Raw genomic sequence first — 72,089 nt, 5'->3', positions numbered from 1 at the left:
ATCTTTATATGTTGTGATAGTCAAGGTTATTCTGGTTAGAATTTTTCGCGATTTACAATTCTATTGCCTATTGATGTGTTCGACATTGCCATATATATGTCCACAGAAGAATATGTCTGTTCTGTCTAATGGCGCTCTTGTGGTCTTTGTACCTTGTGTGAAGAGCACGTTCCTTTGGCCGATATAGCATTTTTGGGACTGCAAAAACACCTATGTGAAATTGAACCGTGGTCGGAAATGCCCTGTCAACTTAGTTTCAATATTGTGCGAGATTTGTCACAGAATTCTTACTGTTGATAATAGATATGCTGCGGGTCAGTATTTCTCCCACGTTATTATATAGCTGTTTCTGTATAGACACAACGACGATATCTGGCACTGTCATTTGGTTCTTGGCATTTGAGCTCATACAGTATATCGTCGTTGCCGGGACAAAACCTCCTATGTAATACTATTTTTGGAGATATGCTGACCCGCAGCACATTCATCATGAGCGAGAATGCCTTGACAATATTCACACAATATTGCACCTTACCTGACAGAACCTTACCGGCCAAAGTTCTAAGCTAAAATATTTCACATAGGAGGTTTTGTCCTGGCAGCGACGATATTCCTGATGCGGGAAAGGTTCGCTTTTTAAACGTAGATTGCATTTCATACTTTTTCTGGCATTACGTTGTTTGTTTTGAATGGTTTTGCAAACTTGTTTTTCGAAAACATTAGCTGTTTTGTACGTGTTCTGAATTTATCGAACAAAATATTACAAAATATTACACATCGAAAATAATACAAAATCACTTTTTATAAGGGCGGTAATAGAAATATGCATCGTGAAGAAAGCCAACCAGAAGAACATCAACGATCGCATATAGTCTACTGACCCGAGCACATACATTATGAAGAGCCAGAATGCCTTGACAACATTCACACAATATTGAACTTTAGATGACAGAACCTTACCGGCCAAAGTTCTAAGCCAAAATATTGCACATAGGTGGTTTTGTCCCGGCAGCGACGATCTACTAAATTATCATTAAGCAAGAAAATACACAATCTATTAATTATATAAATTTTGTAATTCACTAATGCTTTTTAGTGAAGACTTTCATGAATCCCCCCCCCCCCGTATAACTCTAGGTCAGTAAGTTCCATATTGACAACAATAACAACGCACAGTTCCACATAAAAGTGTCAGCAGTCCAAGGAAGTGTAATTATTCCAGCAATTCATGACCAGCATTCACCATAATAAGTGTGGACAAAAACAGTGGCGTCTTCTTATTGATTTAAATTGAATTTTACTAAAAAGACTATACAAGAACGTTTTAGTACTTATAAACCACCGACGTCTTACAAGAGGACCTTCATTTTAATATCATGCCGTGCTTTTTAATGAGTATATTTTAATGTGCATGTGTGTAAATAACGTATCACATTTAAAGTTACTAATCAATTTTTGTTCTAGCTAAATATGTCCGGCTCCATGGCTAAATGGTTAGGGTGCTGGCTTTTGGTCAGTGGGGTCTTGGGTTCGATTTCCGGCAAGGTCGGCAATTTTAACTATAATTGGTTAATTTCGTTGGCACGGTGGCTGGGTGAATGTGTCGTCTTCATCATAATTTCATCCGCATCGCGACGCGCAGGTCGCTTACGGGAGTCACATAAAAGACCTGCATCTGGCGAGCCGAACTAGTCCTCGGACACTCCCGGCATTACAAGCCATACGCCATTTCCATTTCTTTAGCTAAATATGGCCTAAATACGAGCCGAACATGTCCTAGAAGTGTAAAATTAACTTTTAATATAATTATGTTGACAATTATGGAATAGGTGGATCAGCTAATAAATTGTCTTAAGAACTGAATCTCCGTAACATCACTAATGCTCATTAAACAACTCCGAAATCATTATGGAAATAATTTAAAATACGATAAAGGCAATAATTGTACTACAAGTAAGATTATTATAATATTAATAACTACAAGTTGTCCGCCTCTGTGGTGTAGTGGCAAGTGTGTTTAGCTGCCACCTCCGGAGGCCCGAGTTCGATTCCCGGCTTTGCCACGAAATTTGTAAAGTGGTACGAGGGCTGGAACGGGGTCCACTCAGCCTCGGCAGGTCAACTGAGTACAGGTGGGTGCGATCCCACCTCAGCCATCCTGGAAGTGGTTTTCCGTGGTTTCCAGCTTCTCCTCCAGGCAAATGCCGGGATGGTACCTAATTTAAGGCCACGGCCGCTTCCTTGTCTATCCCTTCCAATCTTCCCATCCCTCCTCAAGGCCCTTGTTCAGCATTGCAAGTGAGGCAGCGTGGGCGAGGTACTGGTCATCCCCCGCAGTTGTATCCCCCGACCCAGAGTCTGAAGCTCCAGGACACAGCCCATGAGGCGGTAGAGGTGGGATCCCTCGCTGAGTCCGAGGGAAAAACCGACCCTCGAAGGTAAACCGATAAAGAGGAAGAAGAACTACTAGTTTAGTTCCGCGAAACGACAATTACATCACCGAAACGTGACGAAATGAAACGTTACCGTTAAACTAGCCAGCTCATGAAATGCTCAGCAATTCGCATAAACAATTTAAAACGAGATGATAATAATTACAATAACAAAAATAATAAAGCTACAAGCACAGTTCTGCGAAAGCACGTGACGTCACCGGAACTTGCGCAACGGAATGTTACCGAAAAAAACTAGGCAGATGGCCTCTCGCCAATGACACCACCTTGCAACTTTTGCTGAACTAGTAAAGAGAGAGGAAACCCCGCTGGAGCACTTCATTAATATAGGGCCTAAGTTCTAACGTTCAAGTATTAGAAGGATATAAACGAGTTCTAAACAAATGTTTTCCATTTCTTAATAACATTCATCAATTCATAGTATACCTAAAAATAGGTGTGATTTGATAGAATAGGATGATGTTCTCTCAACAATGAAACATGTCATTCTGCTTTTTAATTAATGGTATCTTCTTCAGCTAATAATCTGTTTTTTAATGCTATTTGTTCGGGGCGTCGACCCATAGAGCTCTTTTGCCCCAACTTGCACCATGTGATGTGAACCTGCGTGTAATTGGAAAGAGGTCCGACTCGTTGGCTGAACGGTCAGCGTACTGGCCTTCGGTTCAGAGGGTCCCGGGTTCGATCCCGGCCGGGTCGGGGATTTTAACCTTAATTGGTTCATTTCAAAGTCCCGGGGGCTGGGTGTATGTGTTGTCTTCATCATCATTTCATCCTCATCACGACGCGCAGGTCGCCTACAGGAGTCAAATAGAAAGACCTGCACCTGGCGAGCCGAACCCGTCCTGGGATATCCCGGCACTAAAAGCCATACGACATTTCATTTATTGGAAAGAGGAGTGTACGTAGGGTGTTGAATGTGAGGAAAGGAACATTAAGGACGACATAAACACCCAGTCCCCTGGCCATGGATATTAATCATTTACAATTAAAAACCTCTGACCCAGCCGGGATCGAACCCGGGCCCGCCGGACAGACGGACGCGTTGCCCCCTACGCCACGGGGACGGACTAATAATCTATTAATAAAAGTTTTCTTTATCAGGTACTATCTAAACATATGTTATACTGAATTAGTTTCGACAGTCTGAAAAACCTCACATTTATAAATAATTTATAAATATGATGATAATATTTGATGTTTAAAAGGGCCTAACATCTAGGTCATCGGCCCCATATTTATAAAGATGATGTAGCCTATGTATTAATGTATGAATCGTCGCCTATGAAACAATAAAAACAATACAAACAAGTCCGCCAGAACTATTTTCGTTTTACACAAAACCACAGCAACACGCAATAGTTATTACATCCCTCCTCATACGGATGGCGTCAGGAAAGGCATCCGGCTGTAAAACATAGCCAAGTCTACATATGCGATAGAGTTCGCACCCGAGACACCACGCGGTAGAAGGAGAAGTAGAAGAAGAAGAATATATTTCGTTGTCTTCATATTCCTATGCTTACGTGTAAAGAAAATGAACCTTGCCGTAACGTACTCCAAGAATGTACGTTTGCATGACTTATTTCCGAACACCTACAGTATAATGCATTTATGGCGCATATTCTTTTTCATATTTGCAATGCATGTACGTATTCTATACACCGAGTGAGCTGCCCCTATTCACTCAGTTTTATGCAACCCGCTGATTATATCCTAAGCTAAAAACATTGACATTGGCTACTCACAACGATGTCTGGTCTTACTACGCTTTCTATAATTTGTTAATTCGTGTCAACGAAATCAGCATTAACGGTAAAGTACCGTACGATTGTAAAGATCGTGAAAATTTTGAATCAAAGAAAGTTCATATACAGAGAATATGATGGCTGAATGACTACAAGTAGTGTTGATATCACGCTGGAAAACGACAGCTCGTGATAGGGAGCGTTCTCGAACGTAGAGGGGGAAAGCGGTGCTGGTTAGTCGGGGATTCGAGTCCACTATATGACGATTTTTTCCTTCGTTATTGAATGTTCGTGTGAATCGCGTTCTTGGAGGCAAATCTAAATCATGATCAGTTCTCATGTTGCAGGTGCTTTGTTACGTTCATTTCTAAGTAGCTCTTAAAAGAGTTACTTCCAGTATAATAAGCTATTACCGACAGAGCCGCAATGATTAATGAAGGAAATGTTCAAAATGACCACCTCCTTCGTTAATGCATATCTGAGTACGGTAGAGGTAAGTCATTCTTACTTGCAGCAGCGTATGTGATGGAACCCGCCTGCACTTTGCTGTAAAGGGTACTATGTGCTGTTTCATGTGCCCTACGTACGAAGTCCAGTCGTTCCTCGAGTCGAACGTGCGCTGCTGTTTGGTTGAATGGGTGTGGCATAATGCTGACAATAAGTGCAGTGCGCTTCATTCGTTACAGCCGTTTGATATATAAAAAACGCATGCATTTATTCCTTTCTGATGTATGCTTTCTTTCTAAAGGTGAAAAGTGAGTGTTTAGGCTTAAGGAAGTTAAACATTAATACGTTAAACCTTAACTACGAATGCCTTAAGAGTATAGAAATAAAGATAAAAAGCTCGTAGCTAGGTTCCAACTCAGAATATGTCGGAAAAATCACATTCTGGCTGCGACTAGTACAATGTAGCCACTCCAGGCGATGAAGAATAGGTCTCATATCTCTGTACTAAAGGAGCAATCTACGCTATCGCTTCGAAACTGATCTTGTATGTTATAAGTTCTGAACTCGAATGCGCAGACAAGTTTACCTTGCTGCAAGCACCACAGAGTGCTAAAGAATTATGTCCCTCTTAAGCCCAGATAGTAAACATTCCCTACGATTTCTGTATGTACCTATTACTTGGTTAAATGAGTCCAGCATTATGTTTCAGACGGTGTTCACAATGAATTTGTAGGCAGCCGGTACTTACATGGCGATAATTATAATGTCTGTTTATTATGACTTGTCCGCCTCTGTGGTGTAGTGGTTAGAGTGATTAGCTGCCACCCCCGGAGGCCCGAGTTCGATTCACGGCTCTGCCACGAAATTTGAAAATTAATACAAGTGCTGGAATGGGGTCCACTCAGCCTCGGGAGGTCAACTGAGTAGAAGGTGTTTCGATTTCCTCCTCAACCATCCTCGAAGTGTTTATCCGTGTTTCCCACTTCTCTTCTAGGCAAATGCCGGGATGGTACCTAACTTAAAGCCACATCCGCTTCCTTCCCTCTTCCTTGCCTATCCCTTCCAAACTTCCCATCCCCCACAAGGCCCCTGTTCAGCATAGTTGGTGAGGCCACCTGGACGAGGTACTGGTCCTTCTCCCCAGTTGTATCACTTGACCCAAAGTCCCACCCTCCAGGACACTGCCCTTGAGGCGGTAGAGGTGGGATCCCTCGCTGAGTGCGAGGGAAGAACTGAACCTGGAGGGTAAACAGATTAAAAGGAAGAAGAAGAAGAAGAAGAAGAAGAAGTTTATTATAACTTCCTTAGAAGAATATCTGAGACTTCGGACAAGTCAAGCCTTCGTAAGGGATGCATAGAAGAGTACGAAATATATATATATTTAAAAAGGCATGACTCTAGAAAGTTTCGAACCCCCACTGTTCCATGTAAATTATCCAGGTACGTGTAACTTGGCTAAATCTCCGCAGCTGCTTGTTGCTTGAACGTCTAGGTCTGACAACTCTATGTTCACGAGGAGAGCGAAAGTTCTCGCTTCATAATGTTATTGATGTGTTACAGCCTTATGGTTCAGTTTCATGACTTTATTTAACGTTGTAACGGTATTACTTATATGGCGTAAGCTATCACTTCTGCTCTACAGCATCTGCGTGCCATAAATTATAAAATACTATGAAAGACGCGTTCCTATCAATTTCGATGTGATGAGACTGTACAATGTGGCGGCGAATTGACATATCTGTAACTGGTCCTAACCTATCACATTGTCTTTGATACCCTGACCACCATTTTCTGTCAAAAGGAAATGGCCTCCTGAACCAATCAGATGTGCAATTCTCTACCGACAGCTAAAGGAGTGGCTATGATTTGTACAGTACAGTAACATTTCGTAAAATGACTGGAGTATTGGACTCCACTCTACATAAAACAGTACAGTGTTTTTGAGACGGACCTCACTTACTGCCTCTTGTACCGTTTTTGCATTGTGCGGGGAAGTCTATATCGGACTAACTGCACATAAAATTGCCGTAAGATGTTGCGCAAGATAGGACCAAGAGGCATTTAATCCCTAGCTGGCTGCATAGATATGGCAGCTGTACCACTCGGTATAGTATCTAACCGGCTCGATTTTTACAGCAGCCTGTTTAGAGCAAGTAGCTCTGACCGCTTTATCACGAATATCCTCCTGCCATGGCGTTCCAATCTCTTCTCGACTATCATGTCTGTTAAATTCAGCTTACGAACTAGTTAATGTATGGATCAGTAGACTCGTTCGTAGTTAGAATGAAAGCAGTTCATTTTGAATATGCAATTCATCCTGTTTTGTGGGCAATCGAGGAAAACCACCAAGTAAGTTTTACCTACAGCACCACATAATTAAGTGCTTTTCCCACTAGTAAGGCTTAAATAGTTACGTACTTACCGGGCGAGTTGGCCGTGCGCGTAGAGGAGCGCGGCTGTGAGCTTGCATCCGGGAGATAGTAGGTTCGAATCCCACTATCGGCAGCCCTGAGGATGGTTTTCCGTGGTTTCCCATTTTCACACCAGGCAAATGCTGGGGCTGTACCTTAATTAAGGCCACGGCCGCTTCCTTCCAACTCCTAGGCCTTTCCCATCCCATCGTCGCCATAAGACCTATCTGTGTCGGTGCGACGTAAAGCCCCTAGCAAAAAAAAAAATGTTACTTACTTCAGTTCATGTACAACTGCTTATTCTGGGGTATGAAAATTATTGTATAACAGCTTGCTGTTAGATGACAAATGAGTATATTATTTAAATCGTGGATTCCAAGAGGGGTCTAAGTCCATCATCTGACAATTTTTGTGAGAAATCAAAGAAAACATTCCTATTAACCAGGAATTCACAAAACAAACATGAAATTTTCTTTAATTAATACGTTGTTATTCTTTAGGGCATTTCTTTGAATTCATCATGTTAAGAAATCATGTTTGAAACCAGGATTTTTATATCCTCATTCTTCAGAGCAATTGGAGTTGTATGAATAGAGGCTAGATGGAATGTGGAACAGATCACCTGTTTTATCGGTTCAAAGAACTTAATCATATTCAGAACCAACATTTTCCGTCAGATTTGAGTTATTATACACAGTATACGCGCAACTTAATTGTTTTTATCTTGTAGTTTATCTGACTGTCGTGATATAGCGGTCAGAGCTACGTTGCGTCTAAAACAGGCTGCTGTAAACATTGAGCCGGTTAAATACTGTACCTCCTAGACACATGAGAATATACAGCCCATCAGAACAATTTCCGTTGCGTTCATTTTCCTACGATTGTGTGCAAAGGAAAATGAACCTTAAATACATTATACTGTGGGAGTGCGTATATTCGCTTGCAAGCAACATCCCTACAAGACGGTGTGGTAAGATCCAGTTTCCTTTACTCATCAGCATAGGAAAATGAACGCAATGAAAATTATTCTGATGGACTACTTATAAATACAGTATGTGGCTGGGAGGCGTGACCAGTCTGAAGGAATGTAATGGGTAGGAAGAGCATTGAGACATAGAGGATTTAGAAGTAAGCCATCGATATGATTAATTAGCCTAAACTACACGGACGTTATGTTTGACGTGGTGTGTAAAAAGGCTATCTCGTTTACCTGTTCCCTGCTGTATGTAAACACGTAGTATTAAGATGCATTTAATTTCTCTCCATTTTTGAAACCAATGTTTTATAGAACTTAAAACAGGCGAATGGTGAAATCCTCTTTGTCAGACTCTTTCGCGGAAACAAAATCAGTACTTGCATTTTCCTTGTATCATGAACTAGTGCTTCACATTGAGTTTTCTCTTCAGCTTAATTTCACTTAAATATTCATCTAATGGATTACGGTATCTCCTACTGGTAGACGATTCCATTACGACGCCAAATGAAAACCGGAGTGACTGTGGTGCTATAGAGTGACATTTTTGTAATGATCATCATCGAATTCCAATAGCAGCCCAAGTACCGTGATTTGTACCTTTGTTCGGAATTCGTGAGAAGAAAGAACGGTTATTTAAGCGATATCATTTCGATGTTTGGTCATTATTCTTCCTCCAGAGTTGCGCGAGTCGGAGATAAGTTGATTGTCTGTATAATTGCAAAAATTTCACGATTAGGAAATAGGAGTCCACTTGGAAACCGTAATTCTTAACATAAAATGTATGATAATAGTGTAATTTATAATCAAATGTTGCAGGTTAAGAATAAATACCACATATCTGACGATGCTCTTCCTATCCATTATTTTTCCTTAAGACTGGTCACGTCTCTCAATTACTTACCGTACCATACCGCACCGTATGTTGGCATGCAGTATTTTCGTACTCCTACAGTAAATTGTATTTAAGGCTCATTTTCTTTTATACACCAGCATAGGAAAATGAGCACAACGAAAATTGCTCTGATGGACTGCTTAGAACTTTTCTTGTCTGCTTAGCTTAGAACTTTGGCCGGTAAGGTTCTGTCATCTAAGGTGCAATATTGTGTGATGATGGTAAAGGCATTCTCCCTCTTCACAATGTATGTGCTGTGGGTCAGTATATCTCCAAAAATATTATCACATAGGAGGTTTTGTCCCGGCAATGACCATATCCATATCTGGCTGAGAGATGTGACCAGTCTTAAAGGAACATAATGGATACGAAGAGCATTGTCAGATACGCCGTATTGTTTCTTAAGTGACGCTACGTTTGCATGATGTATTTATGCACTTCTACAGTATAATGCATTTAAGCTTCATTTTCATTTACCAGTCAGCATAGGAAAACGAACAGAACGAAGATTAATCTGATGGACTGCATATCCATATGTGACTGGGAGGCGGGGGCAGTCTTAAAGAAAATAATGGATATAAAGAGCTTTGAGGGATACGAGGTTTTCCGGTGCAGTGACGGTTTGTAAAATCTGTAGACTATGTGTGAAACACTCCTTCCTTTTAAATATTTTGTTATGTTCTTAATTTCGCTTACTCTTCAAATGTCTGAGAAAATGACGGGCTTCATGCTCTGCAGGCAGTGAGGGACACCCTCGCAGACATACAGTTATTTGAAGTGTCCATAACAGAGGAAAATCTAAGGATGCATAATATTTCGCTCGGCTTGATTATTAACCACACCTAGTGTAACTGAACACCGAGGAAACTTGAGGTAGAACGTTTCCCTTTGGTGTCTGTCTGTCTGTCTGTCTGTCTGTCTGTCTGTCTGTCTGTCTGTCTGTCTGTCTGTCTGTCTCTCTGTCTGTCTGTCTGTTTAGTTATGTATCTGGTTGCATATTCCTAAAAGTAAAAACTGTTCAACTGTTTCAACCAAACTATGTATTTAGAATCTTCTTAGTCAGGAATGTGTTGTCATGTGCATATGATGTCATAATAATCACACGTAGTTGTTGTTTATAGCTAGATTATTCTCAAATATTTTCGTTAACATTAGGTCTATCGAAAGACTGCATATCGATGGCCTAGATTGAATACCTCGTATCTCACAAAGTTCTTCCCATCCATTATTTCCTTAAGACTGGTCATACCTTCCAGCCACTTTTGGGTATGCAGTCCATCAGAACAATGTTCATTGGGTTTATTTTCCTATGCTTGCGAGTAAAGGAAAATGAGCCTTATAAAACTTATACTCTAGGAGTTAGTAAATTCGTCACACAAACATACTTTCCTATAGTACTTAACGGTAAGGTACATTTTCCTTCATACATCGGCACAGGAAAAAGGAACACAACGAACATTGCTCTGATGGACTGCATATCGTCGCTACCGGGACAAAACCTCCTATGTGAAATATTTTAGCTTAGAACTTTGGCCGGTAAGGTTCTGTCATCTAAGGTGCAATATTGTGTGAATATTGTCAAGACATTCTCGCTCTTCATAATGTATGTGCTGCGGGTCAGTATACCTCCAAGAATATTATCACTTAGGAGGTTTAGTCCCGGCAACGACGGTATCCATGTGTGGCTGGGAAGCGTAACCAGTCTTAAGGGAAATAATGGGTAGGAAGAACTTCGTGAGATACGAGGTATTCAATCTAGTCCATCGATATAACAAACGATTAAGAATATGCTGTTTCCGTTCCTTTATGCCATATGTGTATTTATCATACGACGGATAATAACAGAGATGATTACGAAACATTTTAGTCCAAGTGCCGTGGGACATGTCGTGCATGTGAATTCAAAATGGGCAACGGGAAAATCTAAAGTGTCATTTTACTCTTTTCGATAGAACAGATATTAAGGGAGGTATCATGAACGTCAGAGGGCCACGTCAGTTTTCAGAGATACAATATGCAACCTAAGAACCATGGAGAATTTCGCACAACCTCGGACCAGGAACTGTACCCTATAATGTATTTCGGATATTTTCCTCATTCTCTGTCTACTTTCTTCAGCTTCACCATATTTCACGTTACTGCCACGCGCTTTAGTAGAAAAATATCATTTTAACATGACGCATTAAACATGTGAAATGTGAATAAAGCCATGTTACTTCGCATAAATTCCTGAAGGAAACAAGTAATCAGCTGCAAATTCCCGTGCGAAGAACGGGTACAAATCGTCGGTGCCGGGACAAAACCTCCTGTGTGAAATATGTTAGCTTAGAACTTGGGCCGGTAACGTTCTGTCATCTAAGATGCAATATTTGGTGAATATTGTCAAGGCATTTTCGCTCTTCATAATGTGTGTGCTGTGGGTCAGTACATCTCCAAAAATATTATCACATAGGAGGTTTGGTCCCTGCAACGACGAAATGCTAGTTCTAAATAAATGTTGCCACGAAACATGTTCCTGTAAAACCAACAGTAAAAGAGAAACAACGAGATTTTATGTTTCAGCTTCTCTCTAAAATTCTTTAAACAAATTATAGTTAAGTTCTTTATCGCCATTGTCCTAAATTTAAATACAAAGTTTCATAAAAATCCACCAATCTATTCTCCCGTGATGCCATAAAAGACAAACTAACAAACAGGTTATTATTTGTCCCGTCCGATGTAAGAATCAATTATTAGATCAGAAACACGATTTTGTTTATATACTGTGGACACGTGCAGGGTGGGGCGTGATTAGCTCAGTGGTTTAGCTGCTGGCTTGGCTGAGGTTCGAATACCGGTCAATCCCGGTCAATCCTGGGTCGAGATTTTTATCTCAAGGATCTCGTGGCATCAGGAAGGGCACCCGGCCTTAAAACTCCGACCAAAACAAAACTGAGCCTGACTGGCTCCAGCAACCCCAGAAATAACTGGGTCAAGCTGAAGAACTGTAGATACGCGCAGGCCCGTGGTGAAGGGGTAGCGTATCTGCCGCTTACACGCAGCCTCCACGTTAGGTTCCTAGACCGGTCAAGGGATTTCAATTCTAACCACAGGTCTGGAGCTGGGTTCGCTCAGACTGGCGAGAAAAACTGAGGAGCTGCCTGATACGGTAGACAGGGCAAGCCGTCACGAAAGCCAAACAGTTGACTGAGGATGTCGCTACCCTGACCATGTGGCACTCTAGTATCTGATTGATCAACAGTCATCTTGGGAAGTCATAGCTCAGAATGAGCTCTACGTGCCACGGTTACTATTCAGCACATAAACGAAGAAAAGAAATGCTGCTCGGTCGGTAACTTAATGTGCTCATTTTAAGAACATGTTGAATTATACATCGATCTAATCCAATTAATTCTACCTACTTCCGAGCCAGACAAATCGAAACGTGAATACCTTAGGCAACAATTTTTTAACTGAAGATATTAGAATGAGGCATTAATAATAGCACAACACATGGCAAATATCTGTATTTTATTAGGAATACAGCAACAGGCTGTGGAAGAGCAAATGACCATAAAAATCAGCTTTGTCTATCTTTCCTACTGGCAGCTTTTCAGACAGGTATTGATTTCCTAAATAATGAATAAATCTCTCCACACAGGGTTCGCACCCACGACCCCACCAGGGAGGTGGGAAATGAGATAGAAGAAGATTGAGTAACGATTATCCTTTATGTAAAGATTGCCGTGTGTCCTGTGATTAATACTGCGATTTTCTATCATTTCCCATCACAGAAATTGTCATCTTAAACTATAGGTTTGAAAACTAACCCCATGGTGCTACGGCCTTTAGGGGTTGAGTATTGCTCAGCCCGAAGGTCTGTGTATTACGAGGTGATGTGTTGTCAGCATGACGAATCCTCTCGACAATTATTCTCGGTTTTATAGTCCAGGGTCGCCATCTCACCGTCAAGTACCTCCTCACTTAACATATGTTGAGTAGATGTCGGAACCTGCTTTCAGATCCCTGATCGGGCTGGGAATCGAAGGCAGGACTTTCTTGTAAGAGGCAGGCTCGCTAGTCGAAGGCAGAAGCACGCAGTAGTTAATACATCCATCCACATAGGGTTTGTACGCATGACCCTACCAGGAAGGTGGGTAAAGCGATAGGAGAAGACGATTGAGGTACAATTGTCTGTTATACAGTAAAAATAATTTAAATCTTAACACTTCATTTTTGTAGTATATGATATCGTCATCCTGAATATTGTTTTCGGGACTTTCTTTGGACAGATAAAATATAAAGGGATTCAATACTGTCCTCTATTCCTACAATAATGGTACATTGCAGAGAGTGGAAGTCGAACTAAGGATACTTCTAGGGTTAGTCAGCACGATGCACTCATGTCTTAAACTTTAATTGTTGTTTACTAGCCTTCATTGGAAATGTGTGGTGTGGTCTCTCTTTCTTAGAGGCAGCAAGCAGAAGACCTCTACACATTCGTACACATAGCTCATGGAAGTCATCAATGGAATACTTGATCACCTCGTAACCTTTCTCACAAAGTCTACTGCACGGGTGTAGTGGGAGTTGATGACATCATGCTCCAGTGAGCAAGCTATTTGAGAATAAACAGTGTGTGTCAGCCGCATTATACTGGCAAACACCACTTTGTAGTTTGACTTCGGAAGGTCCTCCGGGTGACCAGAGCATCTTGCTGTTTAACCTGCTCCCTGCTGTTGAGTAAGGTAGGAGCAGTAAAGCCACACAACGACACCGGCCATAGCACATATCCTAACAACTTCAACTCGCCTCCTTTGCTCATCAAAAATTCACGAGGACTGATGAAAACGAGTCTTCTTGCGCTTTGGGGGCCGGGGGACCCCGCGGAGTGAGCGAGAAAGAGAGACAGACAGAGAAGGACAAAGAGCGAGATCGCTTCTCCCTTGGATGGATGCTAGATTGGTTTGCAGCAATTTTCTGGACCTCCGACCCTACCGCTATACTACAAGCAAGTGCCCCCACCCCCAGCTCATACTTCTCGCCCTCCTTTTCTACGTCAGCAACCATCTCTCCTCCCTACCTCTCAAAACCTTCACACTGAACCTCTCCACCAGCCAAAAAATAGCAGTAGGGAAAAATAATTGGATAGCAACTGACGTGCAGCATAACGCAGGTGAAAAATGAAACCTAGAATACATGAGGAAAACATATTTGTATCTGCCAAGTTAGAGTCTCCTTTTGCAGCTCGTGTTGGAGCTATATACAAAAAAAAAGACTACTCGCCAACTTCTTCTAGCTTCTTTTTATTTTTCTTACGAAGGCGGTAAGAATTGATGATGGCAAACGGGCTGACCATCTTGTGTTTCCTGCGACTCGATGCCGTGTTCAGGGAACTTCTCAATTCCTTGTGTTCCCCCACTCCCACCCCCACCTCAATCACTTTCCTATTTGTACTTGGACCTCCCCTTGCAGTACTCACATCAGAAAGTGATAATAATTCATTCTGAGCAGGGAGGAGCAGTGCAGCAGCAGGATGTGCCTGGACTTCCTCAGCCCACCAAAGTTGTTGCCACTTTTTCCTGCCTGCCGCCCACTTGGCAGGTCAGGTCCGGCTGCGATGATTTATGGAAAAATATTACAGACAAGTGTTAGGGCTCCAGAGACGGCGGAAGAGTAACAATTTCTTTGCGAGGTCCCAGAGGAGTTCGCGGGACGGCTGCGGGCCACAGTGCCATAAGGGAATAACAGGTCGCTGGGCTGCATTTCGAATTTTTTGAAATGTCCATCCCCTTGACCGATTTCTCTAGTGACGTATGTGTTGGGTATTGGGAAAGGGTGGGGGGAGAGAATGAAAATACGTGAAGAATAAAAAATTACAAAGGAAGGGAGTGAGATGGGGTGAGGGAAGGAGGAAGAAGAAGAAATAACACATGTCACTTGGTGGTCAAAACTTAGAGTTTTGTATTCGAAGCGCACGGCCTTGTGTCCGGGTAAAGTCACCTGGGAGATTGATTTGTGAGTTGAAGGCAGTGAGCTCAGACGCCATGACCAAATCGTAAATACAATATTGTACGTGCCTAGAGTGGCGGGAAAGAGAATTACAAGAGAAGCAATGCAGATGTTACATTACGTATCAGCAAGAAAGCAATAATAATAATAATAATAATAATAATAATAATAATAATAATAATAATAATAATAATAATAATAATAATAATAATAATAATAATAATTTTATTCTTATAATTACAAAATATTACAGATAAGTGTTAGGGCTCCGTCGACGAAGGAATAGTAACAATTTCTTTGTGAGTTCTCAGAGGCTTTGGCGGGCCACAGTACCATTAAGGAATAACAATAATAATAATAATAATAATAATAATAATAATAACCAATATTATTGCATGTAGGTAACTAAAGCCGTTTTTAATTAAACAATATTAATGAAAGGCACACTGAAAGCCTCGTTAACCATCATTAATTACTTGAATAAGAAAACACAAAAATTTGTTTCTTAGTCGGTCTACCCTCCAGGGTTGGTTTTTCCCTCGGACTAAGCGGGGGATCCCACCTCTACCGCCTCAAGGGCTGGGTCCTGGAACTTGGGACTTTGGGTCGGGGATACAACTGGGGAGGATGACCAGTACCTCGCCCAGGCGGCCTCACCTGCTGTGCTGAACAGGGGCCTTGTAAGGTGAGGGAAAGACTGGAAGGGATAGACAAGGAAGATGGAAGGAAGCGGCCGTGGCCTTAAGTTAGGTACCATCCCGGCATTTGCCGGGAAGAGAAGCGGGAAACCACGGAAAACCACTTCGAGGATGGCTGAGGAGCGAATCGATCCCCCTCTACTCAGTTGATCTCCAGAGGCTGAGTGGACCCCGTTCCAGCCCCCCTACCACTTTTCAAATTTCGTGGCAGAGCCGGAAATCGAACCCGGGCCTCCGGGGGTGGCAGCTAATCACACTAACCATTACACCACAGGGGTGGACTGAACACAATAATTACAAGTGGTTAGTAATAATTCACTAGCAAAATAATGTTGCATATATATTTACCACCTACATAACATGATCGAGTAGGCCTACATTATTATTATTATTATTATTATTATTATTATTATTATTATTATTATTATTATTATTATTATTATTATTATTATTATTATTATTATTATTATTATTATTATTGTGTCCGGAACCTTGGTGAAATGGTCACCGTAGTGAACTTTGATTGAGAGGGCCGCAGTTTAGATTCCCGGCCGAGTTGGAGATTTCAATCTAATGGTTAATCCACTTGACTCAGCAGGAACTGGGTATTTTGCTGACCCCAACATTCCTGCAACTCACACACCATACACACAATATCTTCCATCACAATAACATGCAATTTCAGTCTTCATCGTAGGGTCTGCCTCACAAGCAGGGCTGCATCAGGCTAGCAATAACCACACGAAATTAATAAAAAAGTTATTATTATTATTATCATTATTATTATTATTATTATTATTATTATTATTATTATTATTATTATTTCCGACAACTCATTTTGATCTGCATTTTCATGATCTAATATATTTTCATTCTCATTGACAAACAAAATCCTTAGATGTCAACTTTCTCCCATGTACTGAAATAGACGCATATCGATGGCTTACTTCTAAAACCTCGTATTTCCCAATACTATGCTCTTCCTGTCCATTATATTCCTTAATATTGGTCACGCCTCCCAGCCACACGAGGATATGCAGCCCATTAGAACAATTTCCGTTGTGTAAATTTTCCTACGGGCAGGTGCAAAGGAAAATTAACGTTAAATACATTATACTGTAGTATTGCGTATATTCGCTTGCAAGAAACATCCCTACAATACGGTGTGGTAAGGTCCATTTTCCTTTACACTTCCGCATAGGAAAATTAACGCTATGGTAATTATTCTGATAGACTGCATATACATACATGGCTGGGAGGCGTGACCAGTCTTAAGGAATGTAATGGGTAGGAAGAGCATTGAGACATACGAGGATTTAGATGTAAGCTATCGATATACACTGCATAACCTTTTAACCTTACACGGCCAGCATCACGGTGAAAACAGAGAAATATTTCCTAACTTGCACCAGAACTGATAGATATGAAATGAGCTTACATTTTGTTTGTCCGACTCGTTGGCTAAATTGTCAGCGTACTGGCCTTCGGTTCAGAGTGTCCCGGGTTCGATTCCTGGCCGGGTCTTGCATTTTAATCGCTTGTGATTAATTCTTCCGGCTCTGGGACTGGGTGTATTTGTCTGTCCCAACACTCTCCTCATCATATTCAGACATCCTATCACACTACCAACCACCACAGACACACCCAAAAGTGATTACATCCCTCCATATATGGTTGGCGTCAGGAAGGGCATCCGGCCATAAAACAGGGCAAAATCCACATGTGCGACGCAGTTCGCACCCTAGACCCCGCAGGTGTGGGAAGAGCGGTAGCAAAAGAACAATAAGTCTTACATTTTGTTTATGTTACAATACATATTTAATCTTGCTGTAATGTTTCTTTTATATAACGAAGCTAAATACTTGTTTTAATTTTGAGATTAAGACAGTGTGTGTTAATAGAAATCTCGGAAACATAATCGTACTGGCTGCTTGATTTAAAGGCCAATTTCCAACACCTACAATAGATTTATACTTAGCTGATATGAAATTGATAATTTCGGCGAATTAGTCTTTCTGCTATTTCATCTGCCAAATTGTTCAGCTATGTACAAAGAAAGACCTGTACATCCGTGCAGTGCTAACCTAAGACAAATTATTGTTGCGTGTTTTTTTCTGCTGCTGCTGTTGCTGTTAAAGCACTCTAGCACTCCACGGTATACCTTGGCTGACCAATGAAGTCAGAAATAGCACAGATCTAAGAAGGAAACCGATTACTTTTTCAAGAGATAAAACTGGGTAGTTACCGTTCTAGACAAGAGCCTCCGTGGCTCAGGCGCCAGCGCGCCGGCCTCTCACCAGTTGGTTCCGTGGTTGAAACTCCAGTCACTCCATGCGAGGTTTGTGCTGGACAAAGCGGAGGCGGGACAGGTTTTCCTCCGGGTACTCTGGTTTTCCCTGTCACCTTTCATTCCAACAACACTCTCCAATATCATTTCATTTCATTTGTCAGTCATTAATCATTGCCCAGAAGAGTGCCACAGGCCTTGGCAGCCGGCACAATTCCTATTCGCGCCGATAGATGGGGGCTTCATTCATTCCATTCCTGACCCGGTCGAATGACTGGAAACAGGCTGAGGATTTCATTTCATATCAGTCCAGACACTGATTATGTGTACACGTAACCAGAAAAATCACACACACAAAACTTTCCTTCCCCCGCGAAGAAAAAAACAAAAGAAAATACTCAGCGGAAGAATTTGGTAGTGCTTTTGCCATGTTTACGACGATGGCACAATATAGCAGAAAGAAATATCTTCATCTCTACTTGTGATTTGGTTGAGAAGCGCATGGTAAATTTGAAGCTATTACGTTAAAGTAGCATACTGTACCGGCTTCAGAAGGTAGGGTAGGGGAAGGAAAGGAAGCAATCTACTCCCCTCCCGGCTTGAGATGAGGGTTCTCTCAGCACTTCCTTCACCAGTGATTCCAAATATTGTGCTCAGTGGACTCATTTAAATTAATGGTCCTATTTTAAGTCCTGTTGCTAAGACACCGAAAGATTGTGAGTGCTGCATTAAAAATTAGCAATGTAACTTGGAATTGGTTAGTTTCTGTAGAATGTTTTATGGGTAAAAGATACTTTGCAGAATTTTACGTTCTGAGAAATTACAGTATTCATTTCCCCTTGCAACTCTCCTAAATTACGGATGGACCATTAACCGAACATACTTTCTTAGATACGATTTATCCTCACTTGTTGTCCGACTCGTTGGCTGAACGGTCAGCGTACTGGCCTTCGGTTCAGAGGGTTCCGGGTTCGATTCCCGGCCGGGTCGGGGATTTTAACCTTAATTGGTTAATTCCAATGGCACGGGGGCTGAGTGTTTGTGTTGTCTTCATCATCATTTCATCCTCATCACGACGCGCAGGTCACCTGCGGGTGTCAAATAGAAAGACATGCACCTGGCGAGCCGAACCCTTCCTGGGATATCCCGGCACTAAAAGCCATACGACATTTCATTTCATTTCATCCTCACTTGTTGCAATTCTCAAGGAAAAACTGAAACTTTGTCTATGCACATTGACGAGTGTACAGTGTACAATTAACTGCTGGTATGGGGTATATTTCTGTGGACTTAACAAGAACACACAGACTCTAAAAGCACCCATGTTACGCAAAATCAGCTCTGCAGAGGCCATGGAGACCCATGGAGTACTAGTAAACTAGGTATTAAGTGCGCAGCTCTTGGCCATGTATGGCCGTGTTTGTCTCCAGGTCATTGTCCTAGCACTCATCTGCAGCGTTGCTGAATGAGTCCAGAAATAGAAGATTTGTTTCTAAAATTTCCTGCTTTCAGTCAAGGGGATAAGTCCATAATTATCTTGGTACTCATTTCTGTTGTAGGCTGTTCAGGAACGTGACATCATGCTGGCAGAGCCACTGCCTTCTCACCAAGGTGATTGTAGCGGGTGATTTCAATTTACTAAATCTCAATTGGAAAGGTAATGAACGACGGAAATTATTAAAAACAAATTGCAAATAAGTTAATATGGGAAGGACAGCTGATTCAGAAAGTGATGGAACCAGTTAGAGGGAAGAATATACTGAACATGGTGCTGGTAAAACCAGATGAGCTCTGTAGAGAAATCGAAGTAATAGATGGTATTCTTGATCATGAAGCTGTTTTTCTTGTAGTTACAATAAATTTGATAGAAGGGAAGGTCTTAAAATTCGGACTATTAGGCAGTATCATATAGATGATAACGCGGCATGATGGAGTTTAAAAAAAGTAACTATTATAGGTGGAAAACGACAAACAAAAACGTAAACAGACTCTGGGATGGGTTTAAAGCTATTGTTGAGGAATGTGGAAACTGGTTTGTACCTTTAAATGTGGTAAGGAATGGTAAAGGCCCCACTTTATTATAACAAAGTCCGACTCATTGACTGAATGGTCAGCGTACTGGCCTTCCGTTCAGAGGGTCCCGGGTTCGATTCCCGGCCGGGTCGGGTTAATTGCTATGGCCCGGGGCTGGGTGTTTGTGCTGTCCCCAACATCCCTGCAAATCACACACCACACATAACCCTATCTTCCACCACAAGAACACGCAGTTACCTGCACATGGCAGATGCCGCCCACCCTCATCGGATGGTCTGCCTTACAAGGGCTGCACTCGGCTAGAAATAGCTACACGAAATTATTATTATTATAACAAAGAAATAAGGAGACTAAGGAGGTGGTGCAGACTGGAAAGAAATAGAGTTAGAAATGGCTGTGGAATTAAGGAAAAATTGAAGGAACTTAATAGTAAATTGAATCTAGTGAAGAAGTCAGCTAAAGATAACGTGATGGCAAGCAAATTGGCAATCGTACAAATTTTACTGAAAAATTGAAGTGTATGTATAGGTACTTTAAGGCAGAAACAGGTTCCAAGAAGGACATTCCAGGATTCATTAATGAACGAGGGAAGTGTGTATGTAAGGATATTAAAAAGGCAGAAGTATTCAGTCAGCAGTATACTATGGATTGTTGGTTACAAGGATAACGTCCAGATAGAGGAGGTGACTAACGCTAAAGAATTATTCAAATTTACCTATGACAATAAAAACATTTCGTCGTTGCCGGGACAAAACCTCCTATGTGATAATTATTTTTGGAGATATACTCACCCGCAGCACATACATTACGAACAGCGAGAATGCCTTGACAATATTCACACAATATTGCACCTTAGATGACAAAACCTCACCGGCCAAAGTTCTAAGCTAAAATATTTCACATAGGAGGTTTTGTCCCGGCAACGACGATATTTGGAGATATACTGACCCGCAGCACATACATCATGAAGAGCGAGAATGCCTTGACAATATTCAAACAATATTGCACCGGTACCTGACAGAACCTTACCGGCCAAATTTCTAAGCTAAAATACTTCACATAGGAGGTTTTGTCCCGGCGGCGACGATATACAATAAGATACAAAAGTTGATAACTAGAAAAGCGGCTGGAATCTGAAGTACTTATTTGATTATTGTTTGCATGAAGGAGCTATACCGAATGAAGGGAGAGTTGCTATAGTAGCGCCTGTGTACAAAGGAAAGGGTGATAGACATAAAGCTGAAATTACAGACCAGGCATTTTGGCATGCATTGCGTGGAAACTTCGGGAAATCCTTCATGCTGATTTTACTAGACATGTATGCGAAATTAATAACTGGTTCGATAGAAGGCAGTTCATGTTTAGGAAAGTTTATTCCACTGAAGCTCAACTTGTAGCTTTCTAGCAAGATATAGCAGATATCGTAGTTCAGGAGGTCAAATGGACTGTGTCGGGATTGACCTCCCTAAGGTACTTGATAGGGTGGATCATGGGAGACCACTGACAAAAATCAGTCCAATTGGACTGGACAAAACAGTGACTGAATGGGTTGTTATATTTCTAGAAAATAGATATCAGAGAACTAAAGTAGGCAAAGCTTTATCTGACACTGTATTTATTTATTTATTTATTTATTTATTTATTTATTTATTTATTTATTTATTTATTTATTTATTTATTTATTTACTTGGGAACCAAAACAGCCAGAAGCCGAAATACAGAGTTCCGCAAAGGAAAAATATATTTACAGTGGAGTAGCACAAGGCAAACATAAAAAAATAAGTGGAAGAACAATGAGGAAAAACATCTAATGATAAAAATAGAGGAAAAAATTAAAAACTAACAAAAAAGCAATAGAGACATAACAATTAAGAACAAAATATAAAGGAAAAAGAAACAACGAGGAAAACGAAGAGAAGAACTTATAGCTAGGCACAGTAAGATAAATACAGATAAAACACAAAAGTAATGATATAGTACAGTAATAAATAAATAAATAAATAAAATAAATAAATAAATAAATGTATACTACATTATGTACAAAAGATAAGACAGCAATGAGAAGAGAAAAAAAGGAATATGAAGATAATGAATGAGGTTAAGTTAAGGAAGAATTGATTAAAGGAGGCATACGAAGAAAAAACGTCCACGTTCCTGTCAGAAGATGAAGAGTTAAGGAGGGTTGGTATGCGGATAAATAAACTTCTTTGAACGAGAGAGAGGAATATGAAGGGGCGGATTAGTCCTGGTTTTGCGAGTTGGAACATGTAAGGAAAAGAAGGATGCAGGTTCGGGACAACGAAATAAACCGTTATCAGCGTTATGTAGGAATCTAAGGTCGGCTACTTTCCAGCGACTACAGTAGATAACGGGCGAATGTTTAACTTATGTAGTATCTGATTACTGGTCAAGTTACGACAATCATATACTCTGGCTCTAACAATGGCACAGTAGAATGGCTGCACACAGTCTATGTGATTTAGATTAGTGAGTGAAGAGGTAGACTAAATAGGAGACGCGAATTCAATAATCGGTAGGATGCAAGATACATAGTAGGCTCGGAAGGTGTGGACATCAGTGATGTCAGAAAATCTATACAACAAACCGAGAAGTGACGTTGCTCGTGAGGTTACCTTTTGTATATGGGGGTCAAATAACAATTTGCTGTCAAACAACACTTCTAAGTCATTTTGTTCTGTTAGAGTTAGGAACGTGTTACCGTGGAGGGAGTATTTACTAAGAATCGGGATTTACGAAGCGTGGTCGAAATAGAGGAACACTTGGTAGGATTAGGCTTAAGAGCCATATGGAGCACCATTCAAAGAGTGAGTTAAGCCCACTCTGTAAGGAGTTTACATCTGATAATGAATCGATTTGTTTGAATATTTTACAGTCATCTGCAAATAGTAGAATTTCACAAGAAACGGAGGATATAGTATTAATGAGATCGTCAATAAATAAGACAAAAAGAAGCGGACCTAGGACACTGCCCTGTGGGTCGCCGGAATGTACCATAACAACAGTCGAACTGAACCCAACAAGAACCACACGCTGAATTCTGGTATTGAGGAAGCTATGCAGAAGAGTTAGGAAGCGACCATGGGTATTAACACGTTCTGAGCCTTTGCAATATCAATGTAGCACACGTCCAGCTGAGAACCGGCATTAAGAGCAGATGTTGCACGATGGAGAATGACAGCCAGATTAGTTAGGCAGGAGCTACCAGGAAGAAAACCATGCTGCTTGGATGATATATAAGGAAATGTGAAAGAAAGAAGACGCTGGTGGATAATATTTTCACAGATGAGTGACAGGGTGGGTAATATAGAAATCGGACGATAGTTTCTGTCATCAGACCTCTTTCCACTTTTAAAACCGGAGTGATGTTAGCGATTTTCCAGTCTTCATGGAAGTAGCCGGCTAAGAAGCAACGGTTAAATATAACAGCAATGGGATGGGCAAGAGTCGTAGTGGTATTCTTAAGGAAGATAGGACTTAGACCATCCGGACCAGTAGGTTTATTTTCTGGCAGGGAGGAAAGTAAAGAATAGACTTCTGACTCAGAGGTGGAAAGGTTACTAATACTATGAGAAGGAACAGAATCAATACACGGAAAATCTAGGAACTGAACAGGTGAAAAAAGTTAGACGCAAAGTAATCGTTGAAAATTTTTGGTCTATTACTACCACTGGCACCTTGGGAGTGGCGACCCCATTGTAATAACAGCCTATATATGCTTCATTCATTTCACCCCTGATCCGGTCAATGACTGGAAAACAGGTTGTAGGTTTTCATCACTACCACTGGCTAAATTATCACCCCAAGTAACTGTGTCTGGCTCACGCTTTGTATTTTTTCTGCTGTTTGTCAGAGATCAGAATCTTCTGCTATTTCTTCTCGCTTCTAGGCAGGCAGAGTTTATGTAGTCCTGGTAATCCCGTTTTAGAAGCTTTTTATGGAGTTTGCGAAGGTCAGAGAAACTGTTATAGCTGGCTTCAGGAGGTGACATTTTCCAGTCTTTCCAGGCTTCCGTTTTATTAATTTCTGCAATTTTGGTATCACTTTTCTTCCAAGGTGGGCATCTGGCGGATGTTTTACGAGTGGGAACAGTGCCAGGGTAGAAGAGAGAGGGTGTGATTGACAGCCTGCCAATCAACCTTTCGCCACATGGGTACACAGTTCCTGGTATAGGGTCGATGACATTTCGGGGGGCGGGGAGGGGCAATAGAGAATGTTGCCTCTACAGACTTGTGGTTCGATTTAAAAATATTTCGTCCCACAGAAATAACTGAAGGCTCAACGGAGCAGAGCAGGTAGTCAAGAACTCAAGAAGACTTTCCCCACAGGTGTTCTCAAGGACGTACTGTCGGAGGCCTAGGCTCGTAATATAATGATCGAGATACCACTTGTCGAGGCTATTAGAAGGGACACCTTGCGCAGGGGAATTCCAAGATATAGAGAGATTAAAGTCACCCAGTATAATTACATTAGAATTCAGATTAATGGCTTTCATTACAGAAGAGAGAAAATTTTCAGAATAATTGAGGGTTGATCGAGGTGGTCTGTAAAAACAAGCAAATAGATATATGGAATGCTGAAATTTCACTTTTACCCAAATGGCTTCACAGTCACTACTTAAATCAGTATGTAGGTTAGCATGCCATTTGGATTTAACAGCCAGGAGAACTCTCCCGCCCCGAGATCCACGTTCAGTTCTGAAAATGGAAAACTCTTTGGAAAGAGGGATTTCCGTATCTGAAACAAAGTCAGTTAACCAAACTTTAGAGAAGGCGACAATATCGAAAGAAGATAGTTCTTGTAGGTAGAGCTCACAGTCAGTAATTCTGTTTTTAAGAGAGCAGATATTTTGATGGTAAACTGAGATCGCACTATCCGCCGCGGGTCCTGGGTTTATCTCCACATCTCCAGCTAACAGTAGGAATGTCAACAACAAACTTAAAGTAGAGATAATTTACTGGAGGCTGGAATCGAAGCGGTACTACAAGAATGCAAGGGAGACTTGCAGTCGGCAGTGATGGAAAATGAAACTCACGAACGGCAGTCAACCAGTTACCAACCTGAGGTATATTCAATCTTGAGACGGCGAGTCGTATACTCCCGGCAAGGGAGGCTTGGGTACGCCAGCAGCCGCCATAGCACGTGGAATAAAATCAAAGCCGTCTAAATTGTACAGAATTACTTCCGAGCACATCACAACACAAGGAATAACTGGCTGGATCGTCTAGATGAACATCACTATATTCTTCTGTGCACACTACTTGTTTTGACACCAAAACTCCTAAAAGAACACAGAGGAAAAACATACATTTATTCTCACTCGCCGCCATCTTGCTCTCATAAGAGGGGAGTTCCTTAAGGCAGTATTATTAGACCTTTATGCTTCCGTATATATACCTAGTGGTAGAGCTTCCCTTATTCATTCGTTTTAGGCAACCCGCAGATTAAATCCTAACCTAAAAACATTGACCTTGGCTACTCACAGCGATGTCTGGTCTGTTTATTCGGAAAGGAAACGTGAAAATTCTGCATCAAAGAAACTTCATGTGCAGAGAATATGATGGCTGAATGATTAGGAGTACTGTTGACATAACGCAGGCAAACGAAAGTTCGTGATAGCCGACCGTGCTTAAGTTACAGGAGGAAGTGAGTCATTTTTACTTGCTGCAGCGTGTGTGGTATAACGTGCCTGCAATTTGATGTAAGGAATAGTATGTGCTGTTTTATGTTTCGTACGTAAGAAGTGGTGTAGTGGTTAGCGTGATTAGCTGCCACCCCCGGAGGTCCGGGTTCGATTCCCGGCTCTGCCACGAAATTTGAAAAGTGGTACGAGGGCTGGAACGGGGTCCACTCAGCCTCGGGAGGTCAAGTGAGTAGAGGTGGGTTCGATTCCCACCTCAGCCATCCTCGAAGTGGTTTTCCGTGGTTTCCCACTTCTCCAGGCGAATGCCGGGATGGTACCTAACTTAAGGCCACGGCCGCTTCCTTCCCTCTTCCTTGCCTGTCCCATCCGATCTTCCCATCCCTCCACAAGGCCCCTGTTCAGCATAGCAGGTGAGGTCGCCTGGGCGAGGTACTGGTCATTCTCCCCAGTTGTATCCCCCGACCAAGAGTCTGAAGCTCCAGGACACTGCCCTTGAGGCGGTAGAGGTGGGATCCCTCGCTGAGTCTGAGGGAAAAACCGAACCTGGAGGGTAAACAGATGATGATGATGACGTAAGAAGTCCAGTCGTTCCTTGAGTCGAACTTGCGCAGTACTTTCGTTGAATGGGTGTGTCATTATGCTGACAGTAAATGTAGTGCGCTTCATTCGTTGTGGCTGTTTGCCATATAAACGTCGCATGCTATTATTCCTTTCTGATGTATACTTTATTTCTAAAGGTATAATAATTTCGTGGGGCTATTTCTAGCCGAGTGCAGCCCTTGTAAGGCAGACCCTCTGATGAGGGTGGGCGACATCTGATATGTGTAGGTAACTGCCTGTTATTGTACTGGAGGATAGTGTTATGTGTGGTGTGTGAGTTGCAGGATGTTGGGGACAGCACAAACACCCAGACCCAGGGCCATTGGAATTAACCAATGAAGGTTAAAATCCCCGACCCGGCCGGGAATGGAACCCGGGATCCCCTGAACAGAAGGCCAGTACGCTGACCATTCAGCCAAAGAGTCGGCCATTTCTAAACGTGAAACGTGACTTTTGAGACTTAGGGTAGTTAAACGTTAAATACGAATGCCTTAAGAGTATAAACATAAACATGGAAAGCTCGTAGCTAGATTCGAACTCTGAATCCGTCGTAAAATCACATTCCAGCTGCGATTAGTATCATGTAGCCACTCCAGGCGACGAAGAATAGGTCTCGTATCTCTGTACTAATGGAACAATCTACGCTATCGCTTCGAAATTGATCTTGTATATTACAAGTTCTGAACTCGAATGTGCAGACAGGTTTACCTTGCTGCAAACACCACAGCGTGCTGAAGAATCATGTCTCTCTTTAGCCCAGATAGTTGCAACCATTCCCTACGAGTAGGGTCCGTAGTCGGTACTTACGGGGCGATTGTTATTATGTCCGTTTATTATAACTTCCATAGAAGAATGTCCGAGACTTCAGAAAAGTCAAGTCTTCGTAAAGGATGCCTAGAAGAGTGCAAAATGAAAATCAAAAAAGGCATACTCAATAACATGTTGAACCCTCACTACCCCCTCTAGCTTATCCACCTAAATCTAAAAAGCCTAATTTAGCGTAGCTACTTCCTGCGTGACCGTCTCGCTCTTACAAATCTGCATTCACGAACAGAGCGAAAGTTTCGCTTCGTAAAGTTACTAATGTGTTACAGCCTTATGGTCCACTTTTATGATTTTATTGAACGCTATAAGTGTATTAATTACATGGCGTAAGCTATCACATCTGCTGTACAGCATTTGCGTACCGTAGATTATGAAATAATGTGAAAAACGCATCTTTATCAATTTCGATGTGATGAGATTATACACAATGACGGTAAATTTACATGTCTGTACTTGGTCCTAACCTAACACGTTTTCTATGATATCGCGACCACGCTTTTCCATCAGAATAAAAAGACCTCTTGAACCAATCAGGTGAGCAAAAGGAGTGGGTATGGCATGTACAGTACAGTAACATTTTGTAAAATGACTGGAGTATTGGACTCCTTCTACACAAAATGGTACAGTGTTTTTGAGATGTGTCACACTTACTGCCTCTTGTGCCGTTTTTGCATTGTGTAGGTAAGTATATATCAGACCAACTGCACAAAACATTGTTGTAAGATATTGCGCAAGATAGGACTAAGATACATTTAATCCCTAGCTGGTTGCATGTGTTTCAAAAAAATAGGGGCAGCTCTACCACCCCGTATAAATGATGTGAGTAAAAAAGTGGAATCAGAGATAAGGCTTTTTGCGGATGATGTCATTCTGCATAGAGTAATAAATAAGTTAAAAGGTTGTGAGAAACTGAAAAATGACCACGATAATGCTGTGAGATGGACAGCACACAATGCTATGGTGATAAACGGGACTGAAAGTCAGGTTGTGAGTTTCACAAATAGGAAAAGTCTTCTCAGTTTTAATTACTGCGTTGATGGGATGAATGTTCCATATGGGGAAGTACCTAGGTGTTAATATAAGGAAAGATCTGCATTGGGGTAATCACAAAAATGCTATTGTAAATAAAGGTTGCAGATTTTTGCACATGGTTATGAGGATGTTTAGCGGTTGTAGTAAAGATGTAAAGGAGAGGGCATACAATTCTCTGGTAAGATTTCAAATAGAGTATGGTTCCAGTGTATGTGAGCCTCACCAGGATTACTTGTTTCAAGAACTGGAAAAATCTAAAGAAAAGCAGCTCGATTTGTTCTGAGTGATTTACGACAAAAGAGTAGCATTAGAAAATTGTTGCAAAGTTTGGGCTGGGAAGATTTGAGAGAAAGAGCACGAGCTGCTCGCCTAACTGGTATGTTCCGAGCTGTCAGTGGAGGGATGGCGTGGAATGACATTAGTAGACGAATAAGTTTGAGTGGTGTCTTTAAAAGTATGAAAGATCACAATATGAAGATAAAGTTGGAATTCAAGAGGACAAATTGGGCAAATATTCGTTTATAGGAAGGAGAGTTAGGGACTGAAGTAACTTACCAAGAGAGGTGTTCAATAAATAAATCTTTGAAATCATTCAAAGAAAGTCTAGGAAAACAACAAATAGGAATCTTGCCACCTGGGCGACATCCCTAAATGCTGACCAGTATTGATTGATTGATTGATTGATTGATTGATTGATTGATTGATTGATTGATTGATTGATTGATTGATTGATTGATTGATTGATTGATTGATTGATTGATTGATTGATTGATTGATTGATTGAAGAATCCCAGACTGTATGGGGGGACCGAGCACAGCCTAACCATCGTGGCTATATAGCAATCTCCTACTGAGGTAATCTACTGCAAATTAATATTCTATGAATCCCCAGAATAGAATCTGTGCGATGAACTTTGTAAAAAAAAATTCATCGACAGAAATTTGCCGCAATTAACTAGAGTTTAAAATACTTTTACATTTTTATTTTCTTGTTCTGAAAATATGACATAAGTCCATAATTAACTTGGTACTCATTTCTATTGCTGGCTGTTCGGGAATGTCACAACCTGCAGGCAGATTCACTGGTTTCTCACCAAGGTGTCCACGATTCTATTCTCGCTCAATGCATGAAGGTGATGGAATGAAAGTCGGGTACTTTAATTTTGATTCCACGTACAGCTAGAGGATTTTTTGGCTATCAGTGTGATATCAACAGTCACATGAAACGGTGTACGCTTGTTTTATTGTTGTAGGCGGAGTGAAACCCACAGCTATGGAAATCTCCAGAAGAGAAAATCTTGTTTCAGACATTTTCTACAGCCTATCGCCTATATCGAGCACGTCATTATCACCTCGACTTGGTGGTCTTCACTTACACTTAGAGCAATTAAGAAAATACTCCGTATAATTTCTTACCGAAAAGTAAGCAATCCCCTTACAAACCATTAAGGCCCTTGAAGGAGAAGAAAACGAAACAGTTCTTTTTCCGCAACTTCAGCTAAGTGGCATGGAGTTGTTAGCTCTATGCCTGGTAACAATTCGCAGATTAAGATACGATGCCATGTATCTGACAATGATCTTACTATCCATTAATTTCCTTAAGACTGGTCACACCTCCCAACCACATACGAATGTGTAATCCAGCAGAACAATTTTCGTTGCGCCTATGGTTGCGCCTAAAGGAAAATGAATACATCGAAAATTGTTCCGATCGACTGCATATTCATATGTGGTTGAGAGGCGTGACCAGTCTTGAGGAACATAATGGATACGAAGAGCATTGTCAGATACGTGGTATTGTTTCTTAAGAGACAATATAATTCACCTCCCATGTAGATGTAAGCTCTGTGGACACTCAGAACAAACATTATATCAATAGGTTTAATTGACCTGAGAAGCGTGTACCTGCGACGAACTTACACCAAATACCGTACGCTCATTCAGCTTTTTATTGCGACTATACTGTATATACCGTCGTTGCCGAGACAAAACCTCCTATGTGATAATATTTTTGGAGATATACTGACCCGCAGCACATACATTATTAAGAGCGAGAATGCCTCGACAACATTCACACAATAGATGACAGAACCTTACCGGCCAAAGTTCTAAGCTAAAATATTACACATAGGAGGTTTTGTCCCGGCAGCGACGATACGCTTATTGATCAATATGTCTATATAATTGTAGCAAAGCGAAGCAAAGACATGTTATTGTAGGCCATGAAGGCCCTTACAGAAGTGGGAGGTAAAGGTTTCGAGTATACGTAACCTCGACACTACGTTTGATAAAGTGGTTAGCCGTTTGCCGGTCCGCCTTTGCTTTTGTACTGATTTTTTTTGTTATAGGCTGACAAGTGCGTCTCCAGAAGTGAAATTCTCGTTTCTAAATTTTCCACTTTCTGACAGGGATGGAACCCACGTCCTTCCGAGTGAACCGAGCACATTTTTACCACCGCGGCTAGGTAGCCTCTGGTAATAATTGTAGGAAAACTGTATGTGATAGAGTCGGTAAATGTGATAATCGGAATATAACCTTACTAACACAGTGCACAATTAAAGTAATATCAATTTTAATATCGTTGCTTAAGAAATAATCCCACGTATTCGGCAATGCATTTACTATCCATTACTTCCCCTTAAAATTGGTCACGCCTCGCAGCCACACATGGATATGCAGTCCATCAGAATAAATTTCATCGAAATAATTTTCCTATGCTGCTCTGTAAAGAAAAATGAACCTTACTTTACCGTACTATAGAAACGTACTTATGTTTGCATGACATATTTACCCGCTCACAGAGTATGATGTATTTAATGCCCGTTGTTCTTTACACATATGCATGGGAAAAAGATGAAATGGCGTATGGCCTTTAGTGCCGGGAGTGTCCGAGGACAAGTTCGGCTCGCCAGATGAAGGTCTCTTTTGATTTGACCCCCGTAGGTGACCTGCGCGTCGTGATGAGAATGAAATGATGATGAAGACGACACATACACCCAGGCCCCGTGCCAGGGAAATTAACCAATTATGGTTAAAATTCCCAACCCTGCAGGGAATCGAACCTGGGACCCCTGTGGCTAAAGGCCAGCACGATAATCATTTAGCCATGGAGCCGGACTGTACATAGGAAAATGAACTCAACGAAAATTGTTCTGATGGACTGCATAGAAATATGTGGTTTGAGGCGTGTCCAGTCTTAAGGGAATAATGGATAGGAAGAGTGTTGTCACATTCGCGGTTTTCTCATAGCACCGACGATATGTGGCTGGGAGGCGAGACCAGTTATAAGGTAAATAAAGGACAGGAAGAAGATTGTCAGATACGCGGGACTCTTTCTTAAGCGAGGATATGATTCAAATAATAAACTGGTCACATGGTGGAAACGCATCTAGTTATGATACGGTAATGATATTTCGTTGTTGCGCCTCGAGATACTGCTACGTGAAAATGTAGTCGGGAGAAATACTGACCCGCAACACATGTATCACTTAGAACGAAACTTCATTGACGTAGTTCATTCAATACCGAAACTTAGATGACAGAATCATTCGTGTCACTGTCCTAAGCTGAAATATTGTCACACAGCGGTTTTTTAGGTGCAGCGGCAGTTCATCCTTCCGACTACTATACGTATTAAGAGCCACTGGGTTGTGGAATTTTGTCCTTGGTCATATTTCTATATGTCAAGTGCTGAACACGCTCATTTTCCGCATTCTAAACTCACACATACCTTACTGATCTCAACGGAGATCGAACATTTTTCACAGGTACAGAAGGATAACAATTCACTGAGTGACTGATGGTGCTTCTGAGATGACATCCATACCTGTGGGATGGAGGCAAATTGAAGAATAATGGACAATATTGGAATGGAAGTGACAAAGAAGACAAGAAACCTGGAAGGAATCTTGCCTCGCTCCGTTACGTGGAACATAAATGTCATATTCATGTACTCAACGAAATGAATCAGGGATGCAGAGGTGAAACTCTTCGAATTTCTCGCTGGTGAGTACAAACATGTAGGTCTAGCTGTCTATGGGAAATAACCGGCTCTCTGAGAAAAGAATCCAAGTTGTCCAAGGATTGTGCTTGTGTTTACTGGTGCGAATAACAAAACACGAGATTACTGGGAACTATCGTCCTAATAATGTTCCTGGTATATTTTTAAATTTCAGGAAAATTTGATATCTAGAACTTTTGTTTTATGATTAGTTTATTTCCGTACACAAAACTTCTTCGAAGTAAATTTCAGGAAATCTTTAATGTTGAGCATTTCTGATTGACATGATCTACCAAAAAAGGCTGCAATCTACATATTGCACCATTCGATTCCAAAATGTATTTTAAAATCACTGTAAGTGTGACAACGAATAATTATCTCCTGCGTTTTTTTACAACAGACGCTCCTTCAAAACAATGTATTCAGCAGGTATGCAGACGTTCCCAACTCTCTCTGAGGGGCGTGCCTGATACAGGAACTACACTTATCAGCCCACCTCATCAGGGACTTCCAGGAATAAAAATACTTCTGTAAAATATGTGGCACAAATCGTTGCATGAGAACTGTGTCTAAAATTATAACATACTCTAACAAATTTAGGGGCTGCCCGACGTGTTCGGTTCACCTCAAAGGACCTGGGTTCATTTCCCCGTCAGGAAGACTAAAAGTTTTAAAAACGATATTTCCACGTGTGGAGATGCACATGGCCCTGACGTTCACTCAGTCTACGTAAAAAATTAGTACCAGGTTGCTTTCTGGGACAAAGGCGGCCGGCGTAGAGCTAACCACTACCCCATCAAGCATCGAGGTTACAGATAGTTTAAGCCTTTACCTTCCACCCTTCCAAGGGCCTTCATGGCCAGGGCGGGGACAACCTTGCTTTGTTTTGTACTCTAATACATATAACTCTGAGATGGGATAATTTTAACTGGATTTATAAGTAAGAACTACAACCTATCGTCGCTTAACAATCATAACCTCGTATCCCACATTACCCTTCCTATTCGTTATCATCCATAGGATTGGTCACGCCTCCCAGCCACATTTGGAGATGCATTCCATCAGAAAAATTTTAGTTGTATTCATCTGCTATGCAAATATATAAAGGGAAACGAACCTTGCAGTACCACACTGTAAGAATGTATATTTGCATGACGTATTTATGAACTCGTAAAGTATAATGTATTTAAGGTTAATTTCCCTTTGCACATAATAATAACAATAACGATTTCGTGTGGCTATTTCTAGCCGAGTGCAGCCCTAGTAAGGCATACCCTCCGATGAAGGTGGCGGCATCTGCCATGTGTAGGTAACTGTGTCCCTTTACACATGAGCATAGGAGAATGAACACAACGAAATTGGTTCTGATGGACTGCATATACGTATATGGTGTGACCTGTCATAAGGGAAATAACAGGTAGGAAAAGTACTGTCAGATACGCGGTATTGCTGGCGCAGCGATGATGTGATGTGCAAGTTCAAGAATCTTACGACCGGTCTTTCCTCAAAATGAACGTAACCAAAGGATTGTGAGTAGAAAATGGGAACCAACCTAAGTAACGCAGTTGGATATCATTGCCTTTCGGTTCCCGAGATAACAGGTTCTATCTTAGGTGAATCCGGTCGCGTATCATGTATTTAAATGCGACAACTCTCCGTCGTTGATTTCAGACACGTTAAAAAACACTTACGGGAAAATTTCGGATACCCCAGTGTTTATTATCATTGAAAGGTTGATCATCAATTATTATTATTATTATTATTATTATTATTATTATTATTATTATTATTATTATTATTATTATTATTATTATTATTCCCGTTACGACACTTTAGTGTATTCCACATTGAAATTTGATTTACAATAGTAAAAGAATGGCCGGGAGGCATGACAATTCTTAAAAGAATAGTAGATAGGAAGAGCCTTTTGACATACGAGATATTCTTTCTACACCGACCTTATGACGATGGTTTATATTTGAAGAATCTTTAGCCAGGCTGAGTAGCTACGATGGCTAAAACGCTGGCTTTATGTACACAAGTTTACAGGTTCCCTCCTGGCTCATTCCGGTGGTATTTGAAGGTGCTCAAATCTGTGAGCCCCGTGTCCGTAGATTTACTGGCACTTAACAGAACTCCTGCGGGATAAAAAAGCCGTGTCCCAAAACCGTGAAATTAGTTGTGGGACGTAAATATAATAACATTATTGAAGAATGTTTACTGGAATCATTTACTCCGTAACAAGCAGGAAACTGCACTTTAGTGAAATATTTCCGTACAAATTATATTTAAAAAAATCATATCCTAGTATATGAACTCCTTAGTTTTGTGAGTGGAAATTATCAAATTTTCTTTGAACTTCAGTCTGGTGAGTACAATATGCAACTATGCATGGGAAAATACGGTATCTATGAGAAGAAAACGAGGTTGATGGAGGATTGCCCTTGCGCTTTTCTTAATAGTAAATTAAGGAATGAGGGATTAATGGCTGTCAGTAAGCAATGCCAGCAATGTGCGAACTATCTATAAAAGTTACATCATACTGTAGGGGACGTCTGAGAAACAGATTACCATTGCTAAATGCACCGATAAGCTGCAGCAGCGAGGGCGGGCGATCAGTTTCATTACAGCAGGCCTAAATTATTAGTTAAGAGTTAATAATGAAGTTGGAAACGAATGTAGATCTCACCTTCCATCAAACCAGGTGTTGGAAACGATGTCCATCGTTCTCGACGCAAACGTTGCTCACTCGTTTTATCTCCGCCTCCGAAATTTCACGTATAAATCGTCTAATTTTATTCTCCAGGACTACAAGATTATGTGGATTATTCTTGTATATTTTATGTTTTAACTAGCTGATGTACCCGTGCTTCGCTACGGAATTCTACATTGTATACAGAATTCTAGGCCAGGTAGTGTGCACGTTGTGAGCAAGATTGTATGAAAGTGCATAGCTCTTAACGTTACCCTAGAAACGCAACCGGGATGTCACCAAACATATTTTCTCACATGAAGACTCAGTTAGGGAATTTTCACTGTAATGGTAGACCCGCTTGCATACCATCAGTCACAATCAGGTTGGGAAGCTTTCATTATAATGGTAGAAACTCACTCTCCACCTGCCTTTTTAAAACCTCAGACTGTCTTAGTGGTTTTCCCAACTGAAATGAACATACATTACAATAACGTCAGTAGGAATGGCGCGATTAAAAGCAATGCTTTCATATGAAATGCTCGATCAAATGAAAAACCAGACATTTTCTCACTTTTAACGAGCAGGACTAAGCTGCCGATCTAACAGATTAGTAGTGAAGAGGGGATTTGTCTTCTGGCTTGGAGGAAAAATTTGCCTCCAAGTCAGATAGATTTTTCCGCCGCCAGTGTAGTGAATTGATATTTTCCGACTCATCGGGTAATCCTAGAAAACAGATTAGTAAAAGGGCATAGGTTTTGCCCTGGGAATCTCCATTATTCGACTCCCCCTCCACCACCACCAAAAATAAAGACGAAGAGTGTTCACGGATCACGGATGTCTGCAGCTTGGTCATTTCAGCGCTGCAACTTTGGACTGTCAGATCGGCAGAGTTCGTTAAAAGTGAGAAAATGTGTGGTATTTCATTTGATCGAATATTTTATATGAAAACATTGCTTTCAATCGCGCCATTTCTACTGACATTGTAATGACCTATGCTCATTTAAGTTGGGAAAACCACTAAGACAGTCTCTCTGAGGATGTAACAATGTAGGTGGAGTGTGTCTGACATTATAATGAAAACTCCCCAACCTGATTGTAACTGATGGTAGTCAAGCGGACCTACATTTACAATGAAAATGCCCTAACCCAGTTTTCATATGAGAAAAGACGTTTGGTTAATTCCTCGTCGCGTTTCTATGGTAACGTTCGGAGCTATGCAGTTTAATACAATCTTGCTCACAACGTGTACACTACCTAACCTAGAACTCTGTATACAAGGTAGAATTCCGTAGCGAAGCAAGGGTCCATCAGCTAGTTTGGAATAAAATGAATGTAGAATTTCATAAAAATGAAGAGGTAGAAGCAGCTCTTTTCAGGGTTGAGTTATTTAGTGAAGTGTGATGCTATAATTTGGAAGAGCCTTAATTGTTATTCAAGACCAATGCATACTACTACTACTACTACTCTACTAAGTGTAGCCTCGGCATTAAGTATGCCCACTGCTCATTCAAATCACCGCGTCAGAGTAGGGATCGAATAGCTGGAATACTATGATGAACCAGTGTGTTACGTACCAGATATATCAGAAAATATATGAAACAGGGAAATGGCATGCTAAAGAAGAAAGTTTTCTAACTCCCCGGCTATTTCCCGCCAATATTCAGTCAGGCTATAATACTCGGTACGCAGCAGTAATCCCATCTATCGGAGTTGAGAGGTAGCATAAGAGACAAAGAACATCACAACAAACAATGGTCAATGTAATGTTATTGTTGATCAATGTTATGCCTTTTCGATATTGTAAACCTTCACATTTAGTTTTCTTCCGACTCTGAAATACCACTCTTATCATAGTCGGTACATTAAAACTGAATAAAACATAAATGATCGGAAATTGTATTCTCTACAACTTTTGTTACGTAGTACGTTTTGATAGGACAAAAAACATAGGTATTTAAAAAATACATTTTAGGCGCATTCCCCTAAACTACAGTTTCATCCAGGGTGAATAAAATTGTTTATAGCTTAGACTGTAGTTTCTTATTCCCCGACTCTATATACCGATTTTCATTAAATTCTGTTAACCCGTTTTCTCGTCACTCGGCGTTGATATGGACTTAGCAACAAAAATACAAATCATGAATATCATGAATACAGCCGGTACGGTAAATATCTATAAGACATTAGTGGTCGGAAATATAATTCTTTATATCTTTGGTTGTGTAGTATTTATCGATACGACCACTAATAATATAAATATTGGAGAATTAAATTTTAGGCCTTCCACTAAACTACCATTTCATTCTGGGTAAATTAAATGATTTACAGTCTAGATTGTAGTGGCTCATTCTCCGACTTCGCATACGAATTTCTAATGCGATAGGACCACTAATAATGTAAATATTTAAGAATTAAGTTTTAGGCCTTCCCTAAACTACCATTTCACTCAACGTGAATAAAATTATTTATAGCCTAGATTGTAGCGACTTATTCCCCGATTTTGCATACCAATTTTCATTAAGTTCTCTTTAGCCGTTTTCAAGTGATGTGTGTACATACGTACATACAGACAGACAGACAGACAGACAGACAGACAGACAGACAGACAGACAGAAATTAAGGAAAAGTAAAAATTGCATTTCCTTGTTACTATGGACATGGCCGATACAGAAATACCATTCTTTTCAAATTCTGAGCAATGTACAGACAAAACTCTTATTTTATATATATAGATGTTCCCCAGAAATATCAGTCAATGACAAGTGTAGGAATGTACCACTAATAATGTGCACTCATCAAGAACTCCACTCGTTAACGAAACACTCACTCCGCACCTTATCACTAAAGCCCGGATGTTGTTGACGTAAAGAATGTTAAAAAATGCACTTTAAAATGTTAGATATGACGTTATTACATGACTTAAAATTTAAGAAAATGCGCAATAAAATGTAAAGAAATATTTAAAAAGTTAAAGTTTAAAAATCCTTCAAATGAAATGGCGTATGGCTTTTAGTGCCGGAAGTGTCCGAGGACAAGGATGTTTGTGGGGAACATTAAAACATAATATGTACAAGAATAATCCACATACTCTTGTAATCCTGGAGAATAAAACTGACACCCGTAGGCGACCTGCGCCCGTGCCAGCGTATTTAACCAATGATGGTTAAATTTCCCGATCCTGTCGTGAATTGACCCTGGGACCCCTGTGACCAAAGACCACCACGCTAATCATTTAGCCATGGAGCCGGACAAGTCGTAGTTAAACTAATAAAAGTAACTGATGCCTATTTGAATAATGATGCCAATTAGTTTGGACGGATTGTTTATGATATTAAAGATATTAATTTTACTGAATAGGCCCTGTTGTTTTGAAACCTTGTCACGTGTGCGTTACTACAAAAGAGACACGTTACATATTATTCTGATTCCATGAGAAACTATATATCTTAATTGTTTACGATCATAAATAGAGTTGCGTTTCCTTGTTTTTCTTGCTAAAAGAAAGTTATAAAATAGACTTGAGTGCAGCGGAACGGCTGTCTATTAGCATAGCACTGCGCGCCTCTTCTCTCAACCGAAGGTTTTCAACTCATAAACACAATGGTTTATTCTTAATTCAGTATCTCTCCCTCACTTTAAAATTTTATTCATTCCATCTGCCTCCTCTCTTTCCTCTTATTCGCTCTGTTTTCTTTTCTCCAATTCTTCAATCCAACGCCCGCCACACCACGTTGTGATCCTGACCAAATCCGCTGATGGAGCATACATTTTGTATGGCAACACCTTTCCTCTTATTTCCCTGGCTCCGGAACAAGCCTGCCATAGCCACCTTCAATTTAGAAACTGCAATGTTGTACGCACAACAAACATCCAATTTGCTCTCACACGCTGAACAACTAAATGATTAAGCCAAAGTACAAGGCAACGTTCGATGCACACAGTGCGTTAGAAGCTAAAGAAACCCAATATACAGATAATTGCAGAAGATCATGTAAGTGTTTAAACTTTCTCTGGAGATAAATAATAATAACGTTAATTTATTTACGTCCCACCGACTAATTCTACGGTTTTCGGAGACGCCGAGGTACCGGAATTTAGTCCAGCAGGATTTATTTTACGTGCCAGTAAGTCTACCGACATGAGGCTGACGTATTTGAGTACCTTCAAATACCACCGGACTGAGCCAGGATCGAATCTGCCAAGAGATAAAATGTGCTCCAAGAATTAAGGATGGTTTTCGAAGCAAATTTTGAAATAATTTATTTCACAACCACTGGCATATTTCAAGTGGGATTTGTCTAGTCGAGGCATTAAAAGAGTGCTCGATTCTCCAGAAGGATCATTTGAAGACTAGGAATGAGACTTCCACTAGTGGAGAGACTGATCATAGAGTTCACTAAGCTTACAGCTACGAGCACCAGGTTAATCCCCGCCGGATTACTGTATATTACTGTAGAGTGATCACTCTGTCACAAATTGGAGGTTACGGGTGATGGGTGCCTCTACATCCGCCCCTCTCTGGGCCTTCATAACCCGTGTGGACTTGATTTTTTCTTACTTTGACATAACATATAATGCATGCCAGAGATTACATGCTGAATGATATAATGTTCAATTAATGACCAGCGTTCGAAATTAGGAAGTATTATATTTAAAAGGACTGCCTCGTCAACGTGGTAAAGACGTGTTTGGTTTACACAGAAGGAGGTGGGCTCGAATCCCCATCAGGAAGTCGTACAATTAGAAACGAGATTTCCATTTCTGGAGAGTCACACGGATCACTCATCCTACAGCAAAAAGACGGTGTCAGGTTAATTACTGGCGGCAGTTGTGGTTGGGAATAGAACTAACCCCACTCCACCAAGGCCAGACTTTATTGTGCACTTAATCCGATCAAACTGATCATTTTTCTAGGTACAGGGTAAATGAGTGTCTTTTTGTTCCTAGATATAGGCCCCTTTAAACAACAAGCATCATCATCATCATCTTCATATTATGATCTTTCCTCACCTTTAAAAGCTACACGCAAGCTTACTAGTCAACTGATGTCATTTCACGCCACCTCTTGACTGACGGTTTGGAACATACCACGTAGTCGAACAGCTCGTCTCCTTACTCTTAAATCTTCCCAGCCCAAACTTCACAACATTTTGTTGCGCAACTCTTCTGTCGGAAATCATCCAGAATTTTCCTTTGGATCATTTCACTTCGGGTAACAGGTAAGCATGGTGTAGGTTCCATCCATACATTGAAACCATATTATACTTCTGGTCATACCAAAGACTTATACGCCCTCTCCTTTAGTCATCAAGTGGTCAGTCCAAGTCGTCAGTATTCAGCATAGGTCAGACTGCTTACTACATTTCCACCTAACTAAATTCCTCCATATCAATCACTACAGATCTGCATTTAGGGCAGTCGCCCAGGTGGCAGATTCCCTATCTGTTGTTTTCCTAGCCTTTTCTTAAATGATTGCAAAGAAATTGGAAATAAATTGAACATCTCCCTTCGTAAGTTATTCCAATCCCTAACTCCCCTTCCTATAAACGAATATTTGCCCCAATTTGTCCTCTTAAATTACAACTTTATCTTCATATTGGGATCTTTCTTACTTTTAAAGACACCACTCAAACATTTTCGTCTCCACGCCATCTCTCCACTGACAGCTTGGTGCATGCCACTTGGTCGAGCAGCTCGTCTCCTTTCTCCCAAGTCTTCCCAGCCCAAATTTTGCAAATTTCTTTTAACGCTACTCTTTTGTCAGAAATCACCCAGAACAAACCGAGCTGCTTTTCTTTGGATGTTTTTCAGTTTTTGAATCAAGTAATCTTGGTGATGGTCCCATACACTGGAACCATACTCCAGTTGGGGTCTTACCAGAGACTTATATGCCCTCTCCCTTACATCCCTACTACAACCCCTAAATACCCTCATAACCATGTGCAGATATCTGTACGTTTTATTTACAATCATATTTATGTGATTACCCCAATGAAGATCTTTCCTTATATTAACACTTAGATATTTACAATGATCCCCAAAGCGAACTTTCACGCCATACACGCAGCAATTAAAACTGAGAGGGCTTTTCCTATTTGTGAATCTCACAACCTTACTTTTAAACCCTTTTATCATCATACCATTGCCTACTGTCCATCTCACAACATTATCGAGGTCATTTTGCAGTTGCTCACAATCTTGTAACTTATTTATACTCCGTAGAGAATAGCATCTTCTGCAAAGAGCCTTATCTCTGATTCCACTTCTTTACACACATCATTGATATATAAGAAATCATAAAAGTCCAATAATACCGCCTTGAGGAATTCCCCTTCCCCTCTTAATTATTACAGGGACAGATAAAGCTTCGCCTACTCTAATTCTCTGACTTCTCTTTTCTAGAAACATAGCCACCAATTCAGTCACTCTTTTGTCAAGTTCAATTGCACTCATTTTTGCCAGTAGTCGGGTAGTCTCCCATGATCTACCCTATCAAATGCCTTGGATAGGTCAATCGCGATACAGTCCAATTGACCTCCTGGATCCAAGATATCTGCAATATCTTGCTGGAATTCTACAAGTTGAGCTTCTGTTGAATAGCCTTTCCTAAATCCAAACTGCCTTCTATCAAACCAGTTACCAATGTCGCAAACATGCCAGAAAGAATGCTTTCCCAAAGCTTACATGCAATGCATGTCAAACTGACTGGCATCCTCTCCACAACCTCTAAATACCTTCATAACCATATGGGAGATCCGTAACCTTTATTCATAATATCGTAAGTGTGACTACCCCTACGGAGGTATTCTCATTTATGAACGAAGATTTCAGATGAAGCTGTGAGTATAAATCGGATAACCCGATGGATCCATACGAGATGAGTAGAGGTGGGTAGACTAATTATGTCACCCATAGAGTGTTAATGAAACAGAGGGAGATTTAGAGGACCATGGATTAACTATTTCATTATTTTAAGTTAAGATGCGAGCCAGCGTAAAATGAAGTACAGGAAATTGTGGTGCTGAATTCATTCATTGAGATGCACAGACTGACACTGAGAGACATAAGATTCTATAAATATCGTCGTTGAAGAAACCAAACCTCGTATCTCACGATGATCTTCCCATCCATTATCGTCCTTAGGAATGGTCACGCCTCCCAGACACATATGTATATGCAGCTCATCAGAACAATTTTCGTTGTGTTCATTTTCCTATGCTTATGTATAAATGAAAATGAACTTAACCTAGTGTATTTTAGGAATGTATGTTTGCGTGGCGAATTTATTAACTCCTACAGTATGATGCATTTAAGGCTCATTTTCTTTACGCTTTCGCTTTATCGCTTAAAGCTTTTAGTTACTTGCTGTTAGAGGTAGAGTTAGGGCTCCTGGCCCTCCCTTGAACTGAATGGCATGAGGTAATTTTATAGTAACTGGAATATAAACAACAAACATTAAACAGTAATTATATAGAGTTAACTAATAAATGATATGGTGATGACAAGCAAGATAGTATAAGTTAGAATTAGAAATTTAAGCAATAAAACGAAAAATGAAACAAATGTAATGATATGATCGGTGTGACTTTACTCATGAACATTGGTCATGAACTCAACGAGTACACCATTGTACGTGCCTAGGATAGTGGGGCAAAATCTTCCGCATGGCGCACACAGCTTATTAAGTTGCCTGACTGCTAAAGCGACTAATCTCCACTAGGACGAACAACAGATATTTTAGAGTTACACGGTCATTTTAACGAAATCAAAAATCAAACATTAAATCCATACTGATGGGTGAAAAACTGCCCTTTTTACTGAACAGTATCAGGCAGTAGTCCTTGGGCCGTATTTAAGCGCATAGAATGTGCTAAAGGCATTCGTCGGAACATGAACGGAGAAAAATCTGCGAGGGAAGTCTAAAATTGGCACGCCAGTCTCACAAAGGAAAAGCTTGAAGGAGCGAGAGAGGAACGAACAGCTGTCAGGTAGACGGAGGTGTTTGTATTTGTTTTGGAATTCCCGGATAGCCGACTAAGGTCCAGCAATTATGAGAGGGCCCGGTATTGAATCCCTCTCGAGAAATGTTATGATTTCCCTTATAAGGCCATTTGTAACAAATTCAGCACAAGAATAAATCATTATTAGATTTATCAAGCATATTGGATCGACAGCCTGTAATAATTGTCTAGCTAATAAGGAAACGATGAGTTTTTGAATGTCCGTAGTACGTCCGTAGAAAGTAGGTCAAGGTACAAACGAAACTCAATGTATCTTGGGGAATCGCATAGACCTGGGCGAGTGGACGTGCCTTTATAAACTGGAGAACCGAAGCGTCCTTACCCTCGTCTGAAAGTTATGATTCGTCGCGTACGTTGCACGCCAGTTTGTTTAGTCCGTATCACTTGAGGCTACTTCCAGAGCTGCACGGACGATATTTGGAAACTGGTGTTGATTTCTGTGCGTGGATTATGATACAAGTGGCAAACGATCCCGCGTTTGTATCTCATATATTATTTTCGGACTAGTCACGATTTCATAATAATGGCTCTGTGAATCGTAATAATATGCACTACTGGAGGAGGTGTCACCACGGAGCTCCCTCTCACACGTCAGAAAAGATTCGGAACTACCTGAACGCTACACACACTAGTCGATGGGTAGGAAGGGGAAGACCTGTCACTGGCCCGCTAGACAGCCCGATTTGACTCCACTGGACTTCTTTTATGGGGCTATTTAATGACGTAGTGTACAGACAGCAGCCGAAAGTTCCTGAAAGCTTTTGAAACCTTAATATGGAAGCCCGTGAATCCTCAAAACCTACAGTCCCACAACGAGTCCGAATGCCAGTTCAACGGCGAGATGAAACGTGCATTGCTGCAAAAGGCCATCTATTGCAACACTTCCTGCATTAAAATGCTGTTGCTCAGTCAAGCGGATACAAATCCCCAACCATTCTGTCCTCGTACCGGCCCTGCTAATAAAACATCCACATAAGCAGCCCCGATTGCCTAGAACAATGCTAAAATAAATTAAAATAAATAAATAAATAAATAAATAAATAAATAAATAAATAAATAAATAAATAAATAAATAAATAAATAAATAAATAAATAACCCACAACGTTAGGGTATTCGGTTACATAGGCTTTCTGGAAGATACTTGAAGTACAAAATTCGTATAAGATTTGGCTCAAGTGGGATTCGAGCCCAACTCCAAACCGCAGTTGTATCAGCAGCATCCCACTTAACCTATGACACCATGACGTCTCCAGCCAAAAGTTTACCGGAAAGCGTACTAGATGGGCAACTAATTTCGTTTCACAAATTCACACACGTTTTCTATCAGAATGTCATCGCTTTTAGCGTTCATTTCATATCCTAGTGAAAGCTTGTAATAGGCACGTCCTTTTCACATAACTGTACGACAGTTTGATGCATTCTGTAAATTTCAAATGTCTTGCTGCCACGGTGCAGTAAGTGACTAAAGGTGACTGTGGCTTGGTGTGCATCAAAGGAAAATCGACCATCACACCACCACTGAGGTTCGTTTAGATGCCAAACCGCAGAAAACATCAGGCGCAGCGGACTCACCCGTTATTACCGAACCGAACACCATGGCTCAACAGCCCCGAAGGGCCATGACGTATGAAGCGACCGCTGCTCAGCCCGAATTCCAGCAAATTATGAGGAGCCGTGTGGTCGGCACGACGAATTATCTTGGCCGTTATTTCCCTTATATTAACACCTAAGTATTTAGAGTGATCACCGTCACCCCATCAATACAGTAATTAAAATTGGGAGGACTTTTCTCCTGGTGAAACATACCTATAACCTGAATTTTCAACCCATTTACCATCATATCAATGTCCCCTGTCCAGCTCACAACATTGTTGTGGTCTCTTTTCAGTTGCCCACACGCCTGTAATATATTTATTCCTCTATAGTGTATAACATCGTCCGCAAAAGTGCTTATCTGCGATTCCAGTTCTTTATTCATATCGTATACATACACAGGAAAACAGGAAAATCTAATAATATTGTCTTAAAGAACTCCCCTCTTAATCATTGCAGGATCAGACAATGCTTCATAAATTCTCTTAGTTCTATTATCGAAAAATTTAACCGCTCCTTCATTCATTCTCTTGTCAAGTCCAATTATCCGTGGGTAGCTAAATAGCAATACAGTCCATTTGACCTGAATTTAAAATAGCTGCTATATCTTGCTGGAATCCTTATTCCGATAACCAGCATTAACATTCTGATCAATAGAAGTTCATGACCACATGGGTCTGAAACCTCTAAAAAAATCAAGACATCAGTCACCAGTTAGATCGTTACCATAGCGACTAAACAATATTTCCACGTCACCGATATTTACCGTTCAATCAATCAATCAATCAATCAATCAATCAATCAATCAATCAATCAATCAATCAATCAATCAATCAATCAATCAATCAATCAATCAATCAATCAATCAATCAATCAATCAATCAATCAATCAATCAATCAGTCAATACTGATCTGCATTTAGGGCAGTCACCCAGGTGGCAGATTCCCTATCTGTTGCTTTCCTAGCCTTTTCCGAAATGATTTCAAAGAAATTGGAAATTTATTGAACATCTCCCTTGGTAAGTTATTCCAATCCCTAACTCCCCTTCCTATAAACGAATATTTGCCCCAGTTTGTCCCCTTGAATTCCAACTTTATCTTCATATTGTGATCTTTCCTACTTTTATAAACGCCTTTCAAACTTATTCGTCTACTAATGTCATTCCACGCCATCTCTCCGCTGACAGCTCGGAACATACCACTTAGTCGAGCAGCTCTTCTTCTTTCTCTCAATTCTTCCCAACCCAAACATTGCAACATTTTTGTAACGCTACTCTTTCGTCGGAAATCACTCAGAACAAATCGAGCTGCTTTTCTTTGGATTTTTTCCAGTTCTTGAATCAGGTAATCCTGGTGAGGGTCCCATACACTGGAACCATACTCTAGTTGGGGTCTTACCAGAGACTTATATGCCCTCTCTTTTACATCCTTACTACAACCCCTAAACACCCTCATAACCATGTGCAGAGATCGGTACCCTTTATTTACAATCCCATTTATGTGATTACCCCAATGAAGATCTTTCCTTATATTAACACCTAGATACTTACAATGATCCCCAAAAGGAACTTTCACCCCATCAACGCAGTAATTAAAACTGAGAGGACTTTTCCTATTTGTGAAACTCACAACCTGACTTTTAACCCCCTTTATCAACATACCATTGCCTGCTGTCCATCTCACAATATTTTCGAGGTCACGTTGCAGTTGCTCACAATCTTGTAACTTATTTATCACTCTATAGAGAATAACATCATCTGCAAAAAGCCTTACCTCCGATTCCACTCCTTTACTCATATCATTTATATATATAAGAAAACATAAAGGTCCGATAACACTGCCCTGAGGAACTCCCCTCTCAACTAATACAGGGTCAGACAAAACTTCACCTACTCTAACTCTCTGAGATCTATTTTCTAGAAAAATAGCAACCCATTCAGTCACTCTTTTGTCTAGTCCAATTGCACTCATTTTTGCCAGTAGTCTCCCATGATCCACCCTATCAAATGCTTTAGACAGGTCAATCGCGATACAGTCCATTTGACCTCCAGAATCCAAGATATCTGCTATATCTTGCTGGAATCCTACAAGTTGTGCTTCAGTGGAATAATCTTTCCTAAAACCGAACTGCCTTCTATCGAACCAGTTATTAATTTCACAAACATGTCTAATATAATCAGAAAGAATGCCTTCCCAAAGCTTACATACAATGCATGTCAAACTTACTGGCCTGTAATTTTCAGCTTTATGTCTATCACCCTTTCCTTTATACACAGGGGCAACTATAGAAACTCTCCATTCATCTGGTATAGCTCCTCCGACCAAACAATAATCAAATAAGTACTTCAGATATGGTACAATATCCCAACCCATTGTCTTTAGTATATCCCCAGAAATCTGATCAATTCCAGCCGCTTTTCTAGTTTTCAACTTTTGTAGCTTATTGTAAATGTCATTGTTATCATATGTAAATTTTATTACTTCTTTGGCGTTAGTATCCTCCTCTATCTAGACATTATCCTTGAAACCAACAATCTTTACATACTGCTGACTGAATACTTCTGCCTTTTGAAGATCTTCACATACACACTCCCCTTGTTCATTAATTATTCCTGGAATGTCCTTCTTGGAACCTGTTTCTGCCTTAAAATACCTATACATACCCTTCCATTTTTCACAAAAATTTGTATGACTGCCAATTATGCTTGCCATCATGTTATCCTTAGCTGCCTTCTTTACTAGATTGAATTTTCTAGTAAGTTACTTCAATTTCTCCTTACTTCCACAGCCATTTCTAACTCTGTTTCTTTCCAGTCTGCACCTCCTTCTTAGTCTCTTTATTTCTCTATTATAATAAGGTAGGTCTTTACCATTCCTTACCACCCTTAAAGGTACAAACCTGTTTTCTTATTCCTCAACAATTTCTTTAAACCCATCCCAGAGTCTGTTTACTATTTTATTTACCGTTTTCGACCGATCATAGTGACTTTTTAGAAACTGCCTCATGCCTGCTTTATCAGCCATATGGTACTGCCTAACAGTCCTACTTTTAAGACCTTCCTTTCTATCACATTTATTTTTAACTACCACAAAAACAGCTTCATGATCACTAATACGATATATTACTTCAGTTTCCCTATAGAGCTCATCTGGTTTTATCAGCATCACATCCAGAATATTTTTCCCTCTGGTTGGTTCCATCACATTCTGAATCATCTGTCCTTCCCATATTAACTTATTTGCCATTTGTTGGTCATGCTTCCTGTCGTTAGCATTTCCTTCCCAATTTACATCTGGCAAATTCAGATCTCCCGCTACAATCACACTTCTTTCCATGTCGTTTCCCACATAGCTGACTATCCTATCAAATAATTCCGAATCCGCGCCAGTGCTACCCTTTCCCGATCTGTACACTCCAAATATATCAAGTTGCCTATTATCTTTAGAAATGAGCCTTATACCTAGAATTTCATGTGTCTCATCTTTAACTTTTTCGTAGCTTACAAATTCTTCTTTCACCAGAAAGAACACTCCCCCTCCCACTCAGTCAATATGTATTAATCCCTGTTTTACGGCCAGATCCCCTGACACCAACCCTCTGTGGAATGATATATTCACAATTGCGTGTTTCTAAGTCTGTTAGTAGTGTGAAATGTTGTCTGTAGGTGAGGAGGTGTATTAATATGGTAACAAACACACATTTCCTGAGTTAAATAAATTAACTAAACGTGGTTAAAATTCCCGACCAGTCCAGGAATCGAACTGAGGCCTCAATGAACCGACGGCTACTACAATGACAATTCAGTCATGGAGCCAGACCCGAGATGAAAACTAACTGTGAGGAAAAATCTGAAGTGTACAGACAATATTACAATTGTATTTATGTCTTCACGGTGAAATTAGAAAGTATTATACACAAATTTATAAATCCACATATCGTCATTGAAGAAACAACACCTCGTATATCAAAATGCTCGTCTTATACATTATTTTCCTTAAGAGTCACGCCTCCCAGCCACATATGGATATGCAGCCCATCTGAACAATTTTCGATGTGTTCATTTCCCAAGGCATGTGTGTGAAGCAAGATGAACATTACCGTACCGTACTGCAGGAATGTAGGTTTGCGTGACGTATTTACGCACTGCCACATTACACTGTATTCTTTTTCTTTTACACATTTGCATAGGAAAATGAACACTACGAACATTGTTCTGATGGACTGTGTATCCATATTTGGCTTGGGAGGCGTGAGAAGTCTTAAGGAAAATAATGTGTAGGAAGAGCATTGTGACGTACGGGGTTTGATTTCTTCACCGACGATATTTACTCTGCTCCCTTATATATATGAATCCCTAGGAAAATGACATTTCATTAATTTAACGAATTGAATGACTTATTTTTAACGGGTGTGGAAACCAATTGGCATTGTCTCTAGCCTCTCACCATTGCGGCCATGGTTCGGTTACAGCCAATATATCGTCGTTGCCGGGACAAAACCTCGTGTGTAATAATTTTTTTGGATATATACTGACCCGCAGCACATAAATTATGAAGAGCAAGCATGCCTTGACAATATTCACACAATATTGCATCTTAGATGACAGAACCTTACCGGCCCAAGTTCTAAGCTAAAAAATATCACATGGGAGGTTTTGTCCCGGAAGCGACGTTATGTGGCATTTTAAAATGAAAATTCACGTCCCTGTGATTTGCATTCCCCGTAAACCTGAACGCCCCATGTCTATGATCTCGATATCAAGAGACGAGTAGAGCTCCAAATTGTTCTCAATTTTTTATTTCATTCATCTCCTCTCCTCTGAAAATCCTCAAACCATTTCCAGAGGTGTAAGAGAGTTTACATTTCATATCTCCAACGTGCCAAAAATGGAATCGCCCTCTATGAGTATCAGGTTTTGTTTGCCACGATTTAATGTCGTTTACTCAGACCACCGTACTGAAATGAAATGGCGTATTTCTTTTAGTGCCGGGAGTGTCCGAGGACATGTTCGGCTCGCCAGATGCAGGAATTTTAATTTGACTCCCATAGGCGAGCTGCGCGTCGTGATTAGGATGGTTAAAGTTACGACCCTGCTGCGAATCGAACAGGGGGCCCCTGTGACCAATGGACAGCACACTAAGCAATTATCTACGGAGCACCGCCATACTTACGTCCAGCTCCATGGATAAATGGTTAGCGTGCTGGCTTGGATTCGATTCAGGTTCGATTCCCAGCAGGTTCTGGAATGTTAACCATAATTGGTTAATTCCGCTAGCAAGGGGGCTGGGTGTGTGTCTCATTTTCATAACCATTTCATCCTCATCACGATTCGAAAGTCGCCTACGGGCATAAATCAAAAGACCTGCACCTGACAAACTGTACTTGTCCTCAGACACTCCCGGCATTAAAAGCCATACGACATTTCATTTACCGTACTTATCTGGTTGCACGAAGTCAAGAACGTAAAATAGAATTATACATCTGCGAGAACTAACCAATTTTGTGTTGTTATGAACTTATAAATTATAATTAACCCATCAAGAGATGAAAACCGGAAGATGTACCTCTTCGTTCGCAAGGACTTTCAGTGAAATCTAATCATGATGTTTGACATGCTGACATCAAATTTTCATGCATATCAACACGGCGCGTGAAAGAGTCAACCTAATTAATCATGATAAGTTCACGGCGACTGAAATCTGGAGTGTATTATAGAGACACGAAGATTTCATTAAAATGAGTGATGTTTACTTAGATTCTTTATAGGAGCTCAAGTAGCTGACTGTGTACAGTTGGCTTCAGGTTTTATTCCGAATTAATTTACCGTAGGGAGAGGAAGTTTCTGAGATTTTAGCTGATACGAAACTTAACCGCATGTGTCGGCGCAATTTAACTACAATTACTAAATGAAACCAATAATAGCCCAAAGTAATTTGTCGTTCCTCAACACACCTTATTTCCTCCGAGAGCACGACGTGTGTTGTCTCCATTGGTGTGTAAATACTGTTTTAAAATATATCTCTCGTACATGTTTTTGAGTTTGTTTTATAGCACCTCAGGGAATGTACTGTAATCCAACGACATAACCTTAACAAAATACAGATCCAGAGAGATATACCAATTTAAGTATCATGGTACGCAGTTGTTAGTTGCGTAGGAGGATGCCTCTGTGTATCAGTGTTATTGATGAAACCTCTGGACCTCAAAACTACTGTTTCAAACCCGGGAAGTTAATCACGGTTTTGAAAGGCAAAAATAGATTTCAATGTGGCATTCCATGATATGCGACATTAGCATGTATGATACCTCTAGTGACACACTCGGCGTTTACCGGACAAAATGAATTAAAATTCGATAATAGTTTACTTATAAGACTTCCGATTTCCCCGTTCGAGCAAAATGGAAAGTCGAAATTGACAATCAGACAGCCTAGATGACGTCAGATCGAAATGTATGCACACGGTTGCTAAGGTCATAAGAATATTATTTATGAGTTGGAAGTTGGCGGGCTGATCCCAGTAGAAGAACGGAAAGGAAGTATGAACAATGACCGTCTAGCTTAGCTTAGAGGCCACCAACGACTAGGGCTAGATGAAGCAATGGATTAAATGCTTTAAGAGATACCATGAGTTCTCTGAAGTTAACGGGAATTGCAATGCTGGACATACAATATATCGGCATTTTTAGATTTTCACTTCCCTGAATAATTCGTTAAATACTTGGTTATCCTAAGTTACGATTCATGAAACTTGTTCTAGAAACATTGTTGTTGTTTGTATGTACTAAAGTAAAATCTCTTCTATATTGACATGCTTGTATTGAAATCGATTCATTTCCAAAACCATCTAACATAGAAGTTTGAGATTTACCCTCATTCGTGCGGTAAACTCCTCGATCGTGTTAGTAACCATTTTTTTGACAAGCATGAGTGCTTAGAATTTACTACTTGATTTTAAATTTATGACTTGTTTAAGTAAATTTCATGTTGAAAGATTCTGATGTCAATTTTGAGCACGTAACATTTTAAATGAATGTATTCCTGATAGGATTCAAATTTTCACAAATGATGTTGTTTTCTGGGTCGTCTCTCTCTATATCATCGGTAAAGAAACAAAACATCGTATGTCACAACGCTCTTCTTATCCTTTATTTTACTTAAGACAGGTCACGCCTCCAAGCCACGTATGGATATGCAGTCCATCAGAACAATTTTCGTTGTGTTACTTATCCTATGCGGAGGTATAAAAGAAAACGAACCTTAATTACAGTATACTGAAGGAGTGCATACATACGTCACCGAAACTTATATTACTGCAGTACGGTATGGTAGGTTCATTTTCTTTTATACAAACACATAGAAAGATGAACACAACGAAAGTTGCTCTATTGGACTGCATATCCATATGTGGCTGAGAGGCAATGGTATGTTGATAAAGGGGGTTAAAAGTCAGGTTGTGAGTTTCACAAATAGGAAAAGTCCTCTCAGTTTTAATTACTGGGTTGATGGGGTGAAAGTTCCTTTTGGGGATCATTGTAAGTATCTAGGTGTTAATATAAGGAAAGATCTTCATTGGGGTAATCACATAAATGGGATTGTAAATAAAGGGTACCGATCTCTGCACATGGTTATGAGGGTGTTTAGGGGTTGTAGTAAGGATGTAAAGGAGAGGGCATATAAGTCTCTGGTAAGACCCCAACTAGAGTATGGTTCCAGTGTATGGGACCCTCACCAGGATTACCTGATTCAAGAACTGGAAAAAATCCAAAGAAAAGCAGCTCGATTTTTTCTGAGTGATTTCCGACAAAAGAGTAGCGTTACAAAAATGTTGCAATGTTTGGGTTGGGAAGAATTGAGAGAAAGAAGAAGAGCTGCTCGACTAAGTGGTATGTTCCGAGCTGTCAGCGGAGAGATGGCGTGGAATGACATTAGTAGACGATTAAGTTTGAAAGGGGTTTTTAAAAGTAGGAAAGATTACAATATGAAGATAAAGTTGGAATTCAAGAGGACAAACTGGGGCAAAATTTCATTTACAGGAAGGGGAGTTAGGGATTGGAATAACTTACCAAGGGAGATGTTCAATAAATTTCCAATTTCTTTGAAATCATTTCGGAAAAGGCTAGGAGAGCAACAGATAGGGAATCTGCCACCTGGGCGACTGCCCTAAATGCAGATCAGTATTGATTGATTGATTGACGTAACCAGTCTTAAGAAAAATAATGGACAGGAAGAAGATTGTGAGATACGGGGTTTTACCTTTGGGTCTGAGCGGTAGTATTACACCCATAGTATACCCTGCCTGTCGTAAGAGGCAACTAAAAGGGGTTCCAGGGGCTCTCAACTAGGAAGCATGGATTGGCGATCACGGGGTCCATAGCTGAGTCCTGGAATTGCTTCCACTTACTGTTGCCAGTCTCCTAACTTTCATATATTCTCTCCGACCTCCCTTGGTAAAATCTTGTTTTTCCACCCCGACAGTATTAGGTTTGCGAATCCTAGGGAGTCTTTCATTTTCACGCCCTTCGTGGCCCTTGACTTCCTTTGGGCGATACCTTCATGTTTCGAAGTGACGGACCCCTTCCATTTCTTCTTTCTGACTAGTGTTACTACCTCTTAAAAGAAATAATCACCACCACCACCACCAGATACTAGGTTTTTTTTCTTCAACGAAGATATCATCGCTGCCGGGACGAAACCTCCTATGTGAAATATTTTGGCTTAGAACTTTGGCCGGTAAAATTCTGTCATCTAAGGCGCAATATTGTATGGATGTAGTCAAGGCATTCTCGCGCTTCATAATGTATGTGCTGCGGGTCTTTATATCTCCAAAAATATTATCACATAGGAAGTTTTGTTCCGGCAGCGACGGTATATTGGTTTGATTCACCTCTCGTTACCACCATATCGAAAACAGAGTGACTAAAGTCACATTCCAATTGCATCAAAAGTGGCCTTTGTTTGTTCCCTGTCTACTGGCGAGACTTGTGTCCTGGCTCAGTCCAAGCTTAGCTGCGTAGGGGAGCGGTAGTAGATCAGCCGGGCTGCATTATAATTTCTTACTCAATAAGGTGTTGAACATAGAATTTGAGCATTCAAGAGTTTTTTGCTCTTGTTCAGAACTTCATCTATTCGTAGTCAGTGACACGTTTATGCAACGTACGCTGAAAATGTTTTTCTTTTCTTTTACATATCGGATGAATTACTTGTCCATATTTCTTAGGATTTGTACAACCCGCAGTTTATAATCTAACGTGAAAATATCTCACCTGTCGTTCGATAAGAGGTTTTTGTGTAGGTACATGGCTTGAAATGCCTGTATTCATAGCTGACAATCCAGTAAAAGTGAAATGGCGTATCGCTTTTGGTGCAGGGAGTGTCCGATGACAAGTTCGGCTCGCCAGATGCAGGTCTTTTGATTTGACACCCGTAGGCGACCTGCGCGTCGTGATCAGAATGAAATGATGAAAACAACATATACACCCATCCCCGTGCCAGCGAAATTAACCAATTATGGTTATAATTCCCGACCCTGCTTGGAATCGAACCCGGGACCCCTGTGACCAAAGGCCAGCACGCTAAACATTTAGCCATGGAGCCGGACGACAATCCAGTAATAGGAAGTAATACAGATTGAACGCACAGAACCATAGAAGGAACGCTCCTTGTTGATTAGAAACTTTGGTATTAAAAGAGCTGCAGTTGATATCTCCGTAGCCGTTAACGGGCCAATGTGGGGTCGTTTGTTAGGGGTTTTGAAACCTTGTGGAATGTCATTGTGCATTTATTTCAATATTTCATGAGCCGTAAAAATTAAGAGCAACAGTAATTATTATGTTACCCTCCATGTCTCAGGTGGCAGCGCACCGGGCTCGCACCGGTGGGTTCCACGGTTCAAATCCCGGTCACTCCATATGGGAGTTGTGCTGAACAAAACCGAGGTAGGACAGGATTTTTTCCGTTTACTCCGATTTTTCCCCTGTCATTTGTCATTCCAGAAACACTCTCCAATATCATATTTCATGTCATCTGGCAGTCATTAATCATTGCCCCAGAGGAGTGTGGCAGGCTTGGGCACTAGTTGGGGACTTCATTCATTACATTCCTGACCCTGTCGAATGGCTGAAAACAGGCTGTGAATTTTCAGTAACTATGATCACATTCGACGAACACAATTCATTGCGATGTGATATGCGGAGTACAGTCTCCTCGCTGATGTTCAGATCATGTGCTATGACTCAGTAGAGGATGTGCATGTTGCTCTCAGTTTCATTATGCACAGCTTCCCCATTATCACCGCACGTCACTGTCAGATCCCGAACAGGGTCGCTTCCAAAGGACTCGTTTCAGATAGCCGGCTTTAGACTCTCCGAGACGTATCCGAAGCGGGTAGTCAACAACCAGGAATTAATTCTTCGAATAAGCAACGTGCTCTCCGTCTTATTCACGTACTCATCGCCTTACACACTGTGTCTGCCTGCACAGGAACTATGGCTCTAATGTACCGGCACTGTCCAAGCCCCTTCACACCCTTGGGTTGCCGAAGACATTCGATGTGTAAATGTGACGTTAACCACTGTTGTTGTTTGAGTCATCAGTCCATGGGATGGTTTGATGCAGCTCTCCATACCACTCTGTCCTGTGCTAACCTTTTCATTTCTACGTTACTAGTGCATCCATAATCTGCTCTAATTTGCTTGTCATATTCATACCTTGATCTACCCCTACCGTTCTTACCGCCTACACTTCCATCAAAAACCAACTGAACAAGTCCTGGGTGTCTTAAGATGTGTCCTATCATTCTATCTCTTCTTCCGTCAAATTTACCCAAATGGATCTCCTCTCACCAATTCCATTCAGTATCTCTTCATTCATGATTCGATCTATCCATCTCACCTTCAGCATTCTTCTGTAACACCACATTTCAAAATCTTCTGTTCTCTTTCTTTCTGAGCTAGTTATCGTCCATGTTTCACTTACAATATCACGCTCCAGACGAAAGTCTTCAGAAACATATTTGTAATTCCTGCATTAATGTTTGAAGTGAGAAAATTTATTTTCTTAAGAAAGCTCTTCTTGCTTGTGCTAGTCTGCATTTTGCATCTTCCTCACTTCTGCCATCGTTAGTTATTTTACTACCCAAATAACAATATTCATCTACTTCCTTTAAGACGTGTTTTCCTAATCTAATATTTCCTGCATCACATGCCTTCGTTCGACTGCACTCCATTACTTTTGTTTTGGACTTATTTATTTTCATCTTGTACTCCGTACCCAATACTTCGTCTATACCATTCAGCAGCTTTTCTAGATCTTCTGCAGTCTCAGATAAAATAACAATATCATCGGCAAATGTCAAGGTTGTGATTTCCTATCCTCAGATTGTGATTCCCATTCAAAATTCCTCTTTGATTTCCTTTACTGCCTTTTCTTTGCAAACATTGAAAAGGAGGGGTACAAACTGCAGCCTTGCCTCACTCCTTTCTGGATTACTGCTTCTTTTTCAAAGCCCTCCATTCTTCCACTATAAATAATAAAATAAAATGTAAAGAGAGCCATGTCCCTCGTGAGGCCTGATAATGGTAACCATTCGCAATGAGTGGAATATGTACGTATTACTTGATTGAATTCGTCCAGCATAATGCTGAGAGTTTGTATACACAATGAGTTTGTCCGTAGTTGGTGTTTAGGTAGCAACCCTTATTATAACTTCGTTATAAGGATATCTGACAGTTCAGGAATGCCAAGTCTTCATAAATGATGCCTATCCGAGTTTAAAATGAAAATGAATATGTCATAGTCAAAGAATGAATAAAACACTCACTGTTCTGAGAAGCTAAGTATGCAACGTGCATAAATCCGGACAGCTATTTCAAGATTGCCTGTTCACGTATCATAACTCTGTATTCAATATGAGACCGAAGTTCTCACTTCGAAAACATATCGTCGTTGCCGAGGCAAAACTTCCTATGTGAAATATTTTAGCTTAGTACTTTGGCCGGTACGGTTCTGTCATCTAAGGTGCTATATTGTGTGAATATTGTCAAGGCATTCTCGCTCTTCATAATGTGTGTGCTGCGGGTCAGTATTTCTCCAAAAATGTTATCACATAGGAGGTTTCGTCCCGGCAACGACGATATGTATGTGTTGTAGCGTTATGGCCATGTCTCAAGCCTTTGTTGAACGCTTTGACAACGCCTTTATTGAACGTTCTAACATCAACAATTACATTTTTAAAACTATCACGTCCACTATGTATCATTTACGTTCCATAATTTCTACAATATTCTAAATAAATGGACAATTGCTATGAGACTAGCCTGTGCAATACGGAAGTAAACAGGCACATCGTCGCTGCTATGCCAAAACCGCGTATGTGACAATGCTCTTCCTATTCATTATTTCTCTTAAGAATTGTCACGCCCCAATTTTCGTTGAGTTTATTTTCTTATGATGCATTTAAGGTTCATTTTCCTATACACACGCGCATAGGAAAATGAACTCAACGAAAATTGTTCTGATGGATTGCGTATCAGTAGGTTAGATGACATACCCTGCTCCGATGTGACTTGGCTAGCTGTCCGGGAGAAGAGATCCGGATCCTAGCCCGGAATGTGTTCGTAGCTTGTTGTTGCTGCCTCCCTCTCCGGCTCACGACTGTCCCTGAGCTGCCTCACTGGACAGCTTGTATACCTTTCGAAGGAGAGCGTGTATAAAAGCAGACCAGTGAGGCAGCTCAGGAACAGTCGTGAGCCGGAGAGGGAGGCAGCAACAACAAGCTACGAACACGTCTCGGGCTAGGATCCGGATCTCTTCTCCCGGACAGCTAGCCAAGTCACATCGGAGCTGGGTATGTCATCTAACCAGCGATCTATAAAAGAGATATGCCCTGAGACTAAACAGACTCCCGGTAGGACCAGAACGGGCCGGGGACAATCAAAGAGCAGGGAAAGCTCCACCGACCGCACGGAAGACCACCAGGACCCAGGCACAGGAACGACGACATATGAAATTTGTCTCAACTTATCACGTCTGCAATGACACCACACTAACTTTTCTTTAAAAAGGTATGGCTGCTTCTTCCAACCAGATGCGCAATTCTAGGGCAACAGCTATAGAGGTGGATATAGCTTGTCCAGTAAAGTAACACTTCATAAATTTGATTAGGAAACTGAACTCCACTCTACATAAAAGAGTACTGTGTTTTGAAGATTGGACTCACTTACTTCCCCTTGTACGGTTTTTACTTTGTACGGGGAATCCTACATCAGGCTATATAAGTAGTCGTTATGACTGCAGACTAATTGAGCACGGTTTCTACTTCAGCGCAGGTTCTACTTCACCAAGATGGCGGCAGCCTGGTAAGCGTGCTATGACGCTTACGTGGACGAAGCTCAGTTTTACGGCCGACTGACCTTCCCAGAGTCTTAGTTTTACGGGCGACTGCCCTTCCATGTTTGGATGAACATCAGTTTTACGGTCGACTGCCCTTCTCTGTATCCGATTAAAAAAATACGGGTGCGCGTTCTACTCCACGAAGATGGCGGGGCAAAAAGTATCCTCGCTGCAAACCTGTCGGGATGAAAATTATCTCTCATGGTAAAATGTTAGGCAAGATGGCAACTGTGCTGGAGCCTAGCGGCACGTTGGTTCACTAATGCAGTACGGGTTCTAATGCACAAGATGGCGACAGTCCCATCCCGCCCACTTTCCGAGCTCTCCGGAACGCTTCACTACCCTCTCCACCTGGTAAATGTGCTACGACTCTAAGAAGGATGAAGCACACTTTTTCGGCTGATTGGCCTCCCCAGAGACCTAGTTTTACAGAAGGCTGCCCAACCCTTATGGAGTTCGGGGAATTTTTACGGCTGATTGTTTTCCTATTTGGGCACAATAACAGCTCGAAGTTGTATAGTGGGTGCCCTTCACTGTTTAAGTTAATGAATGACGACTAGTTGTATGGAGGGTTGCAATTCCCTGTATAGGTTTATGATTACTGATTATTTCGATGGTTGGCAGCCGAACATTGTTTGTTTTTATCAAAGAATAATTCCGTAATCGGAGGTGAAAATGCTCCAGGACGAACAGCTTCCGAGATTACACTTTTTCAAGCCTTGACACAAATATATGTATAGCTCTTAAACTATTTAACATACCAACATGATACTTTTATCTAAAATTAAATATTGAGGAGTTCTTTCCGATGAGGGGGTGAGGGAGGGTGCGAGGGGGTTTAAAACCGGTTAATTGGAAAAAAATACGTTAAAACGTAGGAATTGGTAGGTTTAAGCATAAAAATCGTATTTAGAACCAATTCATGCTTAATACAAACAGGGAAGGGCAGCCAGCCGAAAAGCTAATACTATGGGAATGTCAGTCGGCCGTAAAACTGCGTTTCAACCAAAGAGGAAAGGGCAGTTGCCGTAAAACTATGACTCTGGGAAGGTCAGTCAGCCGTAAAACTGCGCTTCGTCCAACTTAGCGTCATAGCACGCTTGCCAGGACGCCGCCATCTTGGCGAAGTAGAACTCGCGGTGAAGTAGAATCCGCTGTGAATTAGAACCCGTGCTGAAATTGTCCCCAGTCATAATGACTAATTTTATGAACACAAAATTGCTGAATGACGTCACACAAGATACAAATAAAATGGTGACATATCGTCGCTGCCGGGACAAAACCTCCTATCTGAAATATTTTAGCTTAGAGCTTTGACCGGTAAGGTTCTGTCATCTAAGCTGCAATATTGTGTGAATATTGTCAAGGCGTTCTCGCTCTTCATAATGTATGTGCTGCGGGTCACTATATCTCCTAGGAGGTTTTGTCCCGGCAACGACATGTTAAATTCGTAGCACATTGCAGATATTCGAGATTCGCCAGCTATACTGTATTATGTACACATGATATAAAAGTGACTTCATATACTCTGAAGATATTATTATATAACTAACAATGCATTTTTATTGAAAAATTGTGTTATTTTCTAGGTATGTTAGAGTATTTTCATAAATTTGTTCCTTATGTTCGACAGTGTCAAAAGCATAAGTGTTCGATTTCCTAAATCTACGTACCATTGCTAATTATTAGAGATGGGAATTTGCCTATTTGCCTATTTTATTCCTGTGTTCCGAAACGTAGGCTTTTGAGATATAAATCCGTTTTATGGTCTTTATTGTGCCTATAAATATCGATTTCATGGGTCTGTGCCTGTTTGGAGCATTATTACCTATTTGCTGCCTTTTGACTGTATTTTTTAAAAGTCGATTTTCTTCCAGTACAACACAATATTGTAGCTAGTGTGCTCGACAGAATTTTTTTTTTTTTTTTTTGCTACGGGCTTTACGTCGCACCGACACAGATAGGTCTTATGGCGACGAAGGGATAGGAAAGGCCTAGGAGTTGGAAGGAAGCGGCCGTGGCCTTAATTAAGGTACAGCCCCAGCATTTGCCTGGTGTGAAAATGGGAAACCACGGAAAACCATCTTCAGGGCTGCCGATAGTGGGATTCGAACCTACTATCTCCCGGATGCAAGCTCACAGCCGCGCGCCTCTACGCGCACGGCCAACTCGCCCGGTCTCGACAGAATTATCTTCTCTTTTCTCAATATCTGTTTACCCCACGAATGAAAATGGGAATTCTCAGAAGTCACCAGGAATAGCTCTAGGGAAATTTCCATCAGGAGAAACAAGGAACAATTTGACCTCGAAGCTTTCAACCTCTCCAACCTCCTAAGACATATGCGAGAACCAGTCTACATCGAACTATGTTGCACAACCCATATGCCTTGTACCTCCCTTTCGATGCGAACTGTTGTACGCGTACGCTTTATGCTCAGAATGTGTTGTGATTTATTGTGAAGTGGAAGAAGAAGTGTGTTTGCGGCAATGCCCAAAGAAAAATCGTTGAACTCCTACTGGCTGAAGCAGTGGATCACACGGAATCCCAATTTCACTACGGATGGAAGGGTAGTCTGTCAAGTTTGCTGTAAGGAGGTAAGTTCGTTTGTTCCTTTTATCTTTCTTTTGTGATTGAGAACAATGATCGCCTATTCATTTATGTATTGTGGCAAGATTTTTTTTTTTTGCAATGCTGCATTAGTCGTGAACTCTTAATAATTTATATTGCTAAAATGTAAATAATCATTAAATTACTAAACGAGGGGTAAAATGAAATGGCGTATGGCTTTTAGTGCCGGGAGTGTCCGAGGACATGTTCGGCTCGCCAGGTGCAGGTTTTTCGATTTGACACCCGTAGGTAACCTGCGCGTCGTGATGAGGATGAAATGATGATGAAGACGACACATACACCCAGCCCCAGTGCCAGTGAAATTAACCAATGATGGTTAAAATTCCCGACCCTGTCGGTAATCGAACCCGGGACCCCTATGACCTAAGGTCAGCACGCTAACCATTTAGCCATGGAGACGGACAGAACGCTGGTGGTCTCTTGTCACAGAATGGATGTAAGTTAAATCAGTATTTTGAACTGTGATTCATTTCCTATGAAAATAGAGATTTGCAACTGAAATGCAATTTTTAAAACTCCCTTTAAAAATCGTGAATTCTATTACACTTCCGTTAAGCCTTCGCGAAACACAGGTTGCAGATCCAATGTAGCCCGGCTAGGACGATGCCACTGTGTGTTTTACAAGGTTGCCAAGACTATCTTTACAAGACCAGGCCAGGGAAAAGACCGTTGGTCTGTCTTGGTGAGGTCCAGTTAGTAACCGTTGTGCTTGGGAGGGGAACAAGAGAGTCTGACTGCCGTAAGTTCCCAGGTTAGCAAGCCTCTAGCATCCCCTCTAGTGTCTTGCTAAATTGTGACAAAAATATGTTTATGCGCGCATGTCACGACAATTTCAAATTACGCGGTTTTTAATTTTCAACGAGGGTGGCGGCCTTGTGGCCACACATGATACAGGATCTATTGCAAGTAACAGAAAATAATCTTCATGATAGCTGACCCGGATGACCAAAGCCGGCGAACAGAAACAAACAAAATGTTCAGAAATCTGAGATTTTTAGTGCCTCCGTTTTCATTCTTCTATATAAGTAAGAATAATGGAAGGGCCAGTTGGTGTGTCCTTGGTGAGAATTAAGGACGGATCTCTCCTCTACGCTAATCCGGTATCGTTTCACGTCCTTTTATTATATTTTTTACCCGGTAAACTCGACACGATACTACCAAATTATAACTGAAAATCCTTCAGGACATATTTCCATGTAAATTACTAATTCCCTTGTTCCTACTTTAAAGTTTTGTACTTCTAGAAAGATCATTCTTAATAGACTTTTTTATGAAACAAATGCGTGATATATACTAAGCATTATTGCCAATTAGCCCAACTGTAGAAATTTAAGATATAGGGACAATGTAATTTATGTCAATTTTATTTTTCAGATCAAATGTGTGAAAAATACCACAAGGATCAACTTAGGAATACTGCGATGTATCTGATACGAATACAGAAATCTGTATCAACGCAGCCTTTCTACCAATCCACTTTAGGAAGCGACCAACTACCATTTTCTTCACACCTATGCACTGCAATGTTGGGAACTAATATTCCCCTGCATAAACCGGAGCATCTTCAAATTTCAACAAGCTGCCAGGAACAATCACCAAATTTGAGGAGAGTGGCATGCCTCTGGACTGTGGAAGAAATCAGGGGAAGTTTTGACCAAACCTCTGAGAAGGCAGCCGCTGTCAGCGAAATAAAACCAGATGAAGTGACTTCATTGAAGTTTTGTCCAATCACTTCATATGATGTTGAGAGATTTTTCTCTCAGTACAAAAACATTATGCATGAAAGGAGAACAAGATTGTTATCGGAAAGCATTGAAACGCTGCTTGTAAATTTCTTTTATAACAATTGAATGTGTCATTAACTTATGAGTAATTTCTTCATACCTATTTTCTTGCCTATTTTACACGTTTGTGCCTATTTAAATGCCTATTTTGGCTAATTTAAGAGCCTATATGTCTGCCTATTTTAACTGTTTTAGTGCCTATAATTCTCGTCTCTACACATTATTCTATTACCCAAGTAACTATATGCATCTTCATCCCTTATTACTTCATTCTCTAGTGGGGGTATGAGTGGGTAAAACTGTAGTTCGTACTTAGTGACGGAAAATTCCCAAAAGGGTCTCAAAAGGACAATTTTCCGAAGTAATCAAAATTTAGAAAAAGAGTATTTTTCTTTACCGCAGAGCGTTCATACTTTATTTTCGTTAACCCTTTCCAAAGATAACCTACCTCAGCAGTTTCAAATCAAGAATTCACTAGTGGAGGGTGTTTTCAAAATTTCAGGAAAATAATTCTGTAGGACGAGAAAGCCTAGGAAGCTGCAAGGTTGTATGCGGGAAGTACCCAAACGTAAAGGTATAGCAATATTTTTAGATCGAAAATCCACAAGGGAATACCAACAACGTGGGTTTACCTCACCAAAAATAAGTCATTTCCATTGACGTAAATATTTCGTATCTTTCATGAGGAGTTAACTCCAGGCTGCGGGCTGTAAGCTCAACGTGAATGCCACCCCACATTCTTCTTTTACAACTTTTTGAATGCCTTGGTGTGTTATGAACTGTGTCGCGCATGTTGATTTTGTCCTGTCTTACGATCGAATGCTCTTCCCGATGTCAATCCTATGTGGAGTGATAAATTCACTATCGCGTTTTTTTGTGGTGATTGGTAGTGTGGTGTGTTTCATGCATGTGAAGATGAGTGTATTGATACAAATGCAAGCACGCAGTCTTCGAGTCAGAGGAATTAATTAGATACAGTAAAAATCTCCAAACTGAACGGAAATCGAACTCGTGACCTTCTGAAGAGAAGGTCTCGACGCTGACCATTCCACCAAGGAGCCGGGCACATGGTTACTACTCTACAAGTTCTATAACGCACATTATTTCATCCGCCCGCCAGTAAAGTCCCGTTAACTTCCTCTTGCTAGAAAAACGCACTGAGAGTGCTTAATTGTTTCACAGCTGTTGATCTTTTTACAAACAGTTTTCATTTAATTTGAATTTGATTACTGACTGGTCATCTCTGTTTAATTATTGATTCTGAACTTTTATACGCTAAACGCTTACTATGGAGAGCCGCATGGGGCACATTTAGTGGGTATAAATAAAGCTGTTTATTTTTCAACAGGTATTATGGTAGGACAATTGAAAAATTTAGGAAAACATTATAGGAAATTTTAACTCCACTTAAACAACATTGAGCCTAATCTTTGTGTGACACCCAGGAATAGTTGGAATATTAAAAAGGGACTGGTCATCCTATCTCAGTTAAACACTGACTCATTGTAAAAGAGAAGCATTTGTCACTATTCATTTCCTCTTCTCCACAGCCAACAGGTCGCGTCCCTCCTACTCAAGCACTGACTTCGATTATACTTTGGAGATCTCACGTATTTTCCAGTGTAATCCTTGTATCAATAGATACTGTTTCAGACATTTGACATTAATGTTACCTACAGGCTGATGATAACCTTAAGAAGGGCGAATCATGTCCCTGAGAAGTGTATATAGTATTATGTAGATTTCACCCATGTAGCACGTGGCTTGTACTGAATAGGTGGTGATAATAGAATAAATTGTTTTTGTGATAATTTGCTTGATCTCACAGATTCCAGTGATCCCTTGCCTTACTTCAGAGCCATTGACCAGGTCACCAACACCCACGATTTGATTACGTTGAACTTAGCCTTCCGTTGGTCGAAAAGTGAGCGCCATATTCCCCCTTTTTTTAACGTCTGTGTCTTAGTCTTTGCGCCAAGAAATTGATTTCCCTCTTACCTCCCTTTGAAATGTTTTTCACAAAGAAAAACACATTGTCAGACATCAACTGTGGAACAAGTGTTGTGTCCATCAGGTGAACGCACCGCTTTCTAAACACTAACATGACCTATGAAGGTTTACAATGGAATGTAAAATTCATGGTGAATGCTGTACCAAACATATCAGATACGGCCTCAGTCTTTCTTGGTCTGTCACAAATAAACAGTCCGACTCCGTAGCGTAACGGTTAGTGTTATTAGCTGCCGTCCTCGGAGGCCTGGGTTCGATCTCCGGTACTGCCAGAAATTTAAGAATGGCAGGAGGGCTGGTATGTGGTTGAAATGACACATGAAGCTTACCTCCACTGGGGGTGTGCATGAAAATAGCTGCGCCATCTCAGGACAAGGACGAGAGTTTACTCTACAAATAAATGCAAATGTACCAGTACATTAGTACGGATACTCTAATTCCAGACTTCACTCTTAGCAAACCTTTCACTTCAAACAATAGTAAATCAAAGCTAACAATGAAATGGTAGATTAAGCGAATATCTGAGCTTAGATTTACTAAAATTTTTGCTTACAAATGGGCTTAAGGATGAAAATTGTCTTCTAAAACGTTGCTAAAAACCCGATTGTGTTGTCAAAGGAACGCGCGAAGCAAGTAGGAATTCTCTAGCCTGTTTGGCCCTTCATTATAATTTGAGGCTAGGTTTTAATCGTCGTTGTTACTGTCATAGGACGTCGTATATCAAGAACTTTGGGAACTAAGTTCTTGTAAAGTCTGTCTGAGGAACTTAGGGATTTTCGTGTCTGGCCTACTATAGTGCGTACATTTGTGCATTTGCGTTAATTGGTCTGTAGAATAAGAAGAAAGCAGACGAAGCCTGTGCGTTGTGTACTATTCTGATATTCACTTGAATAAAGAGTGATAAACCACTAAAGAGCACTTCTACAACACTCCTAAATTCATCGCAGAGACGGAAATGGAGTTCTGTCTATGGCAAAGATTCCAGAATTTTAACCACATCTGCTGCGTTCCATTGTTACTCCCTAGCCAGTGAAAGAAAAAGCGAGTAATCAAGACATAATTTTCAACGAGAAATAGTCGAGAAATTATCTGACTGTGAAATTTAACGTGTCCTCCTTGGGGATGGCGGAAGGCAAGCGCCCGCAGAACCGTGCCGTGACAAGAGACGATCAGCCCGCGCAGGAAGAGCAAGAGATCGGGCCTCTCATCGCAATAACTCGGCAAGCTAACTCAATAGAGGAGACATCCATGCATCTTTCATAGCTCCGCAGCTTCGTTCCATAACTCTACTGGCAAGCTAGGGCACAACTTTTTATAGGGCTCCATAGCCACCTCACATAAACCAATTTAACCTCCCCACAAGCATTCCAAGCGAGCTGACTTACCGCCAATTTGTGAAACTGGGACTGTCCTTTTTTCTATGTCTACAATGAAACGTATTCTGCCATTGCCACAGCCAACATCCACTCCATAGAGCTTCGAGTGGCAGCTACAAAACAGGCAAATGTCGTTCATTTATTATGGATTACGACACGGTGAACCGTCCGCCAGCACTTACAAAATTTGTGTGATGCCGCAGTTCAGTAGCCTACAGTAAGCGTAAAGGGGCGAGTCACTCGTTATCTCCAATACTAAAGACAGTGCTGTACTTCGTACCATATTAATGTCTCGAAGAATTGTGAATCTTAAGAAAAAAACTACATTCCTGTTTCAATATTCTTGAGTAACTTTATTACAGGGCCGTAGGTGTAGTTGGTTGGACGGATGGCCCTGTGCTCAAAGTCATCTGTGTTAATAGCTTTATAAGTACGTTCAAGTAGCCCATATTATGGTGAAACTCCTGCACTGTATTATTATTATTATTATTATTATTATTATTATTATTATTATTATTGTCCGCCTCTGTGGTGTAGTGGTTAGCGTGATTAGCTGCCACCCCCGGAGGCCCGGGTTCGATTCCCGGCTCTGCCACGAAAATTTGAAAAGTGGTACGAGGGCTGGAACGGGGTCCACTCAGCCTCGGGAGGTCAACTGAGTAGAGGTGGGTTCGATTCCCACCTCAGCCATCCTCGAAGTGGTTTTCCGTGGTTTCCCACTTCTCCTCCAGGCGAATGCCGGGATGGTACCTAACTTAAGGCCACGACCGCTTCCTTCCCTCTTCCTTGCCTATCCCTTCAAATCTTCCCATCCCTCCACAAGGCCCCTGTTCAGCATAGCAGGTGAGGCCGCCTGGGCGAGGTGCTGGTCATACTCCCCAGTTGTATCCCCCGACCAAGAGTCTGAAGCTCCAGGACACTGCCCTTGAGGCGGTAGAGGTGGGATCCCTCGCTAAGTCCGAGGGAAAAACCGAACCTGGAGGGTAAACAGATGATGATGATGATGATGATGATTATTATTATTATTATTATTATTATTATTATTATTATTATTATTATTATTATTATTATTATTGAAAATGAAAATGAAAATGAAAATCGACAGCCTGTTTCCAGTCATTCAACCGGGTCAGGAATGGAATGCACGAAGCCCCAATCTAACGGTGAGGATAGGAATTGTGCCGGCTGCCGAAGCCTGTCGCACTCCTCTGGGACAATGTTAATGAGTGACAGATGAAATTGAAATGATATTGGAGTGTGTTGCTGGAATGAAATATGACAGGTGAAACCGGAGTACCCGAAGAAAAACCTGTCCCACCTCCGCTTTGTCCAGCACAAATCTCAAATGGAGTGACCGGGATTTGAACCACGGAACCCAGCGGTGATAGGCCGTCGCGCTGCCGCATGAGACACGGAGGCTATTATTATTATTATTATTATTATTATTATTATTATTATTATTATTATTATTATTATTATTATTATTATGTATATCTGTGACTCAGATAGTTAAACATCGATCATTCCACTCCAACCCTGGTCCTCGGAGCCTTCAGTGGAATTTATGGTTGACAAATAGGAGGAAAAATAGGTTTATTTTGGATATCCTGTTTACATTGTCGGTAACTTTCAAGTAATAGGTCTATTTAATAATATCTTTGCTATAGTACCAAAAACATAGATAGACCTCGCTATTCGGCACTATAGACCTATTGGGTTTTAGGGCATCATTCGGCATTTGGATGAATACAATAAGGCATTCCTTTCCAGTTTTAAAATTATTTTTATTTTTACTGGGCTATGCCTTGCCGAGGCGGTTAAGGCGCGATTGATTTACTCGAAATTGCGCAGGTTAGCTTCGCTGTCAAGGAGTCCGGAAACATAGAATGGACGCCGCTACCTCAGAAAAGACATACTAGGTTTCGTATGATTTACACAGCCTACTACATAAATTATAATGATATTAATTCCTATAGTTGAAGATGCCCGAGAGGCTAACTACCGTGCTCCACTTCATGACAAGTTTACGGCAAAAAATACTAGTAGTTGAGATATAAGTAGCGATGTTACGAGAGGTTGACATGTTAGTTCAACTGGAAGTGAAACAGGGTAAATGAAAACTATTGTATACAGTTTCCTTAGTTTGACAAAAATGTGAGTTCTTTTTTCTTTCCGTGTATTGAAATACTGTTACACTTCTGCAGTATGCAAGAATCTACTCAGTAACTCCAGAGCGTAGTTCATAACAAGGAGATTGAGCGTTCACCGAATCCCACATCCTGGAGCAATGCAATTACAGGAGATTACGTTGTCTAGACTCATGTGTATGAGTATATAATTTCGTGTGGCTATTTCTAGCCGAGTGCAGCCCTTGTAAGGCAGACCCTCCGATGAGGGTAGGCGGCATCTGCCATTGGTAGGTAACTGCGTGTTATTGTGGTGGAGGATTGTGTTATGTGTGGTGTGTGATTTGCACGGATGTTGGGGACAGCACAAACACCCAGCCCCCGGGCCATTGGAATTAACCAATGAAGGTTAAAATCCCCGACCCGGCCGGGAATCGAACCCGGGACCCTCTGAACCGAAGGCCAGTACGCTGACCATTCAGCCAACGAGTCGGACATTTGTATGAGTATGCAGTGACTACATGATAGAAAGGAGAAGGGGTATGGTAGTCAGGATTGTCTAATACTCTACTAAATTAACCTCGTAGTTTCAATGTCACTATGGTTCAGGAGGCAGTGCGTTGGTCTCTCACCGCTGGCTTCCGTGGTTCAAATTCCGTTCACTCCCTGAGAGATTTCTGCTGCACAAAGCAGAGGAGGGACAGGTTTCTCTCAAGGTACTCCGGTTTTCTCCGTAATCTTTCATTAAAGCAACACTCTCCAACATAATTTCATTTCTTCTTCTTTTTCTCCTTTTTTCTACCGCTATTCCCACACCAGTGGGGTCGTGGATGCGAACTGTGTCGCACATGTGGATTTGGCCCTCTTTTACGGCCGAATGCCCTTCCTGACGCAAACCCATATGGAGGGATGATCATTTCATCTAACAGTCATTAATCATAGCCCCAGAGGAGTGCGACAGGCCTCGGCAGCCGGCGCAATTCCTATTCTCGCCGCTAGATGGCGTTTCATTCATTCCATTGTTGACGCAGTCGAATGACTCAAACAGGCTGTGAATTTTCATTTTCAAGCTTGTAGTTCTACGCGGCTCTTGATGTAGTGATTGTAACCATGCGACCTCCATTTTACTTCGTATCGGAAAATGGATGTGAAATTTCATTTGAAAAATGTCATGTGTACTGGCTAGGATTCTAACAACGGCCGCCGTGGTTGGATATCAAGTCTCCTTGAATTCTCAGTGCCGAAAGCTGGTCGAATCCCCACATTTCCACATCGGTCGCCACAGTTGGCCTAGGTGTGACGGGAGAGACTTACTAGGGAAATGAGGAAATAGCTCCCGTTGCATTACCTACCGAGCCTGAAGTTGCCATTGCATATCAATTTGATAATCTCACTGGAATGTATGCAGCAGCCGACCATGCGATACTTCCACATTTTTCATAACATGTACCGGCTGCATAAGGAATGACGTTACTGGCAATGATCATCGGTCAATTTCATATTTTCAAAGCCAGGAATAAGACTGAGAAAAGTCAGTGAAAGTAATACACTTGTTGTAGCCCGTGCCCGAAGAAAAAGTGCATTGTAAACACTAGGTCTCACCAGCAAAGGCATTCCCTAAAATAGGAGTAGTATATTATTATGGCCCTTTCGTCCAGCTCCTTGGTTAAATAGTTAGCGTGCTGGCCTTTTGTCACAGAGGTCTTGGGTTCGATTCCCAGCAGGGTCGAGAATTTTAGCAATAATTGGCATGACGGATGGGTGTATGTGTCGTCTTTATCATCATTTCATCCTCATCACGAAGGGTGGGTCGCCTACGGGCGTCAAATCAAAAGACTTGCATCTGGCGATCAGAATTTGTCCTCGGACACTCCCGGCACTAAAAGCCATACGCCATTTCATTTCATGGCCTTTTTAATGTATGCCATTAGCAATTGGACGGTGAAAGAAAAGAGGACCTTTTCTAGACTCCTGATGTCCAGAAGACATTCTCCATGTGAGGAAACGTTACAGGAAATATTAACTCGATGATAAGGAATAATCTTCACTTCTGTTAATTATTTCCGTATGAGCAATACTTTTTGCAAATACTTTTTCATTTCCTAGTATGGTATATGACTTCGTTTCCCAATGTCTCGAATCTTTCCAATTACTTGCGGTCGGCACTTTACGTGGATTAAGCCCATTCGTTATGAACTGTTTCCTTCCATGACGCCAACCGTACGTGGAAGAATTTGTGGTGGTTGGTGGTGTGATGTGTTGTGTTGTGTGTAAATAAAGGCGTATGTTAAGATACTGAACCCTTGGGCCACTATGAAGGATACCTACCTTCCTTACCTATCAGCAATTTCATGAGATCTGTCTCTTAGGTCGTTACGGGTTCTTCGCTACTTGCTGAGGTAAAAGGTAGGGTTTAGTAATCCTAATCTATCTGCTCAAATGAAAGTTCTATTCAAAAATATTTGTATTTATTAATTAAATCAAGAAAGAAAATATTAAAAACAATATAATTTGGACTCAATCTTGTCCACTTGACGCCACAACAATTTAACACGGAGGAGCAGAATACTGGTTTGAGTCTTTGACATAACTGCCTGATGGGCATCCTTACTAGAAACCATTGTCTCAAATATTAAATAAAGAAAAGAAAGTCTGGAAATCCTTAAATCCGCCTACCATGTGAGACTGCATGTACCATCATAACGATTCTTGATGGTCCAGCACGCGCAAAACGAACTCTGTACTCTGGGTATAATTAAGGCTGTCCAATCAGGGTGTGCCACACAGTGGTTGTACGGCATGGACCCTTAATTGAATCAATGATGCTACAATGGCATATGGCCTTAATCTAAGTCACTGAGGTTGATGAACGCATGACCATCCAAGTTTCTAAGCTGAAGGCTAAACACAATTAAGTTACATCGGTTGATGACCAAAGTTTCCACTTTACCAATCCCAGCACCTTTGATGCTCAATCAATCAAAGTCAAATAATAATACAACAACAACAACAACAACGCTCACAATACTTCGTGGCAGTAAAATCCATTACCTTCGTATATGTCCCCTTAAGCGTTACGTTAATATTTGAGCTTTCCCAGAAAAATAAACTAAGATTTCCAGAATGCACCTTAAAGTTATTCACTTGGTTTTAAGTTATTTCACAAATACGGTTTCTACTGAATTTAATAAATACATTTAAATGATTTAATGAATCATAATGAACAACAAATTCTATATCCGCGGACGAATGGTTTCTTTAACAAGTCCCTACTCAAATTCTGACGTAGTTATATTTTATCATTGTTACAATAGTTTACCGTCGTGTAGAATCGTGCAGCTGGAAGAAAATTTACGTAATTTATTTCGAGTATTATATCTCGTTTCATGTCATCACACTTTAAGTTTAATCTAATATTAACAATTATTAATACTTGGATAACCGTAGTAATTCAGTACACAACAAAAATCTGCATAAGAAACTCGCCGTACAATGTAAGCCAATTACGATGTCATATCTCATCATGAAATTTCCATGAAGCTTTTTGCACCCCTCAAAAATATATCAGTCATCACTACCATCACTCTATATTTTGGACAACCCTGAAAATTGGCTAACTTCGCTCATTATACTCTAACTTCGTGGTTTCAGATATACATTACGATCTCAATTTAAACAAATAATAGTACCTAATAACCTACAAGTTATTCCCGGATGAAAATTCAACTAGATCGCACACTTTCATGATCTCCGTTCCAAAGAATGCAGTCTCCTTTTTAGCACGTAACACACAGCACAACTCCCGTTATCTTCGAACTGCCACCCTCGATCAGCTGGCGGCATTGGAAACAAGCGACCCTCCTTGCTGTCAAGTTTGATACAAAACATTTGTCCTTAACGCTTAACTGGTCCCATAAGAATGAAATCTTCGACTACGCAAATAGAATTAAAATAAGACCCTGCCCAAACAGATATGCACGTAGATGTCCTTCAATATTTTTATACGTCGCAAATTAACACTTACGTGGATTCTCTCACACCCTCCCATCCCAACAATTATACAAATATCTTAATCGGGCTCACATAAAATCCCGGCATCATTACAGGCTTCCGATCACCTGATTCGCAAATCCTATCTCAACTCATACGACAAATCTAACCTCTTGCGTTCAACTCGACGACTCTCACTGACAAAAGAAATGGAATAATCATACTTAGAATCCACGACGCATAAATTACGCACAATAATAATGAACAACTTCGCATAAAACGATCCCGTAATTTTAAACAAACTGGATTTTCACAAAAAATGACTGATAAACTTTACTGTTATTTATTGTCAATCAGACAGTTTAAACGGACATCGAATAGCATTACACTTCGTGACAGATATTACTCAACACGACA

The sequence above is a fragment of the Anabrus simplex genome, chromosome 2, assembly GCF_040414725.1.
Source record: "Anabrus simplex isolate iqAnaSimp1 chromosome 2, ASM4041472v1, whole genome shotgun sequence".
NCBI classification, from domain to species: domain Eukaryota; kingdom Metazoa; phylum Arthropoda; class Insecta; order Orthoptera; family Tettigoniidae; genus Anabrus; species Anabrus simplex.
This window is presented reverse-complemented; position numbering follows the sequence as displayed.